This window comes from Mustelus asterias, chromosome 15 (assembly GCF_964213995.1).
Source record: "Mustelus asterias chromosome 15, sMusAst1.hap1.1, whole genome shotgun sequence".
Taxonomy (NCBI): domain Eukaryota; kingdom Metazoa; phylum Chordata; class Chondrichthyes; order Carcharhiniformes; family Triakidae; genus Mustelus; species Mustelus asterias.
The window spans coordinates 10,812,273-10,884,361 of NC_135815.1; the positions used below are offsets into that span (position 1 = coordinate 10,812,273).

The 72,089-nt window shown below is 45.1% G+C and overlaps 2 protein-coding genes across 2 annotated transcripts; both read right to left on the reverse strand.

The window, feature by feature from the left end:
• Positions 1 to 19,967: 19,967 nt before the first annotated feature.
• On the reverse strand, positions 19,968 to 29,408 carry psmb1 (proteasome 20S subunit beta 1). Its single transcript, XM_078229478.1, has 6 exons — positions 29,190 to 29,408; positions 25,539 to 25,646; positions 24,352 to 24,433; positions 23,454 to 23,583; positions 20,611 to 20,717; positions 19,968 to 20,314 (listed from the first exon to the last, which is right to left on the reverse strand). The coding sequence occupies exons 1-6, from the start codon at positions 29,267 to 29,269 to the stop codon at positions 20,129 to 20,131; spliced, it is 693 nt and encodes a 230-aa protein (XP_078085604.1). The 5' UTR covers positions 29,270 to 29,408; the 3' UTR covers positions 19,968 to 20,128.
• Positions 29,409 to 34,694: 5,286 nt separating this feature from the next.
• On the reverse strand, positions 34,695 to 53,492 carry LOC144504894 (cation channel sperm-associated auxiliary subunit epsilon-like). Its single transcript, XM_078230643.1, has 7 exons — positions 53,448 to 53,492; positions 51,059 to 51,138; positions 45,253 to 45,352; positions 44,509 to 44,601; positions 41,780 to 41,934; positions 40,653 to 40,706; positions 34,695 to 34,833 (listed from the first exon to the last, which is right to left on the reverse strand). Exons 1-7 carry the CDS (start codon positions 53,490 to 53,492, stop codon positions 34,695 to 34,697), a joined length of 666 nt encoding a protein of 221 aa, XP_078086769.1.
• Positions 53,493 to 72,089: the final 18,597 nt, after the last annotated feature.

The window sequence follows — 72,089 nt, forward strand, 5'->3', positions numbered from 1 at the left end:
TGTTCTCTTGCTCATTAACAATCAGCATTTATAAAGCACTTTCCAGTCCAAGGTGTATCGAGGAGACAACAGGAGGCAGGTATCGGAAGTCTGAGGAACGGTTCAGAGATGACTGAAATATTGGTGACAGTGACCTGCTGTGAGAAGGGTTTCTGAAGGCTGAGGTGGATGAGTTTGGGGAGGGAGATGTTCTCAAGATCATGATGGGTTCCTCTAAACAACTTTGGAGGAGAAAGAGTGAAGAGGAACAGAGAGCCTGATTGAGAGGACAAATGAAGGAATGCAATATTGGAGAGACAGAGTGAGACAGACAGTGGGACAGAGACAGAGGGAGAGGCAGATGAGAGAGACTCAATCGGGTGAGACAGAAACAGACAAAGACAGGGCACAATCAGAACCCCTTTCCATTGCAGTATGAATTTTGAAATTTGATATTCTTGTGTCGGTCCTGATGAGTGTGAGACAAAAAGTCTCAACAGCAGGCAAATATTTTCAGCAATTTCGAAAGAGAGACAGATAAGAGAGGCAGATAGACAGACAGAAAGAGAGACAGAGAGACAGATAGACAGACAGATAGACAGACAGATAAGAAAGACAGGTAGACAGACAGAGACAGATAGACAGACAGATAGACAGACAGATAAGAGAGACAGACAGACAGACAGAGAGAAAGGTTCAGAGACAAAATGGACTATCTACTCTGGTACAAAGTTGTTTGAACCGGGAAAGATCTGAGCTTTGATCTCTGGTCTGAACTAATCTCAGCGAGACTACAGTTAGCCTCAGTGCCATAGGGACGGGAAAGGGACAATCATTCGAGGTTTACTGATGCTGATTGTAAACAATTGGCCCTCGGCTAGAAGTATGTGAGTGTGTCTGTGTGTGTGCGTGAGCGAGTGAGTGTGTGTGTGGGTGTGAGCGAGTGAGTGTGTGTGTGGGTGTGAGCGAGTGAGTGTGTGTGTGGGTGTGAGCGAGTGAGTGTGTGTGTGAGCGTGTGAGTGTGTGTGAATGAGTGAGTGAGTGTGTGAGTGTGTGTGTGAGCGTGTGTGTGTGTGTGTGTGTGAGTGCATGTGTGTGAGTGTGTGTATGTGTGTGTGTGTGAGTGAGTGTGTGTGGGTAAACACATGGTGGAACTGCACCGTGATGTCATTCACGATCAAATGTCAGTCTCCCTGAAGAAATGGCCCCAGTGCCACAATCTAAACTTCAGGAAAAGAGAAATGCATTGGAGAGATACTCAAGGGCGGGCAGCATGATGGCGCAATGATTAGAATGGCTGCCTCACAGTGCCAGGGACCCAGGTTCGAATCTGGCTTTGGGTCACTGTCTGTGAGAAGTCTGCACACAGTGGGGGGAAGGAATTTGCACCAACACCCGTGTGATGCGACTGTACCTTTAAGAAATATATTTTAATCTTGTTTCTTTGAAGTTTTTTCAAGCGCACCTGGTCATTTTGTTTTGTTGCTGTGATGTCTCCACAGGTATCTTTAATTGTTGCTGAAGCAGGATAATTGAAGCAATGTTTATTTTTAATTTGGCTGAATGCAGTGTCCTGGAGTTTTATGACCCTTCTGGAATTGTTGGGTGGAGCATGATTGACAGGTTAAGGTGCTGGATTTGGATGAGTTTTCTTCCAACAGGAAAATACAAGGTTTTAGTTGCATTTTGTCATAAGCTGCTTGGAGTGCAGCTTGAAAGCACTGTTTTTGTGCCTCTCTCTCTGGAGTGAGAATTCTGTTGTCTGTGAGTAGCTGCTAGAAGTGTCTCTGTCTCTCTCTCTCTCTCTCCAGAGGTGATTGAAAGTCTCAGGATGGGAACGCCTCAACATTTCAATTCAACATTTCAATGGACCAATTCACAGCAGGTGATACATCTGCACAGTGGCACAGTGGTTAGCACTGCTGCCTCACAGCACCAGAGACCCGGGTTAGATTCCCGGCTCAGGTCACTGTCTGTGTGGAGTTTGCACATTCACCCCGTGTCTGCGTGGGTTTCCTCCAGGCGCTCCAGTTTTCTCCCACAATCCGAAAGACGTGCTGATCAGGTGCATTGGCCATGCTAAATTCTCCCTCAGTGTACCCGAACAGGCGCTGGACTGTGGCGACCAGGAGATTTTCACAGTAACTTCATTACAGTGTTAATGTAAGCCAACTTGTGACATCAAGAAATAAATTTTAAACAAAGCTGCAAACTCAAGCATCAGATGAGCATACTTGCTTTCTGTGCTAGAACAGGGTGTATGTTTGTGGGGGTTGTTTGATTTGGAACAGTATATTTAGCTGTTAAGGTTTATACAATAGCATGGTTTTTTTTGTAATTGGTAAAAGTTATGCTAATTTTCTTATTATGTGCTAATTGTGTTCTTAAATAAACTTAGTTTGATAAAAGCTCCCTAGTGGGTCATTTGAATCATACCTGGAGTAAAATATCTTATGTTTACCCTCGCCAAATTCAAATTATAAATCTTATGGTCTCAGCTGATTTCATAAAACACCTTGGAGTTTCTGACCTGGGTCGGAACAAGCTGATGTGAGAGCGCCACCTGCTGTATTGTTGGAATAATACATCGGAATCACCAAATTAATATACACTGAACTGGAATTTACTTTATTAAAAAAGGTACATGAGCAGCGCTCTGTTGTTAATGTACAAATTGGCCTTCAGAAAGATCTATCTTTGTGAATTGCCACCAGATCCTGGGAAACCTGCATTGTTCCGCCATCAGCTTTGTGAAACCGACAACTGGTTATCAAATTCCCAGTGCGCTTCCTGAAGATAACGGCCACATTCAAACAACAAAGAAAAGTAACGCACAGGAACAGGCCCTTCGGCCCTCCAAACCCGTGCTGATCATGATGCCCTAACTAAACTAAAGAAAAACCTACTGCCTTAACTCGGTCCGTATCCCTCCCTATTCCTGTACCCATCCAGACGCCTCTTCAATGTTGCTAATGTGCCTCTGGCAGCGCGTTCCAGCACCAACCACTCTCTGCGTGAAAGACTTCCCCCGCACATCTCCCTTAAACTTTCCCCCTCTCACCTTGAACCCGTGCCCCCTTATAATTGAAATTCATCCCCCATTAAACTTGCTGCAGAAAGTGAGGTCTAGTCATTGACAGCATACTCCATTCTACAGCATTCTGCAGCATCTGGAGAAGCCCCTCTTCAGGGTTGAACCCAGACCACGTGTTGCTTGACTTTTCCCCTACTATAAGACCATGAGATATAGGAGCAGAATTAGGCCACTCGGCCCATCGAGTCTGCTCCGCCATTCAATCATGGCTGATATGATTCTCATCCCCATTCTCCAGCCTTCTGCCCATAACCCCTGATCCCCTTATTAATCAAGAGCCTATCTGTCTCTGTTGTAAAGACACTCAATGACCTGGCCTCCACAGCCCTCTGTGGCAATGAGTTCCACAGATTCACCACCATCTGGCTGAAGAAATTCCTCCTCGTATCAGTTTTAAATGAGCATCCCTTCACTCTGAGATTGTGCCCTCAAGTTCCAGTCTCTCCTACTGGTGGAAACATCCTCTCCATGTCCACTCTATCCAGGCCTCTCAGTATTCTGTAAGACACAATTAGATCCCCCCTCATCCTTCTAAACTCCATCGAGTTCAGACCCAGACTCCTCAACCGCTCCTCATATGACAAACCCTTCATTCCTGAGATCATTCTCGTGAACCTCCTCTGGACCCCCTCCTTCCTTCCAGCGCATCCTTCCTTAAGTATGGGGCCCAAAACTGCTCACAATATTAATACGCTGGGCATCACAAAACCAACATGATTGTGTTCCCCACCTGGCATTGCTAGTGTGCGGACATTCCATTGCGGAATGGGCTGAACCTCGGGTACAGGATCCAGATCCCTGGCTAAGGGACAGTGAGACCCGTCCCCCACCCGGCTGCGAGTCGGAGCTTAATCCCCAGACCCTTTCCACGCGTTTATGGAGTGCGCAGTCTCAGTATGAACATTTGTGGCCTTCACAAAGTGTGAGCTTCTGAGAGATTTGCTCAATAATCTATTTTTATCCCAGGGCCGGGATATAGCAATGCACCAGGGAGAGGAACAGGTGGAGATATTATAACAACATTCAGTGAAGCTGCCAGCAGCCACCTAGCGCTTCTTTCACACTAGAATCATAGAATCCCTGCAGTACAGGAGGAGGCCATTTGGCCCATCGAGTCTGCACTGACCACAATCCCACCCTATCCCCATAACCCCACATATTTACCCTGATAATCCCTCTGACATTAAGAATCAATTTAGCACGGCCAATCCACCTAACCCGCACATCTTTGGACTGTGGGAGGAAACCGGAGCACCCGGACGAAACCCACGCAGACACGGGGAGAATGTGCAAACTCCACACAGACAGTGACCTGAGACCGGAATTGAACCCAGGTCCTTGGCACTGTGAGGCAGTAGTGCTAACCACTGTGCCACCATACCACCCACTAACCACTGTGCAACCGTGCCACCCCAAGGATAAAAGCAGCTCTATATCTGTCTGCTGGTAGGACCTTCAAATGCTCTTACATACCACAATGTTTTATCAGTGTCAATCTCGTTCACTTCCACCCCCACCCTCTACCAATCTTGCACTGAATCCTCATCACCAACAGACTTTACAATTCCAATTCTTCCCTGGGCAGCCTCCACAACCCCAGCCTCCCTGAACCTCAACGTTTTCACACCTCCTGCTCAGCCTTGGTTGAAGGGTCAGTCACGAGCAGACACCAGTTCAGGGTGAGGGCTGGGAGGTTCAGGGTGGATATGAGGAAAAGCTTTTTTACCCAGAGGGTGGTGACGATCTGGAATGCGCTGCCTGGGAGGGTGGTGAACGCGGGTTGCCTCACATCCTATAAAAAGTACCCAGATGAGCAGTTGGCACATCATAACATTCAAGGCTATTCAAGAGTTGATAGATAGGATTAGGCGGGAGGCCAGGTGTTTCACACACGCCGGTGTGGGCTCGATGGGCCAAAGGGTCTCTTTTGCACTGGATGATTCTATCATCTACACTGACCTGCAGTGGATCCCCGTGCCTCCAATTTTAAAGTGTCACCCTTGTGTTTAAACCCCTATTGTGGCCTTGCTTCTCTCCAGCTCTCTCACCTCCTCAAACCCGACCACCTTTCAATCCTCTGAGTCTGGTTCGCTAACGCACCCAAACCAATCTTTGTCCCACTACTGTCTGTGTCCTCTGCCACCGAGGCCATAAGCTCTGGAATTTTCTCTCTTGATCACTTGACCTTCCACCCCTCCTTTTAAACTCCACTCCATAGCCAAATGTTCGGCCACACTTTCTCGCATCTCCTTCTTTGCCTCAGTGTTTATGATTTGACTGATTACAGCTCTGTGAAATACCCAGGGATGATATTTTTACATTAAGGGCACTATATAAATGCGGAATAAGTTTTTTTTTGAATAAACAAGATGGTGAAAGGTTTTGAGGAGATTTCAGAAAGCGAAGGAAAGCATCACCCAGAGGCCGAAGTCTGCAGTGACTGTGACTATTGACATAGCGAAACGGAATGGGAAATTCCGGGAATTTCAAGGGCAAAAGGGAAAAATGTGACCATAAACAATGACTGCAGGGAATAAGGATATTTACAGGGAGTGCATAAAATTCAAAATATTCCAGTAATCACGATATCTTTCTGTAAACTACTGCAGAATGATGGACTGTGATGTTAGCAGTTGTAAATTTGTCTTGTGGGTGAGCAGGAATACAGAATTACTCTGCTTATGTTACTGGAAAGCTGAGCTTCAGGGAAGAATCCTGCATTCACGCATCATCGATTGTCAAATCTCCCTGAGGAGAATAATGTGGATCCGCTACTGTTATCCAATTTCTTTGTGAATTTGAGTTTTAATTTGCATATTTAGGGTGGCACAGTGGTTAGCACTGCTGCCTCACAGTGTCAGGGACCCGGGTTCGATTCCTGGCTTGAGCCACTGTCTAGGCAGAGTCTGCATGTTCTCCCCGTGTCTGCGTGGGTTTCCTCCGGGTGCTCCGGTTTCCTCCCACAGTCTGAAAGACGTGCTGGTTAGTTGCATTGGCCATGCTAAATTCTCCCTCAGTGTACCCGAACAGGCGCCGGAGTGTGGTGACTAGGGGATTTTCACAGTTCATTGCAGTGTTAATGTAAGCCTGCTTGCGACACTGATAAATAAACTTTAAAACTTTAAACGTACTTCCATTTCAGTGAGTGTTATTATAAGACTGATTGTTATCTGAAAGCCATTCCTACTGCTTTCTAGATCTGCTATTTATCATTTAGTGGAGATGCCGGCGTTGGACTGGGGTAAACACAGTAAGAAGTTTAACAACACCAGGTTAAAGTCCAACAGGTTTATTTGGTAGCAAAAGCCACACAAGCTTTCAGAGCCTTAAGCCCCTTCTTCAGGTGAGTGGGAATTCTGTTCACAAACAGAGCATATAAAGACACAAACTCAATTTACAGAATAATGGTTGGAATGCGAATACTTACAGCTAATCAAGTCTTTAAGATACAAACAATGTGAGTGGAGAGAGCATCAAGGCAGGTTAAAGAGATGTGTATTGTCTCCAGACAGGACAGCCAGTGAGACTCTGCAGGTCCAGGCAAGCTGTGGGGATTACAGATAGTATGACATGAACCCAATATCCCGGTTGAGGCCATCCTCATGTGTGCGGAACTTGGCCATCAGTTTCTGCTCAGCGACTCTGCGCTGTCGTGTGTCGTGAAGGCCGCCTTGGAGAACGCTTACCCGAATATCAGAGGCCGAATGCCCGTGACCGCTGAAGTGCTCCCCAACAGGAAGAGAACAGTCTTGCCTGGTGATTGTCAAGTGGTGTTCATTCATCCGTTGTCGTAGCGTCTGCATGGTTTCCCCAATGTACCATGCCTTGGGACATCCTTTGACCATCCCGATATTATAGTTCCAACCATTATTCTGTAAATTGAGTTTGTGACTTTATATGCCCTGTTTGTGAACAGAATTCCCACTCACCTGAAGAAGGGGCTTAAGGCTCCGAAAGCTTGTGTGGCTTTTGCTACCAAATAAACCTGTTGGACTTTAACCTGGTGTTGTTAAACTTCTTACTGTACTTATCATTTAGACCAGTGTTTTTCAAGCCTTTTCCCCGGGCGACCCACTGTAACCAAACGGCCGGCACTTACGAGCCACGATTATGTGACGCAATGACCGGAATTTTACCGCCACGCCCGCCCTGGAATCGGAGCGGGCGAGGCTCACGGAACGGAATTCTGAGTTGTTCTCAGGCAGGATTTTACGAGCCTCGTCCGAGCAAAGTCGTAAAATCCCAGCCAATGTCTTGAAAAAGTGTTGGTTTTCTGAATACTGTTTCCTGGTCTGCAGCAGACACTGAAATGAGGATGTTTGATGTGTTCTGTATGCACGGACAGATGGGAATGGTGGCACGTGTTCAGTTAGAATGTTGTGCTGCAGTGTCCTGTTTTAAGCAGCAAAGGGGGTGAGTACAAGTAGGTTGGGAAAGTTGGAAATTCTCCTGGAATTAGTGGAACACGATTGCTGTCTGTGCGTCTTCTGGTTTCTTAGATAGAAATAGTTTTCGGGGTCAGAATGAATCCTTTCTTCTTGTTCAGTCCAAGGGGGCAGTTGAAAGTGGGTTAGACTGGAAGGGTCCAGTTACCGATTGTGAGAATAGGGTTTAAATGGATTAGAATCTCCTGTTCGCAGCCTGGGCTGGTGGTCTCCAGCCACACTTGGAGTTGCTACTGAGAGCCGACTCCTGTCTGCCTCACTGCCCTGGGAGAGGCTGGGGTGAAATTAAATCACCCCAAATCAGACAGATCCCTCAACAATGGAGGGGAGAGAGTGAGAGAGAGAGAGAGAGAGAGAGAGAGAGAGAAAGAGAGAGAGAGAGAGGGAAAGAGAGAATGAGAGAGAGAGAACGAGAGAGAAAGAGAGAGACAGAGAACGAAAGAGAGAGTGAGAGAAAGAGAGAGAGAAAGAGAGAAAGAGTGAGAGAGTGAGAGAGGAAGAGAGAGAGAGAGTGAGAGAGAGAGTGAGAGAGGGAGAGAGAAAGTGAGAGAGGGAGAGAGAGAGGGAGAGAGAGAGTGAGAGAGGGAGAGAGAGAGAGAGAATGAGCGAGGAGAGAGAGAGAGAGGGAGGGTGAGAGAGGGAGAGAGAGAGAAGGTGAGAGAGAGAGAACAAGAGAGCAAGAGAAAGAAAGAAAGAGAGAGAGAAAGGGAGAGCGAGAGAGGGAGAGAGAGAGAGTAAGAGTGGGAGAGAGAGCAAGAGAGGGAGAGTGAGAGAAGGAGAAAGAGAGAGAGGAAGAGAGAAAAAGAGAGAGAATGAGAGAGGGAGACAGAGAGAGGGAGAGAGAGAGATAACGAGAGAGAGAGAGAGGAGAGTGAGAGAGGGAGAGAGAGGGTGAGAGAGGGAAAGAGAGAGAGAGCGAGAGAGAGAGAGAGAGAGTGAGAGAGAGAATGAGAGAGGGAGAGAGAGAACGAGAGGAAGCGTGAGAGAGGGAGACTGCGAGAAAGAGGGAGAATGAGAGAGGGAGAGAGAGAGCGAGAGACTGAGAGAGGGAGAGCGAGAGAGTGAGAGGACTTACTCAGTTAATGGTAGGGCGTTGGGGAGAGTTACAGAACAAAGAGATCAAGAGGTACATGTTCATAGCTCCTTGAAAGTGGAGCTACAGGTGGACAGAGTGGTGAAGAAGGCATTCGGCATGCTTGGTTTCATCGGTCAGAACATTGAATACAGGAGTTGGAATGTCTTGTTGAAGTTGTACAAGACATTGGTAAGGCCACACTTGGAATACTGTGTGCAATTCTGGTCACCCTATTATAGAAAGGATATTGTTAAACTAGAAAGAGTGCAGAAAAGATTTACTAGGATGCTACCGGGACTTGATGGATTGAGTTATAAGGAGAGGCTGAATAGACTGGGACTTTTTTCTCTGGAGCATAGGAGGCTGAGGGGTGACCTTATAGAGGTCTATAAAATAATGAGGGGCACAGACAAGGTAGATAGTCAATATCTTTTCCCAAAGGTAGGGGAATCTAAAACTAGAGAGCATAGGTTTAAGGTGAGAGGAGAGATACGAAAGTGTCCAGAGGGGCAATTTTTTCACACAGAGGGTGGTGAGTGTCTGGAACAAGCTGCCAGAGGTAGTAGTAGAGGCGAGTACAATTTTGTCTTTTAAAAAGCATTTAGATAGTTACATGGGTATGATGGGTATAGAGGGATATGGGCCAAATGCGGGCAATTGGGATTAGCTTAGGGATTTTAAAGAAAAGGGCGGCATGGACAAGTTGGGCCGAAGGGCCTGTTTCCATGCTGTAAACGTCTATGACTCTATGACTCTAGACTCTATGAGAGAGAGAGTGAGAGAGAGAGAGTGAGAAAGGGAGAGAGAGAGAGAGAGAGAGAGAATGAGAGAGGGAGAGAGAGAGAGCGAAAGAGAGAGAGAGAGAGTAGAGAGGGAGAGAGAGAGCGAAAGAGAGAGATTTTTGGGGTCGGACAGGGAGAGGACATGTCCTCTTTCCTTCGTGCTCTGCCACTTTTCTTTTGGCTCACGTCCAACCCTTGTTGCTCCCTGTGATGCCTTGTCCTTATCCTGTGGCTTGTTGCCTTCTTGAGAGGGAGAGAGAGAGAGAGTGAGAGAATGAGAGAGAGAGAGGGAGAGAGAGAATGAGAGAGGGAGAGTGAGAGAGAGTGAGTGAGAGAAAGGGAGTGAGAGAGGGGGGAGAGAATGAGAGAGAGAGAAAGAGAGAGAGAGTGAGAGAGAGAGAAAAGAGCAACAGACTAGCCCGAGTCCATTCAAAAATCAGTGAAACTTGTTTCCATTTTGTTTGTCTGCTTATACTTTTTTTGGAGAGAGAGAAAATAATCAACAGAGTGTGGAGTTTTCTTGGGCGAGTTTAAATTCTGCAGATTTCCCCACTGTGTGTTTTAATGGGGCTGTGGGTGGAATGAACAAAGAACAAAGAACAATACAGCACAGGAACAGGCCATTCGGCCCTCCAAGCCCACGCCGCTCCCTGGTCCAAACTAGACCATTCTTTTGTATCCCTCCATTCCCACTCCATTCATGTGGCTATCTAGATAAGTCTTAAACGTTCCCAGTGTGTCCGCCTCCACCACCTTGCCCGGCAGCGCATTCCAGGCCCCCACCACCCTCTGTGTAAAATACGTCCTTCTGATATCCGTGTTAAACCTCCCCCCCTCACCTTGAATCTATGACCCCTCGTGAACGTCACCACCGACCTGGGAAAAAGCTTCCCACCGTTCACCCTATCTATGCCTTTCATAATTTTATACACCTCTATTAGGTCACCCCTCATCCTCCGTCTTTCCAGTGAGAACAACCCCAGTTTACCCAATCTCTCCTCATAACTAAGCCCTTCCATACCAGGCAACATCCTGGTAAACCTCCTCTGCACTCTCGCTAAAGTCTCCACGTCCTTCTGGTAGTGTGGCGACCAGAACTGGGCGCAGTATTCCAAATGCGGCCGAACCAACGTTCTATACATCTGCAACATCAGACCCCAACTTTTATACTCTATGCCCCGTCCTATAAAGGCAAGCATGCCATATGCCTTCTTCACTACCTTCTCCACCTGAGACGTCACCTTCAAGGATCTGTGGACTTGCACACCCAGGTCCCTCTGCGTATCTACACCCTTTATGGTTCTGCCATTTATCGTATAGCTCCCCCCTACGTTAGTTCTACCAAAATGCATCACTTCGCATTTATCTGGATTGAACTCCATCTGCCATTTCTTTGCCCAAATTTCCAGCCTATCTATATCCTTCTGTAGCCTCTGACAATGTTCCTCACTATCTGCAAGTCCAGCCATTTTCGTGTCGTCTGCAAACTTACTGATCACCCCAGTTACACCTTCTTCCAGATCATTTATATAAATCACAAACAGCAGAGGTCCCAATACAGAGCCCTGCGGAACACCACTAGTCACAGGCATCCAGCCGGAAAAAGACCCTTCCACTACCACCCTCTATCTTCTGTGACCAAGCCAGATCTCCACCCATTTAGCCACCTCCCCCTTTATCCCATGGGATCCAACCTTTTGCACCAACCTACCATGAGGGACTTTGTCAAATGCTTTACTAAAGTCTATATAGACGACATCCACGGCCCTTCCCTCGTCAACCATTCTAGTCACTTCTTCAAAAAACTCCACCAGGTTAGTGAGGCATGACCTCCCTCTCACAAAACCATGCTGACTATCGTTGATGAGTTTATTCCTTTCTAAATGCGCATACATCCTATCTCTAAGAATCCTCTCCAACAACTTCCCGACCACGGACGTCAAGCTCACCGGCCTATAATTTCCCGGGTTATCCTTCCTACCCTTCTTAAATAACGGGACCACATTAGCTATCCTCCAATCCTCTGGGACCTCACCTGTGTCCAGTGACGAGACAAAGATTTGCGTCAGAGGCCCAGCAATTTCATCTCTCGTCTCCCTGAGCAGCCTTGGATAGATTCCATCAGGCCCTGGGGACTTGTCAGTCTTTATATTCCCTAAAAAATCTAACACTTCCTCCCTTGGAATGGAGATTTTCTCTAACGGTTCAACACTCCCCTCCGAGACACTCCCAGTCAACACATCCCTCTCCTTTGTGAATACCGACGAATGAACAAACAAACAAAGAACAATACAGCACAGGAACAGGCCCTTCGGCCCTCCAAGCCCGCGCCGCTCCCCGGTCCAGGATTGAATCCTGAATCCAGGATCCCCGCCCAATTTTCCAGCCTATCTACATCCTAATATCCTATCCACCGAGCTGTCCCTCACAGCTACGATGCTTTGTTCATCACAACCTATTAACTCACCCCCACCCCCCCATTCCAGACCATGTGATCTCCAGGGAGAGGCGAAAACCCAGAGTGAAAACCCCAGGGCCAATATGGGGAAAAAAATCTGGGAAATTCCTCTCCGACCCCCTGAGGCGATCGAAACGAGTCCAGGAGATCACACTGGCCCTGATCAGAAAATGCTTCCCAACCCTATTCATTTCCACTTCTGCTTTACGAACACCATCTGAATTCCCTGCCCCCGAGACAGGTTCCCAACTATCCGCAGTCTCGCTCTGTACTGGCACCAGCAAGATGATCATAGAATGAAGCCTTGAAACGAGAAACAAAGTACAATTAGCCCGCGCCGCTCCCTGGTCCAAACTAGACCACTCTTTTGTATCCCTCCATTCCCACTCCGTTCATATAGCTGTCTAGATAAGTCTTAAACGTTCCCAGTGTGTCCGCCTCCACCACCTTGCCCGGCAACACATTCCAGGCCCCCACGACCCCACGAATGGGGAGAAGCACGGGAACAGCAGAGACACACTTAGCCCACAGGCCATCATCAATCTGCTTTTGCAGAGTGGGAGGAAGGCAGAGTGTTGGGCACAAAATGACTCTGTTCAAACAGAGGAGGTGGGTGGGATTTTCCAGTCCTGCCCGCCACGGGAATCAAGGGTGGGGGTGGAGCATGCAAAGGTCCACTGACCTCTGGTGGGATTTTCCAGTCTTGGGGCGAGCGTGGCTGGAAAATCCCACCTGTTGTGCCAGAGCTGAGGAAAGATTTAATTAGTGCAGCATTTTATCAGTTAGGGTCCGGGGAGTGTGTGTGGGGGGAGGTGGGGCGGTGGGGGGGGGGGGGGGGGGGAGGTGGGGGGCTGTAGACAGTCACACACACTGGGGGTGATTTTTGGTGACCCATTTTCCAACGTCTCGCGACCCACCCGAGGGTCTCGACCTGCAATTGGACACAAAAAAGCATTTCAAAAACTATTTATAAATAAATATGTCGCTGTTCTACGTTGGAGAAGCAAAGTTGGAGAAGGATAGAAAACAGAATTGGCATTTTAAGTGATGATTTATGCAACCTGTTTCCATTTCAATATGTTTGACTTTGATGAAGATATTAATTCATCGTCTGTCAGAGCAGCAGCCTCGAAAGCAAAAAGACGTACATTTATATAGCGCCTTTCATGACCACCATATGTTGCAAAGCACTTTAAAGCCAATGAAATACTTCTTAAAGCATAGTCACTGTTGTAATGTGGTAAAAATAGTGGCATATTTGTGCACAGCAAGATCCCACAAACAGCAATGTGATCCTGACCAGATCAGTGCCGATTGATCTCAGTAGAGCAAGATCTGAAGAAGATGGAATTGGATCTAACTGCGGCTCTATCACGTTGTGAAACATTGGCATCGCAACTGTTTAGTTAACTGGTAAAGTTTAAAAACAGCAGCGAAATAAAAGCCAATATTTCCCTAAGCTTTTTAAAGGCAGCAGTGGAGATGACATTTTGTTTTACTGTGTTTATCCTTGGCATAACTCAAGCGGTAACATTTTCTTCAATATTGACGGAATGGTTTGCAGTTATCCTTGTTACAGGAAGTGATACAGCTCCAACCTCTAAATCTCCAGTCACTTGTTTGGATTTTTATCCAGCGTTTAGTTTCAGTTCCCCCTCTTGTTTTCTACGTTAACTAAACATTTATTCTATTTCTCTTCCTGTGGTGAACCATCGTTGGTTCCCACTGTGGGGTTGTTCTAATGTTGTTGTTGGGCTAGGGTGTTCACACTGTGGGATTGTTCTAATGTTGTTGTTGGGCTAGGGTGGGATTAATACACCTGTGGTTGTTACTGTTGTGGCACATCCCAGTCGGGCTCCGCCTCCTGGGAGAGGTATAAGACCCCCTGCTCGGGCGGGACCTCGTCAGTCTGGGATGGTGTACTTACGTTCTATTAGTTCCATTGTTAGACAATAAAAGCCTTCTGTTACCGAAGCTTCGTGCCTCGAGTTCAATTGACGCGCATCACTTCCCCTTCCTCTTCAATTGCTAAGTGTGCTCCAGCACGTGTCTCAGTCACCAATCTTCATGTGTGAGCTACGGTGGTGAGCACTAGACCAGGCGGATCCACGGTGTTCTAAAAAGAATCCTGAGGCGCTGGAGTAGGTGCAAGAAAGATTTATGAGGATGATACCAGAACTGAGGGGTGGTACCTATCAGAAACCGTGGCACAGTGGTTAGCACTGCTGCCTCACAGCACCAGGGAGCTGGGATCGATTCCCGGCTTGGGTCACTATCTGTGTGGAGTCTGCACGTGCTCCGGGTGCTCCGGTTTCCTCCCACAGTCTGAAAGACGTGCTGGTTAGGGTGCATTGGCCATACTAAATTCTCCCTCAGTGTACCCGAACAGTCACTGGAGTGTGGCAACTAGGGGATTTTCATACCAACTTCATTGCAGTGTTAATGTAAGCCTACTTGTGACACTAATAAATAAACTTAAAACTTAAACCTAAAAACATCTGAACAGACTGACGCACATTTTACTGGGAAAGAAGTTGAGGGGGTCATCTAATTATGAAGGGTCTGTTATGCCTTGGAGAGATGGTGGTGCAGTGGTAATGTCACTGGGCTAGTAATATTCTGTAAAAAAAAGGGTTCAAATCCCATCACAGCAGCTGGTGGAATTGAAAAGCTAACCTCTGTAATTTTTTATTTATTAATTCATGAGATATGGGTGTCGCTGGCTGGGCCAGCATTTATTGCCCACAAGCTGCCCTTGGAGGGCAGTTGAGAGTCAACCACATTGCTATGGCTCTGGAGTCACATGTAGGCCAGACCAGGTAAGGACAGCAGATTTCCTTCCCTAAAGGACATTAGTGAACCAGATGGGTTTTTCCAACAATCGACAATAGTTTCATGGTCATCAGTAGATTCTTAATTCCAGATATTTTTTATTGAATTCAAATTCCACCATCTGCCGTGGCGGGATTCGAACCCGGGTCCCCAGAACATTAGCTGAGTTTCTGGATTAATAGTCCAGCGATAACACCATTAGGCCATCCCCTGGCGACTATGAAACAATTATTGTTTAAAAACCCATCAGGTTCACTAATGTCCTTTAGGGAAGGAAATCTGCCGTCCTTACCTGGTCTGGCCTACATGTGACACCAGAGCCACAGCAATGTGGTTGCCTTCTAAATGCTCTCTGAAGTGGTGTGGCAAAGGTGATTAGGGATGGGCGATAAATGCTGGCCTTGTCAGCGATGCCCATGTCTCACGAAAGAAAAAAATGAAAGAAGCTTCCACTTGTAGGGGAGACCAGAATTAGAGGTTGTAAATTGCAAGATAAATTAACATTCAAGGCTATGGGCCAAGTGCTGACAAGTGGGATTAGGTGGGCAAGTCAGACTCGAAGGATCGAAGGGCCTCTTCTGCACTGCAGGATTCTGTGATTCTGTGAAATCCAGTGGGAAACAGCACCGTGGATGTACCTACACCACACGGACTGCTGTGATTCAAGAAGACAGCTCAACACCATCTCCTCAAGGACAATTAGGGATGGGCAATAAATGCTGGCCCAGCCAGCGACGGCCAGCCACACCACTGGAAAGAATATTTTAAAAATTCAGGAGAAACTTTGTTACCCAGGTCGGTTGCGAACACAAAGTGTAACTGAAGTAAATAGCACAAATGACAAGCACAGAATGGAGAAAGTATTGGAAGGATATGTTAATGTTGGATGAAGAGTCCAGGAGGAGGCTCGCGTGGAGCATAAATACCAGTACAGACTGGATGGGCCGAACGGCCTGCTTTGGTGCTGTATGTAATATTGCTGAGTCTGAGCTGGATGGAATTTGATGCCCATCGATTGGCATCAGGGAGTCTGAGTAATTTGCCCTGTCCCTAGCTCAGATTGTCTAATTGTATTTCACCCTATCAAAGTCTCTCTCTCTCTTAATCCTTTTGGGTAAAAATCCATGAAGCACTTATTTGCACTTATTTTTGTTTAGGGGGAGATTTTGCTTTCAAATAACTGACCGATGGTTCTTACTTGCTTACCGACTCATCTCAGTTGGAACATTTGAGCCAGAATTCTCCCAAAAAAATTCTGTGTGTCGAATTCGCAGGAAAACTGGAGTAATTCATGCTGTTTTTTTCAGTGGGAGTTCAGAGAAGAATCTCCTACCCGCTGTACACTGCAGAGGTCACCAGTGTGAATATCATTAAAAATCAGTGGACTGGAGAAGCCGGCAGCATAGTGCTGAGTGGGCCACTGCGCATGCGCCGACCTATCAGCGCCGAGATTGGCACATGCGCAGTAACCCACACTGCTGGCCTCCCGTTGCTGGCCAGCTCAATGGCTGGCCAGCCCCGTGACCCCTGCGGTGCTGGCCATGCAACCCACCCCCCCACGGCCCAATCGTTGACCCCCCTGACAAGTCCCAGGCCAGCCCCAAACCCAACCCTCCCCAGCCCACCCTGATCACCAGCCTCCCTCCTTCCGCCACCGATCCTGTCTGCAGAGTGGCAGCAGGACCCCCCCACCCCCACCGATTACCCCACCAGGCCCCACCTCCCATAGGCCCTACCTCCTTGGCACTGCTGCATGCCTGATAGGCAGTGCCAAGGTGCCCCCTGGGCATTGGCACTTTGTCCTTGGGCAGTGCCAGGGGGCCTACAGTGCAGAAGAGGCCCTTCGGACCATCGAGTCTGCACTTACGCATGAAAGGCCCTGACCCGCCCACCTAATCCCACTTGCCAGCACCACTGGAAATCCGGCGCTGGGAGATGCTATCGGAGCGGGAGTGCATGTGCGAATCCCGCGAATCAGCTGCCATGAGATTCTCCCGGCCTGCTGCGCTAAAAGATGACCGCAGCGGGATGGGAGAATCACCCCCTTGATCATTGTACCAAGGCAGACAAAACATGAAGTGCTTCCCTCTGGTGTCTCTGTTGGCAATTACACCATCCATCGACAGTAACTCTTACACCTTCTACAGTTGTTTATGTTATTCATTGATATGGATATTAATGGCAAGGCCAGCAATTATTGCCAATTGACAGTGGCCCCTTGAGAAGATGACCAGCCTTTGGGTAGCAATTTTGACACATAGAGTGTCTCACTGGGTCATTTCAGAGGGCAATTAGGAGTCAACCACATTCTGTAGGTCTGGATTCACATGTAGGCCAGACTGGGAAACAGCGTGGCTGTTTATTTTTTTCAGCAACTTTTCATGGTCACTTTTACTGATTTCAGTTTTTAAAATCTGAATACAAATTCTCAAACTGCTCTTGTAGGATTTGTACTCACATTATTTGAATTATTAGACCAGGGCGCTCTTGCATTACTCGTCACAGTAATATGACACAGTATTTTGTTAAAAATCCTCTTCATCCCTTAAGTTTATTTATTAGTGTCACAAGTAGGCTTACATTAACACTGCAATTAAGTTAGTGACAATCTCCTAGTTGCCACACTCCAGCGCCTGTTCGGGTACACTGAGGGAGAATTTAGCATGGCCAATGCATTTAACCAGCGCATTTTTTCGACTGTGGGAGGAAACCGGAGCACCCAGAGGAAACCCATGCAGACACAGGGAGAATGTGCAGACTCCGTACAGACAGTGACCCAAGCTGGGAATTAAACCTGGGTCCCTGGCGCTGAGAGGCAGCAGTGCTAACCACTGTGCCACCGTGTTGCCCCCAGAGGACACGACACTGAATAGTCTATAAAACCCAGCCACACAATCGTAATGTAGCTAATATTTGATTGCAACTGTAGTTCCGTTAATGTTTTATTGCAAGTATAGTTAAACCTTAATGTTTAGGGTTTTCTCAAAAAAAGTTAAGATAAATCAGCTAGGAGTATTTAAGGAAATGCCTGGGAAATTGGGAAAACCAGCAGTACGATTGTCATTTTCCATAGAAATTGGCCCACAGAGCCACGCACACATAGCGAGCCACTGCCATTACGAGTACAGGACTGGAAATCCAGCTGGCCAGGGTAGACAGTTCCTGGACTTCATTCCCTGTCTCTTCCAAACTAGCCGAGCAAGACTGAACTGCTGGGGGTGTCCGACGAACTATCTTTGCGTCTGCTGAAGCTCCTACTTATGATTGCTGGTTAGGACAGGTGAAATGGACTTACCTGGTATTCCCTGGAATTTAGAAGGTTGAGGGGTGATTCGATTTTGATGCTTAAAATCATGATGAGATTCAATAAGTGATTTCCTCCGGCTGGCAAATCAAGTACAAGGAGACATAGGCCGGAACTCTACCTCGCCTGCCACAGAATCGGCATGGGCAAGGGTCCGACAACAGAAATCTCCCGTAATCTTGGGCAGGAATTTTCAGTCTCGCCCAAGTGAGCCCGTAAAATCCTGTGCATAATCTTGAAATTGGAAACCTTCTGGTGCTGTCATGTTTTTAAATAGTTGTGTCCAGGGACTGGTGAGTTGCTGCAAGGATGTAAATCCTGTAGATGGACACACTACTGCCATTGTGTTCTGTTGAAGGATTGACTGGTGAACTGGGTGCCAAGCAAGCGGGTTGCTTTGTCCTGGATGGTGTCGAGCTTCTCGAGTGTTGTTGGAGCTGCACCCATCCAGGCAAGTGGAGTTTTCCACCACACTCCTGACTTGTCACATGTAGATAACGGACAGGCTTTAGGGAGTCAGGAAGTGATATACTCACAATTGAATACCCTAACCTGACCCCTCTGGAAACCACAACATTGATATGGTTGGTCCATTTAGGTTTCTGGTCAATGAGAGTCCTCAGGACGTAAATAGTGGGGGTTTACTTGATAATGCCAATGTACATCAAGGCAAGGTGGTTGAATTCTCTCCTGTTGGAGATGGTTGCAAATAATATTTGCACCACAAACTAACACATGCTTGAATGTTTTCCAGGCCTTGCTGCATGCTGGCACCAAATGCGGTTATCAGATAGTGTGTGTTTAGTGCTGGAGAATGAGGGACAGTTTGAACTGCTAAACCACAAACCCAGAGCAATGCAAGAAAATAAGTGCCATATTCATCAATGGGGTAATTTTTTCAGTGTGTATTAATAGCTCAATAGCCAGAGCAGGACAGTGGCACAGTGGTTAGTGCTGCTGCCTCTCAGCACCAGGGACCCGGGTTCGATTCCCGGCTTGGATCCTGTCAGTGCGGAATCTGCACACCTTGACCTACACCACATGGACTGCAGCAGTTCAATAAAGCCCCTCACCTCCACCTTGCCACGGGCAAATAGGAAAGAGCAATGAGTCATGAATGAAGCCCAGTCCGTCATGCAAACCAGCCCCCCATCTACTGACTCCTGGTGAGTTGCTGCAAGGATGTAAATCCTGTAGATGGACACACTGCTGCCACTGTGCTCTGTTGAAGGATTGACTGGTGAACTGGGTGCCAAGCAAGCGGGTTGCTTTGTCCTGGATGGCGTTGAGCTTCTCGATTTTTGTTGGAGCTGCCTCGGAAAAGGAGCCAGCATAGGACCCCTCGCACCCTGGACATACTCTCTTCCACCTTCTTCCGTCAAGAAAAAGATACAAAAGTCTGAGGTCACGTACCAACCAACTCAAGAATATTTCTTCCCTGCTGCTATCAAAATTTTAAATGGACCTACCTCGCATTAAGTTGATCTTTCTCTATACCCTAGCTAGGGCTGTAACACTACATTCTGCACTCTCTCATTTCCTTCTCTATGTACAGTATGCTTTGTATAGGGTTCAAGAAACAATACCTTTCACTGTATACTAATACGTGACAATACAAAATCAAACCAAAAACTAATGCAGAATATACAACACAAACAGGCCATGCTGCTGTTTATGCTCCACTTGAACCTCCTCCATCCTTCCTCTGAATCAGCCTAACCTAGTCCTTGCTCATGTTTATCCAGCTTTTCTGTAAACACATCGATAATCTTCACCTGAATGACTTTATGGAAGCATGTTCCACTTTACTACGTAATAAAGCCCCGATTTGATTTATCAGAGGTTGACTGGTACCCACAGAGGTTCATACCCCAGCAACAAAGAAAACTCCCAAAACGGGAGCATGGGAGGAAACTTGGTTTAAAAAGGTGAAATTTTTAGCGGAAAACCGACAGCCTGATTCACATGTGGGACATTGTTACGACAGAGCTTCACAAGTACAGTTTCACCTGGAAATGCAAAAAGGAATTACCAGCGGGAAAGTTTATTTTCTCAGTATATATACAACAAAGCATACAAAAAGAATTTGCCAGTGCAAGTACATTACTGATGTGAAAGGAAAATGACTATTTCAAATCAACAGGGAAGGGGATTTGGTCTCAATCTTTCCGGAGAGGCAGCAACTCCTCCTTGATTCCATCTTTTGTAATGATGCAAATCTTCAGAGAGTCACCGGTATAAACATCTCTCTCGGTTGCCGAGATAAAAACATCTTTGACCAGCTGGAGGGCTTTCTCCAGTGTAAGAGGGACATGTTCCACATTCTCCATGTTCTTGAATCCAATCTAGCAAAGGAAATGCAGCAAATTAAGGTCTGCACCATCTCCAAATATTCATCACATTTAACCGAGAATTGTGATCACAACAAAGCTACAATTTAAAAGAGGAAAAAAAACATACTAAGAAGTGTCTTAAATTTGAGTATTTTCATTGCTGACTGGTAAATCGAGTGTGTCATGATCCAGATTCCCATCCACTCCACACGAGGAGGAGAGGAGGGCGTGGCTCAGACATCCAGTCCCGCATAGATTCCGTTTGCCATTCAATCGTTTAGAGATGTTCTTGGATCAAACTGTGTTACCTGGTTGTCCAGAAGTGGCTGCAGCATGGCACTGGCCGATCCGCCAGCTTTGTAGGCATCTCTCTGATAGGATCCTACAGGGTCAAAGCTGTACACGGCACCCTTCCCTGCATTTCAAAGTGGGAAAACATATACGTCACGGATGAATGCATTCAGAATTTATTCACATAGGTTCTTTCAAGATGGATAAGTTTCTGATATTGGAAAGAGGTCAGAAATCCAGTTGTAAATGGAAAGTTCGAATCCAGCACGAGCTTATTTGTGCAGGTCTGCATTATTGATTCCGTCGTGAGTCAACATTACGAGAAACAACTTGCGTTTATATATTTTTCATATCATAAAAATGTTATTAAGCCACATCAAAGCCGAGAAAATACTTTCAAAACATATTCATTGTTGTAACATAAGGAAATGCAGCAGCTAATTTACGCAGCTTTCGAATACACAACCCAATAAACTGTGCTCAAACTGAGGGAGAAATGGATAACTATACGAGGGGAACAGACAGTTCCTCATTTAAACGTATTATCTGAGAGACAATACCTCCAAAAGCACTCCCTCAGTACGGCAACATGCTTAACTCACGATAGTGGGACATGAATCCACCACCTTATGATGGATAGGAGGACAAATCAGGAATTCTCTTCCACAGATGACAGGGGAAGCGGAATCATTGAATATATTCAAGGCGGAGTTGGACAGATTTTTAATTGACAAGGGAGTAAAGTTATAGAGGACAGCAAAGGCCACAATCAGATCAGCCATGATCTCATAGGAACATAGAATCCTGATTGGGGACTGGACAGGCTAGATGCGGGAAGAATGTTCCAGATATGGGGGAAGTCCAGAACGAGGGGTCATAGTCTAAGAATAAGGGGTAAACAATTCAGGACTGAGATGAGAAACTTCTTCACTCAGAGAGTTGTGATCCTGTGGAATTCTCTACCACAGAAATCTGTTGGTGTCAGTTTGTTAGATATGTTCAAGAGGGAGCTGGATGTGGCTCTTGTGGCTAAATGGATCAAGGGGTATGGAGAGAAGGCAGGAGTGGGATACTGAAAATGCATGATCAGCCATGGTCATATTGAATGGCAGAGCAGGCTCGAAGGGCCGAATGGCCTCCTCCTGCACCTATTTTCTATGTTTCTATGAATAATGGACCAGGCCCGAGGGGCTGAACAGCCGACTATTGCTCTTATTTCTTACGGCCATACACCTGTTCAAATAAAAAGACAACACCTCAGAAGCTGGGAATCAATAAAAGGGATACAATGAGCATAACAAAGCCTTATCTTTTCCCTTTTCAGGTGTGATATATTTCTGGCATTTTGTATATGATCTATTCTGCTGGTTTTAAGCCTCATTTTTGAATCCAGCTTTGCTGAAATAATAGTAATTACAATGAATATTTATTCTACAGACTACCAAAAATATAAGATTTCACCAAAGCTTCCCAAGAACTGATTTTTAAAAATTCATTTACAGGATGTGGGCATCGCTGGCTAGGCCTGCATCTATTGCCCATCTCTAGATTGTCCTCGAGGTGGTGGTGATGGTGAGCTGCCTTCTTGAGCCCGCTGCAGTCCCTGAGGTGTAGGTAAATCCACTGTGCTGTTCAGGAGGGAATTCCAGGATTTTGACCCAGCGACAGTGAAGGAATGACATTTTCAAGACAGGATGGTGAATGATTCGGGGAACTTTCAGGTGGTGGTGTTTCCCATGTGTCTGCTGCCCTTGTCCTTCTAGGTGGTAGCGGCCGCGGGTTTGGAAGCTGCTACCTAAGGGACCTCGGTGAGTTCCTGCAGTGCATGTTGTAGCTGGTGCACAGTGCAGACACTGTTCACTGGCGGCTGAGGGATTGAATGTTTGTGGATGGATCCAAATCAAGCTGCTCTGTCCAGGATGTTGTCGAGCTTCTCGAGTGTTGTTGGAGCTGCACTCATCCAGGCAAGTGGAGAATATTCCATCACACTCTTGACTTGCATCTTGCAGATGGTGGACATGGCTTTGGGGAGTCAGGTGGTGAGTTACTTACTGCAGGACTCCTAGCCCTTGACCCGCTCTTGTAGCTACAGTATTTACATGGCTAGTCCATGACTGACATAACTGACTCAATTCCATGACTGACAAGAACACAAAGGTGCACATCCACGCATCTCAAGCCACCCCTGTGGTACTGGGGGTAGTATTTTCACCTTAATCAGAAGATTGCAGGTTCAAGTGTGGATCAAGAGAGTCGAGCACAAAATCTAGGCTGACAATCCAAAGCCATGCTGAGGAGTACTGCACTGTTGTAGGTGCGGCCTTTCAGAAGGAATGCTGAAGCGGAGATCCTTTGCTCCTTCTCAGAAGGACGGTAAAGCTCCAATGTCACTACTCCGAAGCAAGGGAACTAGGTCCAGGGTCTTGCAAATATTTATCCCTCGATCAGCATCACAGCAAACAGCTAATTTGGTCATAATCTGCTGTTTGTAAGAGTTTGCTGTGTACAAAGTAGTTGCCACATTTCCTAAGGTACAAGAACTCAAAAGTCCTGCATTAGCCATTAAATGCTTTTGGGACATACCAGCGGTGAGAGGTGCTATATGAATACACAAGTCGCGGCAGGAAAGCAGGTGGATAGCAACCTGTTTGCAGGCATCTGTCAATCCTACCTACTCTGTAAATAGCCTATAAATACATGTCTTACAATTACTGTACCCAGTTGCTGGGAATATGCAGAGAAGGAACACACACACACAGCAACTCATGACCTGCCATAGTAATTAATAGATCAGTGCTGAGGAAATTATTGCACGACGAGGAAAAGCAAAAGATAGTCAGTGTTAAATATTCAATCTCACCTTCCTCATCAAGGCCACCAATGATGTTGTAAACATAATACGGGAAAAAGCGCCGAGAGTACAGAATTGTAGAAAGCATTGCTGCTATTGCCCCACTTGTCATTGTCTTATTGTTTGAGTGTTTGTACATCTGAAATACATCAAATTATTGTAGCTTCAAAAGCGTTATCAAAATACAGAAACAAACTTTTCCTGGAATGTGGGTGCCGCTGGCAAGGTCAGCATTTGTTGCCCATCCCTAATTGCCCTTGAACTGATCGGCTTGCTGGGCCTGGAGTCACATGTAGGCCAGACCGAGTAAGGACAGCAGACTTCCTTCACTAAAGGACATTAGTGAACCAGATGGGTTTGTATGACAAATCAACGATAGTCGTCAGTCACCATTGCTGATAATAGATTTATATTCCAGATTTAATAATTGAATTCAAATTCTACCAGCTGCCCTGATGGGATTTGAACCCATGTCCCCTGCGCATTAGCCTGGGCCTCTTGATTACTAACCCAGTTACATTATCACTACACAAAATCTCCTAGAACTACACTGGAAAAAACTTCCAGTCTCTCAATCATAAAACACCAGGAATCCTGTTTCTAATTGGATTGTGACAGAAAGGCCAGGGGGTTGCTGCAGGATTAAAGGAGCAGTTTTTCCCATAAGGAATTACTCTTCAGAGGTTTGGACTAAGGAACAGTGTTACGACAGAGTAGAGGGAGCTTTACACTGCAACTAGCCACACTAGACCTGATCAAGGTGTGCTTGAAGCTGCCAAACGGCTAAAACCTTGAATGCTGGTGAACCCAAATAAATAATCACCAATTAATGCCACTTCTTATACTTTCAAACCCCCATCTCAATGCCCAAAGCAACAGAATACCATTTGCTGCATTTTACAAATACCTTTAACCTTGCATCAATAATTTTTGTTAATGTAAGGCAGTCGCCATGGAATCCAGTGCATCCAATCACTGTTTGCTTTGTCCTAAAAGATCAAAACAAAAAGGTTGCAATCCGGTTGGTTAGAACGTTAATATAATTCACCAAACAAAACAAACAATGAAGAACATAACCCACATCCTCCTGAGGCGAGCAAATCCTCCATTTAACACTTCATCTGAAAAACAGCACCACCGACAGCGCAGCATTCCCTCTGTAACTGGACTATAGCGTCAGCCTTGACTTTTGGGCTCAAGCTTTGGAGTGGGATTTGAACCCACAGCCATTGGGTCAGAGGCTAGAGTACTATCTACTGAGCCATGATAACCACCAGCATGTTTCTCACCACTGGAATTGTTTACAAGTTGGATTAAAGGGGCCTAATTGACCTAGCATTTAACAGAAGTGAGGTGGGGGAAGGAGAAACCATTCAATAGCCAGAAACTTTGCGGCAGGACTGGCTTACACCGGCCCTAAATCAAAAGTAAATAACACAAAAAGTTGCCTATTTACAGACAGTCTGCATCTAAACAGTGGCATAACCACCCCCCACTACTCCAAGCTTGCCTTCCTCCAGTGTACGATGAACTTTAAAGCCACTGGCTGTTGGGGAGTATGTGGGGAGGTGGGGGCGGGGGGAGAGGGAGAAAGAGAGAGAGAAGCTTGAGTCATTAGATACACAGAACAAAGATAAATGGATAATTTACACTGGAGTGATCTGATGAGGAAAATCAAACACAAGCCACACGAAGTTCCTTCACTGTGAATTTTACCCCAAAGATTGCCTTGTTAATCTACAAATGTCACTTTCAAAACTAATCAGAGAAGATATAGCGATAAAGAGTATTAAGAACATTCTGCCTTGTAAACAGTCAATTCCAATCCTTCGCCTCTCTCAGATTAAGTTTGGAAATCCTGGCAGATATCTTCTCAAACTCGAGTGGAAAGAGAGCAACTGTATCACTTCTGTCACTCTGTCAGATAATAGAACAAACCAGACAACTGAACCTGTGCTGCTTTTTCTCCCTCAGTTTCAGAGATGTTCTACCAAAAGCTATTGATCCAAGAAAGGGAACTGTCAAAATCCATGGGATTGCATCCACTATACCCACAATACATTGTACAAATAAAACACTGCTTTTTGGACTTACAGTTTGTAGCATTTTGGTGAGTCCCGGCTATGAATGGAGTAACCCTCACTCAGTCGTGTATCTGAAGCAACAATGGAAAAGTCTTCGCCAGCTAAAGCCAACACAGTTCTTCAGTAATGAATACAGGGGGGAAAAAAATAAATCAAAGCGTCAGAAGTACATTCTAAACAAACAAAAACTCCCAACGGTGGCCCTTTATTTTGCAGTTTGAGGTAGATTAAACTACAATTTACTGAAAATTATTTCAATACAAATTACTTCACCAGGATGGTTTCGAGATACCCTCCAGCACCTCAATGCTATTCATCTCAGCAAAAAACCTCTGTGGCGCAGTCTTCCTGTTGCCCACATCCACATTCTTTCAACCATATTTCTTGATTTCCACAGAAGGGGATGAACAGTTTTCAAGAAAATGAGTGAGTGTTCATTTTTTGATTTTCTAAGGAGGCTAACTAATTGCTTATAGTTTAGTCTTTGGGGGAAGGTAGGAGTAGGCACCTGTCAATCTCAGGAGAAGATGGACTGCGTCTTTTCCAAATGTCATTCCTGAATTGAACATTATCTGTCGTGGCCGTTGAGGTCGATTCACGAGTGGCGGTCCCTTGCGCAGATGAATAGCGCCGGCCCAAAATAGACTGAATTTTCTTCCGACATTTGTTCATTTATTTTGTCCTCTGATTTTTCCATATCCTTCCTGACTGCTCATCTTCTGGCATTCTGATCAGCAGCAAGGACTCCCCATGCATCTACTCTGATCCTGGTCAATTTGAGGTGCTGCTTGCAGATATCCTTGCATCGCAGATGTGGGCACCCCATTGTTGTTCTTGCTACCGTCACGAGACCAACTCTCACCAAGGTGCCTTTAATCTGAAAATGTCCTTTAACTAAAACAAACCCCCCTTCACAAATAAAGTGAATATTTTTCTAAATTCTGTGGTTGGGGTGGGTGATTTCTGAAAAGTGAGAGTTGGTTCTGTAACCACTGGCCCCTTGCGCCATCCTCACACATCCACTCTAGCTCGTCTACAATCTCTTCGAGACATCCGCCATTCAACTATGCCCGAGTCGGTCCCTCTTTCTGCTCTCCTTTACTTTATCCTTTCAGAGAGACCCCACTAGCTTTTCATCTCTAATCAAATGGCTGAAACTCCAGCATTTTCTTTTCTGGATGTCACTTTTTAAAGAGTTCTTTTTGCTTTTGCAATTTCAAGCACCTCTTCAATGGTCTTACAGTCTGTATCTGAAATGTTTAGCAAGGTTTTAGCATCAACATTTCAAGGACCTCTATTTTCTTCCACAGATCTTTATTTATTGTCCAGGTTTCTGAGGCAAACAAGCAAGTGGATGAAATACAGCATCAAGAGTTTTTTTTCATTATTACAAGCTCGAGTTTTCTTGCTGTTAACACTTTCAACATCACAAAATTACTTGGAAACATAGAAAAACTACAGCGCAAAACAGGCCCTTCGGCCCCACAAGTTGTGCCGAACATATCCATACCTTCTAGGCCTACCTATAACCCTCCATCCTATTAAGTCCCATGTACTCATCCAGGAGTCTCTTAAAAGACCCTATTGAGTTTGCCTCCACCACCACTGACGGCAGCCAATTCCACTCACTCACCACCCTCTGTGTGAAAAACCTCCCCCTAACATTTCCCCTGTACCTACCCCCCAGCACCTTAAACCTGTGTCCTCTCGTCGCAACCATTTCCACCCTGAGAAAAAGCCTCTGAGAGTCCACCTGATCTATGCCTCTCAACATCTTATATACCTCTATTAGGTCTCCTCTCATCCGACGTCTCTCCAAGGAGAAACTTCTGCACGAGTCTATCCTTCTTCTGAATCTGGCATCACATCAACCATCTTCAGTTATCATTTGTCCTAAATAGACTAATTTATCTACTTAATCCAGTGTGACACCATCCACTTTCAAGTTTCACAACAGTTTCTTCTAATATATTCCTTCTAACCACTATTTTTTTGTTAATAAAGTAGGAGGGGCGGCATGGTAGCACAGTGGTTAGCACTGCTGCTTCACAGCTCCAGGGACTTGGGTTCAATTCCCAGCTTGGGCTACTGTCTGTGTGGAGTTTGCACATTCTCCTCGTGTCTGCGTGGGTTTCCTCCGGCTGCTCCGGTTTCCTCCCACAGTCCAAAGATGTGTGGGTTAGGTTGATTGGCCGTGCTAAAATTGCCCCTTAGTGTCTTGAGATGGGTAGGTTAGAGGGATTAGCGGGTAAATATATGGGGATAGGGCCTGGGTGGGATTGTGGTCGGTGTAGACTCGATGGGCCGAATGGCCTCTTTCTACACTGTAAAGTTTCTATTCTATTTCTATTCTTAGTAAGATAGAGGGTTATAGGTAAGCCTAGTAATCGCTAAGGTAGGGACATGCTCGGCACAACTTTGTGGGCTGAAGGGCCTGTGTTGTGCTGTAGTTTTAGTTTTTGTGCTGTAGGTTAGAGGGATTAGCGGGTAAATGTGTAGGGATAAGGGGGTAGGGCCTGGGTGGGATTGTGGTCGGTGCAGACTCGATGGGCCAGATGGCCTCTTTCTGCACTGTAGGGTTTCTATGACTCTATGATTTATGTCGGGTGATGAAACAAAATGGATGTTTTGGGATCAGCTACCCATTATGTGTAGTGTCTGATATTCAAACCTATTATAATCTATGGAATTAAATTCCTGTTCCTTCATGTTTGACAGGAGAGAGTCCAAGGGCTGAATGGCCAAATCATGTTCCTAAATCTGTCAGTCTGCACATCTGTCTGTATAAACACACTGAACAGAGCAAAACCACCAAGGAATCCAGGGTTTCTTTCATTTACTTAGTTCATAAACACAAATGAAAACACCTCCCAACCAGAACCAAAAATACAAGTGTTAGCAATTTAATAAAATACAAGCTCCACATATGCTCATCGCAAACTGCAGGAAAAGATCTCCCCAGAAACCACTGGCATTTAAAAGTGTTCCCTGTGGAGAATATCCTGTCTATATAGTGAAAGTGAAAGTTGGGCATCAAGCTCTCATACATACCGCCCAGGATCAACTGCTAACTCACTGTCTTAGACTCCAAGCCTAGCATTTGTGGATGTTTTGTCAGAGACATGGACCTGAATATTTCTGTGCACCACTATCTAAGATAAAAACAAATTACTGCAGATGCTGGAATCTGAACAGCCCTGACGCAGAGTCATCCAGACTCAAAATATTAGCTCTATTCTCTCTCCACAGATGCTGTCAGACCTGTTGAAATCTCCCAGCATTTTCTGTTACATTAGCTTTCCTTACTCCCACCCCGGGACCTGTTTCTTCACTCGCCACCACTGTGGATCCGGTCTTCCCCACTACCTCCCAATCTCTCACGGCCTGTTTACTGCACTCCCTTTCCCAGACCTGTTACTCCCACACACATCCGAGCCCCCATCCCTCCCCCCTCCACATCCCCAGACCCCCTTAAACCACCCCTTTCCCAGGCCCGTTACTCCCACCCCTAACCCACACCCCCCTGTCGCAGAGTCACTTACCCCTCTCCCTGGCCCATTCACCCCCAACTTCCCCGGGGCCTGGTTTCCCCCCTCTGCCGGGGCCTGGTTTCCCCCCTCTCTCTCCGCGGGCGGTCTTGCTATTGACTCCTCACACTCACCCTCCATTGAAGGTGTAAGGGGAGAAGCGGTGCTGCACGGGCCCCGAGTGCTGGTATTCCTCCATGTCCAAATGCGGCATCCCCTTCCCGAACTGAATCGCTGCTGTCTCACTGCCAAGATGGCGGCCACTGTGTCACAGCCAAACCCTTCCCCCGGCGCACCGCCAGGGCGCACGCGCGGATCCGGTGCCACCGCTTCTGGCTCCCCCCCGGCCGGCCAGCACCGTCCGCGCATGCGCGCCCCTGTCCTTCCCCAGCCCAGGTGGTTGGGGCAACACCTGAGGCAGTGGGAGGAAGTTCCCCACTGCAGTGCAAATTGTACATTTATCACTCTTCCTCCCCACACAACATCTCAGACAAGATATGGTGGGACCTTACTTTTCCTGTGGAACACGTAGTATTGTTCACATTGTCTGTACCTTTAAGACTTGATTACCTGTAAAGACTCGCATTCCAACCATTATTTTGTGTCTTTGAGTTTGTGTCTTTATATGCCCTGTTTGTGAACAGAACTCCCACTCACCTGACGAAGGGGCAGCGCTCCGAAAGCTTGTGGCTTTTGCTACCAAATAAACCTCTTGGACTTTAACCTGGTATTGTGAGACTTCTTACTGTGTTTACCCCAGTCCAACGCCGGCATCTCCACATCATAACATGTAGTATCACAAATCTTAACATGACTACTTTCAGTCGTGGGAAACATGATCATTTTGAGAATGAAAATAGAACAATAAATGATCAAATCTGACTGCCACATTAATAAATGGACAGCTGGATATTTATCCACAGCACAGTTCCATAAACTGTGATCAATGATAAAAGTATTTATTCTTAAATGTTAAATATATTAAGGGTGGCACGGTGGCACAGTGGCTATTGCCTCACAGCGCCGTGGACCTGGGTTGAATTCCAGCATTGGGTGATTGCGTGGAGTTTGCATGGGTTTCCTCCGGTGCTCTGATTTCCTCCCAAAGTCCATGTTAGGTGTATTGACCATGCTAAATGTCCCCTTACTGACCCAAGATGTGCAAGTTAGTTGGATTAGCCATGGGCCAAATGGCATCCTTTTTTTGTGCCCCTGACATGTTTTTAGAGACCTTTGACATACCTGAGAATGTAGGTACGATCTTAGTTTAACATCTCACATGAAAGACGGCACCTTCAACAATGTTAGACCTACTGTGGCTATAACAACCAATCAGTATTTTGACCCAATCAGTATTCTGTAACTTGATTTTGTGTTTGTGCCCTGTTTGAGAGCACATTTCCACTCCATCTGACGAAGGAGCAGTGCTCCGAAAGCTTATGGTATTTGCTACCAAATAAACCTGTTGGACTTTAATCTGGTGTTGTGAGACTTCTTACTATAACAACAGGCCAGTGGCTGGGAATTTTGTGGTGATTAACTCACCTCCTGACTCCCCAAAGCCTGCCCACCATCTATAGGCACAAGTCAGCAGTGCAGTAGAATACTCTCCACTTGCCTGGATGAGTGCAGCTCCAACAACAGCTATGAAGTACTCCACCACCCAGGATTAAGCAGCCTGCTTGATCGGAACTCCATCCACATTCCACCAACATAAATGTATACTCCCTTCCTCATTGGCACACAGCGGCAAAAGTGTTCTTTTATTCTTTCACAGGATGTGGGCCTTGTTGGCTCGGCCAACATTTATTGCCCATTCCTAACTTCTCTCGAGAAGGTTGTGGTGAGCAATGTTAATGACCCGCGGCACCCCATGTGGTGTAGGTACACCAACAGTGCTGAGGGAGGGAGTTCCAGGATTTTTACCCACACATTGGGGAACAGTGATATAGGGGGCGATTTTCCCAAAAAAGCTCTAAATGCTGAATTTGGGGGAAAAATGGTGAAAATCATGATTGTTTTTTCAGTGGGAGTTCAGACTTGAATCTCCCACACTCTGTGCACTGCAGAGGTCACAGTTGTTAAAAGCTCGGGGGGCAGGGCCTATGCACGCCAGAGTCTGACAGTTCTGGAACTCTGCGCATGCACAGTGGCCCCGAACTGTCAACCTGCACTTTGCTGGCCAACTCAATCGCTGGCAGACCCCCGGCAGACCCCGTCCCAGCCTGCCCCAATCGCTGGCCTCCCTCCAGCCCTGACCGATCCTGTCTGCAGAGTTGCAGAAGGACTCCCCCCACCCCCACCTATTGCCCCTAGGCCCCGCCTCAGCTGGTCCCACCCCTAGGCCCACTCCCTTGGCATTCCTGATGTCCAGGGGGCAGTGTCAAGGTGCCCCCTGAGCATGGGCACTTTGTCCTTTGGGCAGTTCCAGGGGCACAGACTGGCACTGCTAGGGTGCCCATGCCCAGGGAGCAACACCCCCCTGCTGTCCAACCCTCTGGCGGCCCCGAATGCCCCGCCCTTCATTCCACCAGGCTCACCCACTAGTTCCCCGAAAGTGGGGAGCTACTCTAATCCTGCCAGAGTTCATCTGTACTGGGGGAGTGGGAAATGTTATCGGGCCTAAAGAATTCAGTCCCGAATCCAATAAATATTCAAATCACATTAAAAATAGATTTAAATTACTTACGTGGTGTTCCCACTGAATATTCCAACCACACCAGATATCCGGCGGTGGGAAATGCAAATGCATTGGGAACGCATGCACAAATCCCATGAATCGGCACACACGCAAATATCCCGCTCCAACCCACCAAAAACTAGTAGGTCGGAATGGGAGAATCGCCCCGATAGTTCCAAGTCAACATGGCCTATGACTTGGAAGGGAATCTGCAGGTGGTGGTGTTACCATGCATCTACTGCCCTTGTCCTTCAAGGTGGTAGAAGTCATGGGTTTGGAAGGGACTGTTGAAGGAACCTTGGGGAGTTGTTTCATATATTGTAGATGGTACACACTGCTGTCACCAAGTGTGGTGGTGGTGGGAGCAATAAGGGGCTTGCTTTGTCCAGATGGTATCAAATGTCTTTATGCATTTATCCAGGCAAGTGGAGAGTATTCCATCATCTTTCTGACTTGATAAGAAGTCTCACAACACCAGGTTAAAGTCCAACAGGTTTATTTGGATTCACAAGCTTTTGGAGCTCTGCTCCTTCATCAGGTGAGTGGGTGTAGGTTCACAAACACGGCATATATAGGCAAAGACACAATTGCAAGATAACTACAGATTGAAATGTGAAGAATGGTTAGAATGCGAGTCTTTACAGGTAATCAAGTCTTTACAGGTACAAACAGTGCGAGTGGAGAGAGGGATAATCACCGGTTAAATAGGTGTGCCAGGACAGATAGGATTTTGCAAACCCAAACTTCTGACTTGAGCCTTGTAGATGGTGGACAGACTTTGGGGAGTCAGGATTGATCCGCTGGCTTGATAATATTGGTAGAGTGAGGGATATGCTGGGTCATGAGGTTATAGATTGTGGTTAAATAAAATTCTGCTGCTGATGGCCTAGATCACCACATAGATGCCCAATTCTGTGTTGATAGATCTGTTCGAAATCTATCCTATTTAGCCTGCTGGCGCTGCCACACATATTGGAGGATATTCTCAATGTGAAGGTCATTTCAGGAGGACTGTGGGGTAGTCACTCCTACTTATATTGTCATGGACAGATGATTCTGCAACAAGTAAACTGGCGAATACAAGGTCAAGTAGGTTTATCGCTCTTGTTGGTTCCCTCACCACTTGCCGCAGACCCAGTCTAACAGCCATGATCAGCCGGCTCAGTCACCGAGCCACTCTTCATGATGGACATGGTCCCTCATCCAGAGTATAAAAGTGTCATTCACAAGATGCACTGCAGCAACATGCAAAACCTCCTTCAATAGCACCTTCCAAACCCACTGCATCTACCGCCGAGAAGGCTTCTTAACAGTGTGGGTGTATTTATACCAGATAGACTCTAGTATTCAAGAAGGAGGTTCATCACCACCTTCTCAAGAGTAATTAGGGATGGGCAATAAATGTTGGCCTTGCCAGCGAAGTTCACATCCCATTAAAGAATACAAAAAAAACATTCCCTCAGTGTTGAATTGAAGAGCTGAATCTTTCCTGCCCATGAGGGTGGGTTTGGAAGCAGGGCCAGAAAAATAGGGAGAAACCACGTCATGATATTTCCCAATGCCTTCCAACCTCCAGGGCAATTTCCCTGGCACAGGCAGGGAACCAATTCAGCACCCTACTACATGGAGGCAGACAGCCATTTTGTGAAGGCGGTAGGAGTTTCCTGCCATTGCAATGCACCCACGACCTCCCCCCCACTCCATACATAACCTGTGTGTGAAGCCCAGCAACCTCTTGGTGGCAGCATGCTTGTGACATGCTGGAAGGCCATTGGAACCAGAAACCCCACATTCTGATGGAGACACCATGGTGATTGGCCACAACCAAACTCAATCTAGTGGGAGGGTTCCTCCTTTAGAAGCTGCGGGCCTCTTCATTCTCAAATGAAACAGATTTGCATTTGGATGTGATGCTTTTCACGAACCACTGGACATCTCAAAGCATGTTATTGCTGTTTAAATGTGGCCAATTAATGGCCTTCCCCACCTTTACCTTGCATTTTATCAGCAGACTGGGGCCCACTGCTGGGTTCAAATCCCAACAAGCTTCAAGGGGGGCCTTCCTATTCATGCACTCTTTGGCCAATGGATAGAACATCAGCAGCAATGGCCATCCCTGTAGTAAAAATGTCACCTGCTTCTGTGACCACCCTACCTTTGTTTGGGCCGCCTGATTGACCCTATGGCCCTCAGATCCCACTTTCCTGAACTTGAGGACACATGGCCATTGATACTCCCTCATCTTCCAGGTGGAGCTTCAGCAATTCTCACCACTCTCAATGGCGCTCTTGAAGCTGCTGGCTCTCTGATAGGCTGACAGCTCTTGGGGAATGGGTGGCAATCCTTAAAAGGGTCAGCAGGCAATTAATTGGATGCCACTGACAAGACACGGTCTCTGTTCTCACTGTCCACTGAAGTGGGTTCCCTCCTACTTTTGACCATTGTGGTTGGCCCGTCATTGGCATAAAATCCAACCTGTTAACTCTATTTTTCTATTTCTGCAGATGCCGCCTGACCTACTGAGTGTTTACACCAATTCCTGTTTTCATTTCACGTTTCCACCATTCACAGTACATTTGTGAATTGATATAGGGGCAGGTTGGGCACATGAGATTAGAATCATGCAAAGATTAAACAACAACGTCCAACTCTACATGCTTTTCCCAATTTGCAAATTCTGTGTAATTCTATGTAAATATCCCCAAAAAGAAACTTGGAAACAGAGTACATCAAAGCTAGTACTCATTTTATTACTGAATTCCAAAAACAATGTGTGTCATTTAATATGAACAACTTAACTGGAAATGAATAACATTACAATTCTCACAAGTACTTCACTAAGCATTATGACCATTTGATAATTAGATAATGATATTACATAAACATTTATTTATGGCAAAATAAAAAGTATTATGGAATCTGTAATGCTGACTCTTCTCTTTAGGCTGCATATATGTTATTAAGAAAATGTATGAATTTGTTTGTAATACAGCATCTCTGCGAAGATCTTCATATACTTGTAGTAACTGTAGGCAAAGCTGCAGAGTAGAATAAATATAAAGGACCACACCAAAGAGATAACTATGATGCCATCTTCCCTGTAATGACACAAAACTTTTCATTATTAATCATTATGATCGCCGAGAGACTTCTAACCTTTAAAGACAAAATCAAACACTCAGTGGTTAACTTAAAGCATTATACAACAAGATTTAATGTTTTTAAAATGAAAACAGACTTTACTGTCCACATAAAAATGTTAAACAAAACAAACACTTACAACTTAATACTATAGTTTGTCAAGGCTTGGGGTATAAATCCAGTTCCTCCTTTACGTCCTAATTCCACGCAAGAGTTCCCTAATACATTTAAGAGATCCTGAGAATTTATTCACTACTTCTTCTGGAATCAAATGAAGTAAGCCACAGCTCTCTGGAATTCATTTTGATTTCTCCTCAGTGTTCCAGCTATTCTCTGAGGTACAAAATTTTACATAGATCCTTCCGTTAACCTTTGACTAGGTGACTCACTGACCTTTCTTCAAAACCTCACAACTCTGAATTTCTGAGCTTGGGCCTCACTGAACTATTGCCGGTTCCTATAGACCTCCACACTCCCTGACCTAGAATTATAGAGTGGGATTTTCCAGCTGCGCTCGCCCCAAAACAGGAAAATCCCACCTGAGGTCAACAGACCTTTGCATTGTTTGCTTCCCCCCCCCCAACCCCTGCCCACTATGGCAGGCAGGGTGGGAACATTTCCCCCATAGAGTCATACAGTGCAGAAAAGGTCCTTGGAGTCCACACCAACAATTTGTTTTCTTTTTTTTTATAAGAGCATCGTATCCAGTTTCAAATTCTTTATAGATTGAAGGTAGGATGTATTTAGGAAGCTAATATAGTGATATTGTCACAGGAATTTTAAGATTATTTGAATTCCTCATTTCTACTGATGGTACTGCTTTTACACTTTTTGAATATACATTCTCAAAAAGATATTTGTTTGGTGGCTAGGATTCTGAAGGCATAACCATATGGTAGGGCTCATCTGTGTTAGCTGAGATGTGTACCTGAGCAAGTAGCCGACTTTCACTCATCTGTTTATTGGATTTTACATAATCTTGTGCTGAAATGCCAAATACTCTTTGGATGCTAAATGCAGAGCAGATTTACACAGACTGAAGTAACTAATATATTTATTTAGATCAGAGCAGTGAAATGTTCACTGAACTAGTTTCTGTTGCATACGCAGAGCACAAATTTAGAAATTGTACAAACCACACATCATAATTTTATGCTCATTCGCTTTAATGGACACAAACACACATACTGGGACTGGGATTTGCTGGCCATTCCCGCCAGTGGGATCTCCTGGCCCCGCCCAATGGCAACAGGGAAGCAAGGCAAATGGCCATTGACTTTGGCAGGACTGGAAGATCCCGCCAGCAGCCAAGGTACAGCCGCCTTCGTTGCCAGAAAAAGACGCTGCCGGGGGTGTAGATGGGTGGGGGGTGAAATCCTGCCTGGGAGTGAGTAGCTCCTCAACAGGTGCCAGAAATGTTGGCAGAATCCTTGTAGCAAAATCAAACATAAAAGTTTTGCAAATACAATTAAAATGGACTGAATTTTCGCATTTATCTATTTTAAAGTCGTCCCACTGCTATTCCATAGCTCCTGAGATCTGCCAATGGTGGATATGGGTGAGAGGCTATTGAGATGGCATGAAGGTATGAGGGGACAGGTGGGTGGGTGAGGGACATGGAGGTGGGGTGGAGGCCTTGGAAGTGGCATGTGGGATGGAAGGTGCAGGGGAAGTAGGTGGTTGACGAGAGGACAATGGGGCTTAACTGCTTTTAATACAACTGGGACAAAGTGCCAAAGAACCTCTGGGCCTTCTGGTCAGTCTGTCTTGGTACTCATCTGCCCCAGTGGCCACTTAAGATCTGGTTCCAGGGTTGGCAGGTGCAACCCTCTCCTGCCTCCGCAGCCCTAGAGGAAAAATTGAGCCCTTTAAACCAAGGCAGTAAGTTTTCCAATTGAAGCTAGTCATCTCAGTTCCGAAGATCTACCTCCAGGTTTTTTTTAAAGAATTTAAATTAAAGCCAGACCATCATTGTTGAGGGGCTTGTGGGAGACGCTGGTGATGGGGGAATGTGGAATCGCTCTACAAGGTGATCTTTGGCTGCACCTGCACCCATTTGAAGATAAGCTGGGAAGGCCTAGCTGTAGGCCTGGAGCATTAGCCACCTCCACCCCACACTCCAGCCACCTGCTGAGTACCTGCCTTCATTCAGGCTATGGAACTGCAGGCAGTGGAACTGATGTTCCATTGTTTCAAGAAACTGAAAGCTGACTGGAAAACGTCCCAGTTGGCCTCCTGCCAGTGTCCTTAGCAAGGCTTTTGATGAGCCTAATTGACTATCTGTGACCCAGAGGCAAGCAGCCTTCATCTTAAATTCCCTTTTTCCAAACTACAAAAGAAAATGACAGTTCCTTATGGTTTAACAAAGCCTGAGCTTCTGGCAAAGAAAATTCTTCATGGTTTGTTTTTCCTTGTGGTATATCAATTCATAACTCTGATTTGATTTATTATTGTCACATGTATTGGTATACAGCGAAAAGTTTTGTTTCTTGCACGCTATACAGACAAAGCATACCATTCATAGAGAAGGAAATGAGAGAGTGCAGAATGTAATGTTACAGTCATAACTAGGGCATAGAGAAAGATCAACTTAATACGAGGTAGGTCCATTCAAAAGTCTGATGGCAGCAGGGAAGAAACTGTTCTCGAGTCGGTTGGTACATGTTCTCAGTTTTGTATCTTTTTCCCGACGGAAGAAAGTGAAAGAGAGTATGTCCGGGGTGTGTGGATACCTTGATTATGTTAGCTGCTTTTCTGAGGCAGCGGGAAGTGTAGACAGAGTCAATGGATGGGAGGCTGGTTTGCATGATGGACTGGACTTCATGACCCTTTGTAGTTTTTTGCGATCTTGGACAGAGCAGGAGCCATACCAAGCTGTGATACAACCAGAAAGAATGCTTTCTATGGTGCATATGTAAAAGTTGATGAGAGTTATAGCAGACATGCCAAATTTCCTTAGCCTCTTGAGAAAGTAGAGGCGTTGGTTCTTAACTATAGCGTCGCCATGGAGGGACCAGAACAGGTTGTTGGTAATCTATGTTTCTTCAGAAGGAACTCTTCAAAATGCAGCTAATGAAAACACAACAAAACTTATTCCAACTTATAAATCAAAGAAAGGGTTTAGTAAAGAAACATCATTACTCTAAGTATGGGACCTCGTCCTGGGCCACTCCAAGCTCCCCACAATTCTACATAGTTCCATATTTATAGTGAATCAGCTGGTCAGCTATTACATCACTCTGTAATTGGTTCCATGGTTTACTGGGTCAGCTAACCCTTACATCTTGTTCCCATTGGTCACATTACATCCAATACAAAGTTGTCACTGGTTACAATCTAGACACTTAGAAACTTGAAGCTCTCGACCATTTCTACTTTGTCCACATTGATGTAGACAGGGGCATGTCCTCCACTACGCTTCCTGAAGTCGATGACTATCTTCTTCATTTTGTTGGCATTGAGGGAGAGATTATTGTCAATGCACCAGTTCACCAGATTCTCTATCTCTTTACTGTACTCCGTCTCATCATTTCTTGTGATCCGACCCACTACGGTGGTGTCATCAGCAAATTTGAAAATTGATTTGGAGGGGAATTTGGCCACAAGTGTATAAGGCATATATTAAGGCGCTTAGGACACAGGCTTGTGGGGCACCTTGTGAGGACGATAGTGGAGGAGGTGTTGTTGCCTATCCTTACTGATTGTGATCTGTGGGTTAGGGAGTCTAGGGTCCAGTCACAGAGGAAGGAACCGAGCCCCAGGCCACGGAGTTTGGAGATGAGTTTTGTAGGAATAATGGTGTTGAAGGCTGAGCCGTAGTCAATAAATAAGAGTTTGACATAGGTGTCTTTGTTATCTAGATGTTTCAGGGTTGAGTGTAGGGCCAGGGAGATGGCGTCTGCTGTGGACCTGTTGCGGCAGTAGGCGAACTGTAGTGGATCCCTGTATGGGAGGCTGGAATTGATTCGTGCCATGACTAACCTTTTGAAACACTTCATAATGGTGGATGTCAGAGCCACTAGACGATAGTCATTAAGGCACACTGCATGGCTTTTCTTTGGTACAGGAATGATGGTCATCTTCTTGAAGTAGATAGGGACCTCAGATTGGTGTAAAGAGAGGTTAAAGATGTCTGCAAATATCCCTGCCAGCTGATCCGCGCAGGATCTGAATGCTTGTTTGGGTACCCCATCCGAGCCAGTCGCTTTCCGGGGGTTGACTTTTGAGAAGGCTGCTCTGATGTTTGCAATGGTGACCTCAGATGCAGGTTCATCCGAGGTTTCCGGAGTGGAGGGTGTACTCTCACTGACCTCTTGCACAAAACAGGCATAGAATGCGTTGGGCTCATCAGGGAGGGGTGCATTGGTACTGGCGATTTTACATGCCTTCATCTTGTAGTCTCTTAGGTCTTGCAGATCTTGCCATAGTCGGCGAGGGTCTGTGTGGCAAGCCTGGGATTCTAGCTTGGTCCGGTACCGTCCTTTGGAATTCTGATGGATCTCCTTAGATCGTATCTGGCTTTCTTGTATAGATCAGGGTCGCCTGACTTGACTTCAGCAAGCAGCGGATATCCCTGTTCATCCATGGTTTCCAGTTGGGAAACACACAAATTTGCTTCTTTGGCGCACAGTCTTTAACACACTTATTAAAGAAGTCAGTTACTGTAGTGGCATACTTGTTCAAGTTGGTTGCTGAGTTTTTAAATATTGACCAGTCTACTAACATGAAGCAGTACCGTTGGAGATCATCCGATTCCTCACACCAACATTGCACGACTTTCTTTGCAATGGCTTTTCTGAACACTTTTACATTACTAGAGAGAGTGCAGAGGAGATTTACAAGAATGTTGCCAAGGCTTGAAAATTGCAGCTATGAGGAGAGATTGGATAGGCTAGGGTTGTTTTCCTTCGAACGGAGGAGGCTAAGGGGTATTCATCCAGCAGTAAGGATACTGCAATTGCAAGCAATAAAAGAACTCAACTTCAAAAAGTAAATCAAAAAAAAAGGTTTAATAAAAAAAACTTCCTTACTCCAACACTTGGGGCCATACAAGCTTCCCACAATTCCGATCTGCTTTCTATCAGCTGACCACCACATCATTTTGCCATTAGTTACATTATAAACAGTTTCCAACGTAATCACTGGTTACATTATAACAAGGGTGAACTAATTGAGGCGGATAAAATTATGAAGGGCCTGAAGAGGGGAGGCAGGAGAGATTTGTTTTCCATGGCTGAGGGTGATTTACCAGGGGGCATAGATTTAAGGTGATTGGAGAGGACACGAGGAAAAACCTTTCCACCCAGAGGGAGGTGGGTGTCTGGAATTCACTGCCTAAGTTGGTGGTTGAGGCTGAAACACACACTTCGTTTAAAAGGTTCCTGGGTCTGTATCTGAAGTGTAGTAACTGCAAGGCTTTTGACCAGGTGTTGGAAAATGGGATTAAAATGAGCGGCTAGTTTCATTTTGAACAGCGCAGACTGATTGGCTTCTTTCTGCACCATAACTTTTCTATGGTGCTATGGTTCTATGTCCTTAATTTTCTAAGGATACACCAGTAAATCTGGCAAATGATGTAAGCTATCATACTGCACATTCTCATCCTTTGTGCCTAGAATTCAAATGGTGCAGAAAATTCCACAGTGTTGTGACTATTACCCCTGAAACTGTTAGCTCAGTTAAACTAATTCATTGGAATCTCATATTTTATGCTGTTCAATGGTGGTATGGATGCACAGGCTACTCTAAATCATTCTTTTAGCGATAGAAACAATACCTTATTATCACCCCATAGGTTTCTACGGCAAATTCAGCTGTCAATTCACAGAAACTGCAGAAACAAAGATATAAGATTAACAAATTTAAAATAATGGGAAAGCATTGGAAAATACTTTCCCTTTAGCCAATATGTGAACAAAGTTCCAAAAAACAAGAATGAGTTACTTTACTTTTAGGCCTGAGATATTCAGCTTCTTGTGCAAGACCCCTGACCACCGGCAATTGTTTATTACTGGGCTAGGTAACCCAACTCTTATTTATGTTCATATTCCTTATTAGCTGGTTTATCCAGTTTGATTCTTGTGGATGTTAAAAGTTTGGAAAGAGCTGTTCTAGCAGGGGAATTCTAAATCAGAACACCTACTAGCCTCAGCTTTTTGAGATGAACGCAAATTGATGGGAATCTGGATTTAATCTTGATAAATAAGGGTTGAAGCTTTATTGAATAGCTCTGGGATAGGCCAGCTGAATAGTAAAGCTCAATTTACTCCAGGGAGAATTAATTCACCAGTGACAGTGATTAACATGTTCTCAATGTTTATGATTTTGTTTAAAATAGTAAACAACCGGAATTACCCCCCACACTCCCTTGTGCTTTAAACCCAAACACAGAAAATGCTTCTTCTCCTGCACCAATGTCTATGTTTTAATATTCCACATCTATGTTTTTTATCCCTTAGTCAAGACGTACGCAGGATCTAACAGGTGTCAATGTGTTTGGGGAGAGTGCTGTTGAGATATAGGATCAGCTATGATCATGTTGAATGGCAGAGAAGGATCAAAGGGCCGAATGAAAAGGGAATGTTTTAGGTTACAAGTTTGAACAAAACTCAGGGCCTGCTATATGTAGATTTGATGAGCACTGCCTTGAAACCAGTGGGGAAAAATGCTTGCAATGATACAAGAAAATTAGGCATCATTAACGTTCACTTAGCACACCTGTAAATCAGGGAGCAAATTTTCCCCATTAGTGTGTCAGTATTAAGGAAGGGAATTCTGCTTTTAGAATGAAATTACTTTATTCCAAAGATGGCAATATGAACAAATTATTTTATTTCAGGAGTATAGTTAAGAATTCCAACATAAAAATAATGTTTTCTATGAGGTAAATAAGAATCAAACAACCTGTAGTTGGGGTCCACTATTTTCACACGGAAAGTATAAACGCCAGAATGATCAGTTGGCCAGGTCAGATGCATAGAGCCCGAGTGGTTCAGTATTTCATATGGTCTATTCATCCTTGTAATCGATCCAGAAGATTCAAAGCAAGATCTGTAATTCTTAACCCAAAATACATCAGCATAAACCTCAATTATCTTGTTGCTACACAAATGATCTTCTATATTAGATGCTGTAAGGAAAATGGATGTCCATCCAGTTCATCGCCATGAAGCTGGCTGCTGAGCTGTAAAGGCATTGTGCAGGCACCCCGATCTCCCAGTGCACTGTGCTGACTGAACTACACTGGCTCCCGCTAAAGCGAAGACGTGATTTTAAAATTCTCATTCTTATTCGCAAAATTCCTGCATGCATGTACCTTCCCTATCTCTGTAATTTCTTCCAGACCCATGACCTCAAAAGATATCTGCACTCATTTTGTTCGGGCCTCTTGAGAATTCCTGATTTTAACCACTCCACCATTGATGGCGATGCCTTTGTTGCCCACTCCCTACCCCCACCACAAAAACTCCCAGCACCACCCCCACCCCACAGCTCCCCCACAGAATCCCCTGGCAACACTCCCACAGAACCTCTCCAATGGAACCTCCCCCATGGAACCCACCAGCATCTCCACTCATGTAACCTCACCCAACGTTTCCCCTGGCATTGCCAGGCTACTGCGCATGATCCACTCCGCCTTGTGGCTGTACTCACTGTGAGCCTCTGGCGGTTCTGCTCGCTAGGTACACATCATGAGGGACCTGTTGTGATTCACGTCAGCATGCCCTCATGCCAACATGAGTGGAAAATTTAATGGGGGAGAGCTATCAGGTATAAAGTCCTGGTATGCATAGTTAAATAGATGCAAATAGGGATCCCAACTTTTAAAGTTGGGATTCCCATTGCTTCATTTGGGGCATGTGGGGAAAATTAAACAGGGAAATCCCGCCAGTGTAAAAGCCGTTTTGGGACTCATACTCAATTCTAGGCCCCTCCGAAATCTGGAGTGGAAAATTCCCCCTCAATATCTCCTGATGTGACTTGGTATCAATTTTTGTTTTACGGTGCCTCTGTGAGGTGCCTTGAGTATTACTTTAAAGGTGTGATATAAATATAAGTGCTATTACTATGGTAGTTTCTTCATCTAACAAAAATCTATCAATCTCAGGTTTTGTTTTTCAATTGACCTGCATCAGAAGATGGTCAAAAGATCACCTCACTGTGAGCAGAATAGAGTCACAGAGGTTTACAGCATGGAAACCGGCCCTTGGGCCCAACTTGTCCATGCCGCCCTTTTTTTTAAAACCCCTAAGCTAATTCCAATTGCCCGCATTTGGCCCATATCCCTCTATGCCCATCGTACCCATGTAACTATCTAAATGCTTTTTAAAAGATAAAATTGTACCCGCCTCTACTACTACCTCTGGCAGCTTGTTCCAGACACTCACCACCCTCGGTGTGAAACAACTGCCCCTCTGGACCCTTTTGTATCTCTCCCCTCTCACCTTAAACCTATGCCCTCCAGTTTTAGATTCCCCTACCCTTGGGAAAAGATATTGACTATTTACCTTGTCTATGCCCCTCATTATTTTATAGACCTCTATAAGGTCACCCCTCAGCCTTCTACGCTCCAGAGAAAAAAGTCCCAGTCTATTCAGCCTCTCCCTTATAACTCAATCCATCAAGTCCCAGTAGCATCCTAGTAAATCTTTTCTGCACTCTTTCTAGTTTAATAATATCCTTTCTATAATAGGGTGACCAGAATTGCACACAGTATTCCAAGTGTGGCCTTACCAATGTCTTGTACAACTTCAACAAGACGCCCCAACTCCTGTATTCAATAGTTGCAGTCCAACAATCTCCCTCCCAATGGCAGGCTGATGATATACCAATGCTATTGTCTGACAGACTTGCACTGCTGCACACCTTACTTAGAACAATTATGTCCTGCCAACCTCAACCCAAATGAGAATAAGTCTGGTTTTCCAGCCCATTCCCCATCAAAGAAAAACGCATCCTTTCACACTTGCACTGAGCACATCATGGCTATCTCCAAGCACATCACCAGCATCTCTCCCCATGGAATCCCACACAACATTGCCCACCCCCGCCTCCCCCCATGACAGATACTCAGCTCATTTTTGTTTTCCATTGCTCCCTGCCCTTCACCACTTTCTACTACTCCTCTCTGTCCTCGCCCCTTGATCCTCTCATCTCCTTCCCATTCCTTAGTCCCTATCAACCTCCTCTCCATCTCACTTCCCTCTTCTACATCCCCTGTACCCACTCTCCGAGACCATCCTCCTCCCCTCCCAGAACCCAGTTCCCAGCTGGGTCTACTAATCCCACCACTTTCTAACATGATTTGACCTGAATTACTGGATTTGGTCTTGACTTCTCATATGCAATGCCACAGGAAAGCAACCGTATATATTACCAGCATGGACACAACTAGCTGAATGGCCTCCTCCCTGCAGTAAAAGTTCTATGATTTTATGATTCTATACAATGATTCTATATATAGTAATTTATTGCATCACTGTTGAAATATCAGACATTAAATTTAAACAGTGAATTGCTTAATGCCCATGTATTATGATGGCTGGCAATTAATTGAAAAATAAAAATATATTTGTAAGCCCTTTCTCTCCAAATTTGAGCTGCTAAAAAGGAATTTTAAAAATCACATTTACCCAAGGACCCCAGACATCTTGTTTCTTCAAATGTTGTCCTTTGTAAGAGTCAAGCATAGAGTCCCAGGTCTGAGCTTCCTGATAACAACCAGCCTAAAAAAAGAAAATTCGAAAAGGATTTAAATCTACCAATGCCACACCCTAGATAACACTTGATTTAGTTTCATACCAAATAACGTTGCCATAATGCATTAAGCAGCTGAGAAAATCATTTATGTTTGAATGTATTATCCAGGAGAATGATAAGGTATTATCAATGAATGCATTTATACTGGAGTGGTTCTAGCTGGGCAGTATCTGCAACTTCTTTATGCTGTTGGGTGCCAATTGGAATTCTGCACTCACTCCTGGTTGTCAAGTTTTAAAAGTACTAGTGGATGCACACTGCTCATTGTAAGTCATGGCATACACAATTGAGGAAATTAGTTTAGCTCCATTGGCTTTCTTTTCAGTGTACTTCTGGGCTTTTACTGGTGGCCTGCAGCCCCAAATAAGGCAACCCTCCTTTGATGCCGCCAGATCCCCTATTCTTCCTCATCACAGGGAGCAGTATTTCCCAGATATCTCCATCATGTTGTCGTGAACAATTAACTATTCTTCTGACATTCGCACTATTGTTTCTTCACTAATAAGTTGTGACCCCTGATGCGTTGCTGCCTCTCCAAATTTTATGCTAAGTGTGCCACAGCACAAACTCTGTGGTGCAGATTTTCCATTTATATACATGATGCATGGTATATTTACCTCCAGCATTGTCGTATTATAATAGAAGTCAGTCCTCTCCTCTACTTCCCAAATAATGTAATTAGCGGGTACAATACTAGCAAAACTTTCACCCATATACCTAAAATCAAACAACAAAAAATCCTTCAAAGTTTCATGGTTTGATATTGTTTTCATTATTCATTTATGTAAACACATATTATGCTTAACTGAAACAAGTATAAACATGTAAAACATCCAGTTCTAATTTTTGCAACCAAGGGTCTACAGAAGACACAGCTCATTCATAGAAATGAGCAAAAGACAGTGCTGGAAGCATTGCTGACGATGTATAATTTTAGATTTAATTTTTGTGCGTGTTAAAAAAGGTTAAAAGGTTTCAGTTTCATTTAGGTTTTGTTTACGAACCTTGATGTGTGGGTGTCTGGAGATACTTGTGACTAAAAGATTTCAGGTCTTTTGGGGTTGTTTGTATATATACGTTTTTAACAAGGTCTTACAATCCCTGAAGTTAAAGAAATGGGCAAAAAGGGTCGATTCTGGCAACATAACACCAAGTAGAAAAGCTTTACTGTTGCCAAGCAACAATGATCCAGGTACACAGCCATTAATAAGATAGGAGTCGGGGGCGGGCGCATTGGAGTTCTGTGTTTAGATAGTGCTCCAGAGAAAGAAGACAGGGATTGTAAGCTCTCTGAGAAGAAAAACTCCTAGGCTAGTGAGACAGTTGTTAACTGAATAATCAGTTATGGGATTCACTAAAGTGATCAGTCTAGTGGAGCTGCTACCGGAAGACTGAGTTTTAGGAACTCATTTGTTTGTTCCGCAGTTGAAAAAGTGCGTTTAGAGTATGGTATTTGGGTCACTCAGGGGGTGATATGAATTGGATGAGAAGTATCAAGTGAATGCTCAAGAATTCACGAAGAAAACCAATTGCACTGTGCCAATCCCAAGCAAGAAGCCTTTGTGTCAAGCGAGTGGTAACTTTTCATCGGTTTACGTGCCTGTTAAGATATTGCTGGGGTAAAGGAATAATATGAATGTGAATCATCTTCTTGTGTTTGGACCGAGATCTCTCCAACCTTTTTGTCTGGTGTAATATGGTTCACTGTTCTTGTTTAGTAAATATTTTATTTTTTGCATTAAAAGTTAATTAACAGACTCCTGTGAATTTGTTCAATAACTTTCCTCCACGTTTTCAAAGAAAAAGTTAGGATCTATCGAGCTCTGGGATCTGACGTTTCCAACATTCACAGCAGCTGAAATTGTAACACAGGCCCCCTTCACCTATCTAGCAATGTCAACTAAGGAAGGCATGCCACATGGACACAAAGGGCATTCCATAGCAGTTACTTTGAAGGTTACCACTGCACTGAACTTTTTTTGCCATTGGAGCCTTCCAGGGCTCCACTGGAACCATTTATGAAATTTCACAATCGATAATACATAAATGCATAAAGGAGGTGACAGGTCCCATTTTCAGTAAAGATCACCATTACATGCAGTTCCGCATGAATGAAAAAAGCCAGATTGCCAGAGTTGTTGGATTTGTTGCTTTCTCAGGTTTCCTGCAAATGTGTGGCTTTGAGAGCTCCCTGGCAGCAGCCTGAGATTCATTAATAGAAAAAGAATTCGCTCTCTGAACATTTAGCTAATTTGTGATCACAGAAAGCGACCCAGCATGCCTGTGCTAGATACCCAGCAAGTTCTATCACTCTTACATTTTAAATCACTTGCAGGTGCCAGAGATATTTGATGGGCCTCAGTCAGCACTTAGCGGGTTGGCTTAGTGGGTCAGATGACATGGTGTACCCCAGAAGACATGGCTAATGATGCTTGTTCATTGTCCACAAAGGATAGAGACAATGCTGCATGTTCTGTCACGAAGTCCTTAATACAGCAAATTATTGGCTTCCTAAAGATGCATTCCTGATGTTTGGACCAGTCAGGCTAGGCTCTCCAATATTCACCACAGTGTTCAACATCATCATTGTTCGCTGCAGCCTGCACAATCTACCACTGCAAAGGGGGGGATTTATTTCCAAAGAGAGAGATTGAGGAGCTAGCCATCTTGTTGGATGAGGAGGACTTGGAAAGGGATGACTCTGAAGAGGACAGGATTTCAGACAAGCTACATGAGGATGCCATTGCACGGGCACGATGTGCCGGCCCCCCCCCAATGCAACCTCATAGCTACAAGATTCCAGGAGCAATAAAGTGAAGACAAGTTTCACGTTCAAAGTTCTTTTCAGCCATTGATGCAGGGAATGCAACAAGACTTTCATTTTCAATGTGAACATATCAGGAAAAATCATAAAGATCAGAATGATCACGGAAGCAGCATAAGTCATCTTCAGCCCGAACAATGGGGTCATCCTTGGAAGGCATAATAACTTTGGCATCATGTGGCCACTGTGGAATTTGATTAGCATTCTATTAGCATGCCACCTGAGGCAATTTCACATACTGCAGCCTTTCAACCATGGCATCAACAAGTCAGTGGTCATGGCAGCTTTCCAGAATTGGCTGAAATGTCAAAGCATACATGGATGCACTCATGTCAGTGTGACACCAGCTCTGTGAGTCGGCACGACCAGTAAAAACCGTAAAACCCAACCCTGCCTTAACCAACATGTTGTGGAGATGCCGGCGTTGGACTGGGGTAAACACAGTAAGAAAGATCACAACACCAGGTTAAATTCCAACAGGTTTATTTGGTAGCAAACGCCACTAGCTTTCGGAGCGCTGCTCCTTCGTCAGGTGAGTGGGAGATCTGTTCACAAACAGGGCATACAGAGACACAAACTCAATTTACAGAATAATGATTGGAAAGCGAGTCTTTACAGCTAATCAAGTCTTAAAGGTACAGACAATGTGAGTGGAGAGAGCATTAAGCACAGGTTAAAGAGATGTGTGTTATCTCCAGCCAGGACAGTTAGTGAGATTTTGCAAGTCCAGGCAAGTCGTGAGGGTTACAGATAGTGTGACATGAACCCAAAATCCCAGTTGAGGCCGTCCTCGTGTGCGGAACTTGGCTATCAGTCTCTGCTCAGCGACTCCGCGCTGTCGTGTGTCGTGAAGGCCGCCTTGAAGAACGCTTACCCGAAGATCAGAGGCCGAATGTCCGTGACCGCTGAAGTGCTCCCCAACAGGAAGAGAACAGTCTTGCCTGGTGTTCATTCATCCGTTGTCGTAGCGTCTGCATGGTTTCCCCAATGTACCATGCCTCGGGACATCCTTTTCTGCAGCGTGTTAGGTAGACAACATTGGCCGAGTTGCAAGAGTATGTACCGTGTACCTGGTGGATGGTGTTCTCACGTGAGATGATGGCACCCGTGTCGATGATCTGGCATGTCTTGCAGAGGTTGCTGTGGCAGGGTTGTGTGGTGTCGTGGTCACTGTTCTCCTGAAGGCTGGGTAGTTTGCTGCAGACAATGGTCTGTTTAAAGTTGTGCGATTGTTTGAAGGCAAGAAGTGGGGGTGTGGGGATGGCCTTGGCGAGATGTTCGTCTTCATCAATGACATGTTGAAGGCTCCGGAGGAGATGTCGTAGCTTCTCCACTCCAGGGAAGTACTGGACGATGAAGGGTACTCTGTCCACCATGTCCCGTGTTTGTCCTCTGAGGAGGTCGGTGCGGTTTTTCACTGTGGCACGTCGGAACTGTCGATCGATGAGTCGAGCGCCATATCCTGTTCTTATGAGAGCATCTTTCAGTGTCTGGAGCTGTCTGTTGCGATCCTCCTCATCTGAGCAGATCCTGTGTATACGGAGGGCTTGTCCGTAGGGGATGGCTTCTTTAACGTGTTTAGGGTGGAAGCTGGAGAAGTGGAGCATCGTGAGGTTATCCGTGGGCTTGCGGTACAGTGAGGTGCTGAGGTGACCGTCCTTAATGGAGATGCGTGTGTGCAGGAATTCTGGGGTTGCATTCTTGGGCACACGCATCTCCATTAAGGGCGGTCACCTCAGCACCTCACTGTACCGCAAGCCCACGGATAACCTCACGATGCTCCACTTCTCCAGCTTCCACCCTAAACACATTAAGGAAGCCATCCTCTACGGACAAGCCCTCCGAATGCACAGGATCTGCTCAGGTGAGGAGGATCGCAACAGACACCTCCAGATGCTGAAAGATGCCCTCATAAGAACAGGATATGGCGCTCGACTCATCGATCGACAGTTCCGATGCGCCACAGCAAAAAACTGCACTGACCTCCTCAGAAGACAAACACGGAACACGGTGGACAGAGTACCCTTCGTCGTCCAGTACTTCCCCGGAGCGGAGAAGCTACGACATCTCCTCCGGAGCCTTCAACATGTCATTGATGAAGACGAACATCTCGCCAAGACCATCCCACATCCCCACTTCTTGCTTTCAAACAACCGCACAACCTCAAACAGACTATTGTCCGCAGCAGACTACCCAGCCTTCAGGAGAACAGTGACCACGACACCACACAACCCTGCCACAGCAACCTCTGCATGACATGCCGGATCATCGACACGGGTGCCATCATCTCACGTGAGAACACCAGGTACACGGTACATACTCTTGCAACTCGGCCAACGTTGTCTACCTGATATGCTGCAGGAAAGGATAGTCCCGATGGTACATTGGGGAAACCATGCAGACGCTACGACAATGGATGAATGAATACCGCTCGACAATCACCAGGCAAGACTGTTCTCTTCCTGTTGGGGAACACTTCAGCGGTCACGGACATTCGGCCTCTGACCTTCGAGTAAGCGTTCTCCAAGGCGGCCTTCACGACACACGACAGCGCAGAGTCGCTGAGCAGAGACTGATAGCCAAGTTCCGCACACATGAGTACGGCCTCAACCGGGATCTTGGGTTCATGTCACACTATCTGTAACCCCCACGACTTGCCTGGATTTGCAAAATCTCACTAACTGTCCTGTCTGGAGACAATACACATCTCTTTAACCTGTGCTTAATGCTCTCTCCACTCGCATTGTCTGTACCTTTAAGACTTGATTAGCTGTAAAGACTCGCATTCCAATCATTATTCTGTAAATTGAGTTTGTGTCTTTATATGTCCTGTTTGTGAACAGAACTCCCACTCATCTGACGAAGGAGCAGCGCTCCAAAAGCTAGTGGCGTTTGCTACCAAATAAACCTGTTGGACCTTAACCTGGTGTTGTGAGACTTCTTACTGTGTTAACCAACATATGGCAGCTAATAGAAACTTGCCTGTGAGACCTGCTGCTGAAACTGACATGGTGCAGCCTGTGAGGCCTGGATCTGATGTGTGCGAGCACTGCTCAGTGCAAGGTATGCAAACTAACCTTGGAATCCTGAGTGAACTGCAAGTCGCCAGCTGCATGACGCTTAAATCCTGTTGTGAAACACACTTGATTGCATGCCAACTTGGGCTCTTAATCCAGCGCGGATGGTTGCAAGCAGGCATCATAATGAGATGCTGAGTTATGCTAATGTCATTTGCGACGTTCAGCAATGGGAAACATGGCCCGCCATTGATGGTTAAAGCACACAATCACATCCCAACTTTACGTCATCAGTTTTGGGCCTTCTTGCAAGATTTAGCTCTGGCATCCGCCATGACACCCACCCAATCGGGAGTGGGAAATCCCAGGCTTGGGCTCAAAAATTAGCTACTTACAGTATTCATTATTCTGTCTGAAATTACAGGTCCTTTGCGTAGCATAGATAATAGCTAGGATGCAAAACCTGAGTTTATTTTGCCACATGGTAAACTTTACATAATTCCATAGCATTCCATTCCCAACCCACCCATTTCTGTTCACTTAATGTTCTCTCTTTGTTATAAGGTTGTGGCAAATACTTACAACTTTAAAACTGGCTTGAAAGGTGTTTTGTAATAAACCCTAATGGGACAACCAAATCTTTTCTTGTCATAAGTCACTGTCTAGAAAAAAAGTAATTTTGAAAAAAAGTTTCAGCATATCTTTAAATCAAATATTTTAAAAAATATATTATATTTAACTTTATCAAAATAAGAATTTCAGAGTTTAGAAATCTCACCAAATCATTTTCCACGGGTTCTCTTAAAACTGACCTAAACAAAGAAAAGAAGGATCACTGAGGTACAGAAATGTATTTACACTCTGAAAACGAAACTGAGTGAGATTTTTTAAATGTGTGTGTACAGTGGTCTCACTTTAACAGAACTGCAGAGATCTGTATGTGGCTCAGTGCATACACCCTGAGACAGAAAGCTATGGGTGGCATTCTACCGCCTCGCTCATCCTGAAACCGTAAAATCCCGTCCGACGTCAACGGACCTTCCCTTGCTCTGCCCCTCGCCTGCTTCGATTCCCGTGGCGGATGGACAAGCAAAATTCCGGCCTATATGTTGGGGGGAAGGCCCAACTTTAATCTCTTTCAGTAATGAGTGTTCTAATCGTCAGCTGGGATGGTGGCTACAATTATCCAAATGTCCCTCAGTGCTGCAAGGAGACTTGGGACTTCCTCTACTTGTTAGTGGTACATAGGAGTCAAGACCAAGGGCATTTATTTAGGTCCAGCACTGAGAGGAAAGGTGAGGATAAACTGAACCAAGGCAGGAGAGGTGAAATGAGGCAAAGAGATGTGGAAAGAAATAAGGAGGCAAATGGAAACAACAGAGGGAGAGGGTTGGGCAAATGGGGACTAAGACAGGGAAGAGACAGGAGTGACTACTAACCATAGAACCATACAGTGTAGTAGAAAGACATTTAGCTTATCAAATTTGCACCAACTTTCTGAAAGAGAGAGTAATCCCACACATTTACCATGGCTAATCCACCTAACCTGCACATCTTTGGAGTGAGAGAGAAAACCAGAGCATCCAGAGGAAACCCACGCAGACACGGAGAGACATGGAAACTCCACAGTCATCCAAGGCCAGAATCAAACCAAAGTCCCAGGCGCTGTGAGGCACCATTTTACCACCGTGTTGCCCCGCAGTTACTAATGTAAAATGTTTCACCCATGGTCAGCATGAATTTAGATAAGTATATTATTTAAAGTTAAAGTATTCAGAAATTTTGTATGGGGAATATGAAAGACTGGATACCTTTGATGAAAATCATTTAACTTTATTGAATTTACATCCTTAATGTCAATACTTCTCTGTCTGAGATTTTCACTTACAGTGCTGTATCTTCAATTGAAAATGATGCTATCAACTAAGCCATGAGAATGTCGCAAAACTTCTCAGTTGCATAACTCTGCTATAAACAAATATTAACTTACTCACCCAGGAATTTTGTAAAATGTGAGATTTTTGATGTCACATCCTGATAAGTTGGGTCTGAAACGAATGGAGCATGTAATTAATGTTTAGTAAAGAACAACAGTAAGTGAAATGCATTAAACAAACACCAGAATCGCAGAATCCTTTCAGTGCAGAAGGAGGCAATTCAGCCCATTGAGTCTGCATCAACTCTTCAACAGAGCATCTTACCCAGGCCCTATCCCCGTAACCCCAGGTACTTACTCCATTAATCCCCCTAACCTACACATCTTGGGACACTAAGGGGCAATTTAGCATGGCCAATCCACTTAACCTGCACAACTTTTGGACTGTGGGAGGAAACCAGAGCACCCGGAGGAAACCCACGCAGACACAGGGAGAACATGCAGACTCACCAATCACCCAAGCTGGAATCAAACCGGGTCCCTGGCACTGAGGCAACATTGCTAACCACTGTACCACCATAGAGTGGAAGCTTAATCCCCAGTGCAATGGATGGACCATTTTCCTAGTTTGGAATCTGACTCTTATTGCAGAGCACCCTGTATTTGCTCTTTACCAGGGCAATCCACTTCACAGCCCATCTCTGGCTCTCCAACCAAACAGGGAGGGAGGCAGAATGACTTATCCATTTTGTCAAAGAAAGGATTTTTAATTAAAGGATCCATGACGTGAGTAAGAAATGCAGCACCTGAGTTTTTCAACTGTAGTAACTGTAAGAATAGAGAGGAAAGCTTTGACAGCTATTCCCAGGCTCTGTCACCTTTATCCAGAGGTTCTGTTGCAGGATTTGAGGGGTCGTAGTTAGGTAAGACAGATCAAGGAAGCTGCAGGTATAAGTAGCAACATACTGTAAGACCCTCAATCTCCTGAAGCGCTGGTGCTCAGACATGTCAAGGGAGCTGAATGTTCACCTGCTGACCGTACGTTGGAGGATCTGATTCTCTACCAACTGGATCGCAAAGTCCATCTTCTCTTACCTGTGAAGGGGCAGTTAAGGTGAAAGCAGCTGGTATAGTTGGCATTCTTATGGCCTTTGCTTTTGACCTCAGCAGAGGTAAAGGGTGGAGATGTGTAACTGGCTCTCATGACATGGTAAAGCTGATAGCAGGGAAGTGTAACTGAAGATTAGTGAAGAGCTAGGCAATTAAAGTGCCTTCCAAGGAATTGGCATTCACCATTTTGTTGGTATGGCTGGGGATGCAGTTACAGTTTGATGCTAATTTTAATAATACATTCAATCATAGTGACATCACTCAGTGAGAAAAGAAGTGATATGAACAGTAGTCTCTCAATGGCCATGGTTGGAGCTCTTGGAGGATTTTCCAGCCCTGCCTGCCATCGGAATACCGTAAGAAAACAGTAAGAGTTTTAACAACACCAAGTTAAAGTCCAACAGGTTTATTTGGTAGCAAATGCTATTAGCTTTCAGAACAGGCTGTTCCTTCGTCAGATGGAGTGGAGAAATGCTCACAAATAAGGCATACAGAGACACAAACGCAAGTTACAGAATACTGATTAAAATGCGAATCTTTACAGCTAATCAAGTCTTAAAGATACAGACAATGTGAGTGGAGAGAGCATTAAGCACAGGTTAAAGAAATGTGTAGTGTCTCCAGACAGGACAGCCATCAGAATTGTCCAGTCTTGCTGAAAGTCAATGGTCTTTTGGCTGGCCCCACTGCATCTCCCGTGGCGGGTGCCACCATGGCATGGTCGGAAAATCCTGGCCAATGTGCATCATACATATATAAAGGCAGATGAAGTACGAGCAGCCAGAATGAAGAGTTTCTGTTCACATGTAATGACTTCCTATAGATGATGTATGTAACTTGCAACTACAAATATGATGCATGCAAACTTTCTTTTTATGAAAAAGGTGGATATTTAGAGAAATGTCGAACTGCATTGTTTTTGCTAGTGGCTTGCCAGTCATGGGAGACGAGACCAATTTTGTAAAAGAAGTGCTTTGGAAGAAGCTATTTTCACACACCACATGGAGCAATGTGGAGCAGTCAGAGGCAGAAAGTCATGTAATGAAATCTCCAGAATGCATCCAAGCAGAGTTGGCAGCCCTCAGTGGCATCCGTATTGATCAACTCACTTTCCTGACCCAAATGTGATAGAAGGCAGAAATGGAACGAAATTACAAATTCAGATGCAAAGCTAAATCATACCTTTGTATTCTTATATGTTTGTTCAGGGGGCAGCCCACAGAAATATGTGAAACCTGTGAATTGAATTTTTAAGAATGTGTTACTGAACTTGTTTTCTCCTGCTACATTTTTAACTTTATTGTAAAACTCATGCAAAGGATTAGGGAAAGAAAACTGTCCGCTTGAGTAGGGAGTACAAGAGTGCCAGATTATATTGTGACGAGGGAGGGTGGGAAAGAGATAAATGTTGGAAATCTACAGCCCTGCCTGCCACGGAATTGGAGTGGGCGAGGGGCGGACAATGGAAATATCATTGACCTCGAGCTGGATTTTCTCGTCTCGTTTGAGCGAGGGTGTAAAATCCTGCCCAAAATGTTGATGATGTGGCCTTGCTATTAAGTTCAGCAGGACCTCCACATTCTCAGGATATCCAGGTTCCTTCCTCCCATTGCATCCCACCAAAACGTTCCCTCCCTGCTCTTCCATAAATATTGGGCCCACAGCTTTGTACAGCACAGTAGTAAGCCAACATGTTGACTCTTTGAAATAGTCATCCACTAGCATGCCAGATGAGCCCTGCCAGGTGGGCACTGCCCAGTGGGAACTGCCCAGCCATGCCCCCGAATCCCCTGGGGGCTTCAGTGACCTCCAAGCCCCTCAGGGTGACCATCGCGCCAGGTCTCCGCTAGTGCAGGCCAAGGCTAAAAGTCTCCAACTGTTCATGCCCCATTGCTGCTGCAAGTGAGGAAAGAATTTGGCGCTCATCAAATCCCCATTCACTGCAGCGGGACCAGAGAATCATGCCTGCGTGAATAGCTGGAGAATTCCAGCTCGGTGGTGATTCTCGCCGTTATCACGCCGCCCTCGAAGGCCGATGAATTCCATGGCTAGGATTTGAAAGGGCAATGCATAGTTGAATGCTCCTTTAAATATGCTAATTGGCCTCGCATTCTTTCTGGGCATGAACCGGTTCGCATCATTAGAAAGGGGCCAGGAGAATAGCAAATTATTGGGCAGCATGGTGGTTAGCACTGCTGCCTCACAGCACCAGGGTTTGATCCCGGCTTGGGTCACTGTCTGTGTGGAGTCTGCACATTCTCCCCGTGTCTGTGTGGGTTTCCTCCGGGTGCTCCAGTTTCATAAGAACATAAGAAATAGGAGCAGGAGTAGGCCATCTGGCCCTTCGAGCCTGCCCCGCTATTCAACAAGATCATGGCTGATCTGAAGCGAATCAGTTCCACTTACCCGCCTGCTCCCCATAACCCCCAATTCCCTTATCGATCAGAAAACTATCTACCCGTGATTTAAACTGATTTCCTCCCACAGTCCGAAAAATGTGTTGGTTAGGTGCATTGGCCGTGCTAAATTCTCCCTCAGTGTACCCGAACAGGCGTCGGAGTGTGATGACTAGCGGATTTTCACAGTAACTTCATTGCAGTGTTGATGTAAGCTGACTTGTGATAATCAATAAACATTTAAAACTTTATTATTTTGCACTGGGCACGCACATACTATTCTCCAGGATTGGCGCGATCTACTAGCGGCGTGACAAAGTAGGAGAATGGCCCCCAATGAATTGGTTCAACTACACTTGCCCTGGAATGTGGGAGTTAGAGACGATAACTATTCAATTTGCATTTAAAACATCACCACTGTAAGTTTAACAACGTACTGAGAAAATGTTTTGTATAATCATAAATATTTTATATCAAACATACCCTTCTGGATGAAAATTGACAAGTATACTCAATTTGATTAGTTTGGAATTCCACAGTTAAAACACCACTTGTTGCTTTTCTGGAACAGCAAAAGATGTTGCACACATTTTATTGAACAGGTTTCAAGTACATAATTTTTAATAATGATACAAGAGAAATACACTCTCATTTATCTGATCTTCTTGAGGGGTGCAAACCTCAAGATGATCAGATTCTTGAGATTTGTACAGCAAACTTTTGTACAGCAAGCCAATAAATATAGTAACTTTCTTGCAGTGTTAATGCATTGTTAATATGCTTATGATTGGTGCCATATTTTATGTTTGTTTTTGGTGCTGAAATAAAAATTGTAACATGGATTCACTCCTACTTTCTTAAACAAGAAACATCTCAAGTTAAGATGCAAAGGCAGTATGATATGGTAGGTGATTCAGTTGTTGGCACTGTTGCCCATATACTGAAAGGTAGTGAGTTCAAGTTCCTCTTCAGAGTATTGGGGTAATGGGCCACCATTGGCAAGAGAGGAGCAAGCAAGCTAAAAATGGGAAACCCAATTCCAACCAGTCTCCAATGTGCCCACTGGAACTTTTAATCGGGGTGTGGTGATTTATCTACATTCTAGAGGAAGGTCAGTCATTAACAAATTTTAATCTGGCTGCTTGCCTCAAATTTGACCAGAAATTTACTACTAACACTTGATTAGGGTGAATGCCAGTTACCAATCACACCAGTGAGTGTCGCAACCTCCCGATGTGGAGGTTGTGACACTAGTTGCAAAATAAACAGAACATCACTTGACAAATGAGCAGTCACAGCTAGAGTGGTGAGGGAGACTGCTGGAACTCCCATTAGAAACCCATAAGCCTACTTTACAGCACCTTACCTTATGCCATCACAAGCAAGGGCCATCATTCAATAAGCCCTGCTATTTTATAATCTTCAAAGGTGGCTGTGAACATGGACAAAAGGTTACAGCAGGACCATGTTCTCCTTTATACAGGCTTGCCTGTTAAGTTTTTTAAAAAATTTGTTCATCAGATATGGGCATCATTAACAAAGTTTGTTGCCCATTCCTAATTGTCCTTGAGAGCAGTTTTGAGTTGACCACATTGCTGAGGGTCTGGAATCACATGTGATCCACATCAGGTAGGGACAGCAGATAAAAACAAAGAAACATAGGGCCATTCAGCCCTTTGAGCCATTCAATGGCTGATCCTCTACCTCAATGCCATATTCTCGCTTTCTCTCCATACCCCTTGATGCCATTAAAATCCAAAAAAATCTTTCTCTTTCTTGAATACATTCAGCGACTTGGCCTCCACAGCCTTCTGTGGTAGAGAATTCCACAGGTTCACAAACCCTTTGAGAAAATATTTTTTCCTTATCTCAGTCCTAAATGGTCCACCTTGTATTCTGAAACAGTGTCCCTGGTTCTAGATTCCCCAATCACAGAAAACATCCTTCCTCCATCTAGTCTGTCCAACCCTGTCAGAATTTTATGGTTCAAGCAGATATCCTCTCATTCTTCTAAGTTCCAGTGAATACAGGCCCAGTCGAACCAAACTCTCCTCATAGGACAGTCCCGCCAACCCTGGTATCACCCTAGTGAACCTCCGCTGCACTCCCCCTATGACAAGTATATATTTTCTTAGGTAGGGAAACCAAAATTGCACACAATATTCCAGGTGTGGTCTCACCAAGGACCTGTATAACTTATTTTTAAAAAGGGAGATTGGGCCTCAGAGGCTGTGAACTACAAGTCCCCCAGTAGACCTCAGCAGTTTCTGCACTGTTACAGCCACACCGGGACAGATCATTCCTTTGTGTGATCTTCGTATTCTGTGCATCTGCTGACCAGAGAATGCATAGTTGGTTGGGATTATTGGTGTTAGGCCAGTAAATGGCTCTGCACACATGCAGTTTGTTCTATTCATTTTTTTTTATTTTAAAGGCAGTCCTGCACCTGCACAGAAGGGAAAATGAAAGAAAAAGTAAAAAAGAATATTGGGTTACCCAGAAGAAAAATGCCACAACACAAAGAGCACAGAAGGAGCAGGAGGGGAGCTGCAGAGAGCTGGCTTCCCAGGAAAACAGAAGGAAGTCCCAGAAAACAGGGAGTAGGGACAAAAGAAAATCCCATGAAGACAGGAAAAAGAACAGAAAAGGTCCTGTTTAGTGAAGTCAACAGCGAGGAGCAGAAGGCGGCTTCAAGTTTAAAGGAGAAAGCTCATGAAAGCAGAATTGGGTTTGCAAGAAGCCAGATCAATGGAGATAACAAAAGGTAGGGGATTTCTTATATTGGGCCTGTGGAGCAGTGATGTTCTGTTGGTATGGCTGAATATCTGAGAGAGTATGTGGAAGGTGAAGCTTGAGTGCATGTTGCGATCCAGGGGAGAGGAACATCAGAAGGAGATTTGAAACACTGATGGTGGATCCTTGCTGAAGATGCCCAAGTGAAAGCATAGTTTGGGAAGGCATTCCTAGGTGACTTAAGAGTGGCGATTGGAAACCCAAGTTAAAAGACAGCGTTTCTGTGAGACCCACAGTGTGACAAGTGTCGGGGTGGTGGGAGGTGTTGATGAGAGAACTATGGAAGTGTTTTGGATGGCATTTGTCACTTGGTGTGTCTGATCACAGGTCCCACCTGACAGGCTGCCTGCCTCTCAATCTGCCAGGCTGCTAACTGGGAAACAGAGTACAAAAAAAGATTAAATGATGCCCTTCCAATAAATTGGGCAGAATCTAAGGAATGTCCCATTGCTGGGGTGGTGGCATGGTTCAAACTGGAGTTCAAACTATTTATTTTAAGAGCAAGATAAATAAGATAAAGAGTAAAGCAAACATACTTACAGATCTGCCAAATAGTTTTCTGATTGCGCATAGTTCTTTTTGTGTTGAAACATAACTGACTAAAATGACAAACAATTTATTCAGTATTCTGTTAAGTGTGGCACCATAAGGCTCTAAAAATTCCATCATCATTGACAGCATTGCTGTGATTTGTTAAAACAGCAGTAGGCATGGGTAAATATTACGAGTTAACCTCCTGATAAAGATTCTTGTGTGATCAAATAAGATTCCACCATTCTAGCCAGATAGCTCATTCTGGAGTCTTACAGCAGCAACATAAGACTGTTCTGTCCATTGCCCGCTCTGCATCAAATCTTACCAGCCCACAGTTGGGTTTGTGCTGTGTGCAGACAAATGGCAGTTACACTAATGCTTAAAAATAGCGATGCAGGAACTGTAGCTTTGCAAAAGATATACTGGAATGACACAAGAACTGAGAGAATATACCCATCTGGAAAGATTTTAAAAAGCTGAGGCTCTTTTTCTTGAAAACAGAATAAGGGGTAATTACAGACTCTAAAACCTTGGAAGGATCTGACTGGTAGGTGGAGAAAGTATTTCACTTTGTGGAAGAGACCAGACGGAGTGCCAGAAATACAGTCAGAGGACTGGATTTTCACTAATGAGGTGGGTAGTTCGAATCAGGAAATTTTCCAACTCAGCAGACCCTCCTCGATGTAAAGAGCCCCATAACACACAATGGCCGTGATTCTCCCATCCCGACCCGCAACTTTTCTGGCGGGTCAGGGTGGGAGATGCGCGTCGTCGGCCTTGTTCCGGGATTTGCGCATGCGCCGGGAATGCATGCGCATCTTCCAGAGTCGGCGAACAGTCGCAGGCCAGACCACGCTGGAAGCCGGCAGGAAGACAGGCAAGCAATTTGAATCTTTTTTTCATGTTTTAAGTGTCTTTTAAATCTAATTATCGGGAACTTACCGGTCCCGATTGAATCTCCCATCCCGCCAGGAGTACTTTATTCTAGCGGGGTTTAGATTAGTTCCCCACATTTGGGGAATTAGCAGGAGACCCTGCCGGAGTGAAGGGCAGGCAAACGAAGCTCCCCAGGGGGTCAGACGGTGCGGGGGGGGGGGGGGGGTTGCCCCCTAGCACGGTCCAAGAGGCAAAGTGCCCATGCCCAGGGAGCATCTTGGCACTGTCCACCAGGCATCGGGTGGTGCTAAGGGGGTGGGGCCTATTGTGGGCAGGGCCTGGGGCGATCAGTGGGGATGGGGGGGGGGGGGTGGTTCCACTGTCATTTTGCATGGCGATTGGTCTGGGATGGAGGGAGGACAGCGATTGGGGTGGGCTGGGGTGGGGTGCTCTGTTGAGGCGGGGGGAACCTGCCTCCCAAGGGGGTTTGGGGGCCTGTCTCCGGGGGGGGGGGGGGTCAGCGGGGGGAGGGTCTGCCGGGTGAGGGGAATCGACACTGCTGGGGGTTGGGCTGGACATTTGGGCACTCCAGGGCAGGGGAGGGTCAGGGCTGACCCAGGAATTGTTGTGGGAGCTGCGATTGGGTTGTGGGGGGCGGGGGTGGGGCTGGAGGGGCAGCACTGCAAGGATCCCGGGCTGGCCCGCGATTGAGTTGGCCAGCAAACGGGGAGTCTGACAGATCGGGGCCACCGCACATGCAGAGTTCCAGAACTGTCAGACTCTGGCGTGAATAGGCCCCGCCCCCTGGGTTTTTAATGAGATTCATGACTGGGTCCTCTGCAATGCACAGAATGGGGAGATTCAGGTGAGAAGTTGAACTGACAAAACAGTCGGGATCTAGAACAGTTTTCCCGCCAATTCAGCGCTTTTGGGAGAATCGCAGCCAATGTTTGCTCAGGGAGGCAGTTATGAGACTTCTCAGTTGTCTGAGGCCTCGGTTTTGGCCCAGTTTTATAAAAATCTTGTTAGCCCCTCTAGCTCGCAACCCTAACCCATCTAACATCCCCCCCCCCCGCCCCCCCGACATGTCACTCATCTGGTAACCACTATGGGCAAAGGAGATTAAAAATAAACAAATAAACTTATGATAGTCTGACAGAACTTTCACTCATACACATTTAATAGTGAAAAACCTTTCCTTCATGAAACCCATTCAAATATTTTGAATCTCATGTGATCAATCTGTTATTAAAAACAAAGAAATTTCCATTCAGTAATCACTTCAAAGTCAGCTGATTCTTTAATCAGCTCTTAAAAATCATTCAAAATGAGACCTCTGGTTGTCTATTGAGATAAATGCTAATGGACCATTTGAAACTCAGCCAAGCATTCATAATGGGCTTAGCTGTAATAACATCCCTTGGGAAATGACAATATAAAGTTCAATTGAATTGCAGGAACAGATGGTATTTTTTTCTGAACTGTAACAGCTGTCCTGTCAGCTGCAGTCTGGTTTTTTTTCATTTTAAAGGGATGGGGATTTAAATAATTTCAGATCATGAAACCTGAACCACAGCTTTCCAAATATTTTCCTGCTGTCATTGCGTTTTAATACTTCATACTTGGTGCAACTCCATAGGGAAAATTGGGGGAGGGGGTGTTGTTGAGCAGGGCAGGGAGAGTTGTTTATCAGTGGGGCTGTGGGCGTGGTAAGGTGAGTTGGGAAGCTCAAGCATCATGGGTACCAGCACACAAAAATGGAATTGTCACCGATCATTTTGCACGCTTTATTGCTGTCCGCTATTGAGATGCACAGCTCACAACATTAGGCCACACCCATTACAAAAAATTAGCACACATCTGAATTTGTAGCTGATTCCAGGACTGTCAAATCTCAGGGATAAATTTTCCAATTCCAGCTGCTACAGGAATTACTGCGGGTGGGACAACCAATCTAACAGACCATTAAAAGGTTAATTGACCTCAGGTGGGAATTTCCAGTCCCCGGTTAGGCAGGACCAAAAAGTCCAACCCCCAGTTTCCACTCCATAACCACCATTAATATCTCAGAGCTCATGATTTCAACTGCTCATCCCAGGCCCTACTGAGGATCACAATCCACAGACCATATCTATCCATCAAGAACATTTACATCTTCTCCATAAATTTGCCACTCTCACCCAATGGGTTAGGACCATTGGAGTAGTGAAAATGGGGTATGTTTAAACTAAACACTATTTTCAAATGACCCTATAGAGGCACGTTTCGCATCCCTCTCTTATTCCCCTACCAGGGCAAATCTATTGGCCAGAAATTGGGGTGGAACTTCTGCATCCAGGTCACATCTGACATTTTTAAATGTCTCTAGTCTGGTCCCAACTTCATGAAAATCTATCACACAGAGTCCTTACTATGCAGAAGGAGTCCATCCCATCCAGCAAGTACATGTGGGTTTTCTGTCGAGCAATTCAATCAGTCCCACTCTTCCACTCTATCCCCCTTACACTTGTAAGTTTATTTCCCTCAAGTGCCTCTCCTATTTCCTTTTGAAATCATTGATCACCTGCTTCCAATATCCTCAAAAACAGCGAGTTCTGAGTCATTAACATTCACTGCATGTTCTTCCTCGTATTCGTTCTGCATCTGTTACCCAAAACTTTAAATCTGTGACCCCGAGTCCTTGTACCATTGGATAATGGGGACAACTCTTCTTTGTTTACCTAATCTAAACTTGTCGTATTTTGTACACCACTAAGAAATCTTCCCTCAGTCTCCAGATGTTGGAGAATATCCAGCTGTCGTAGTGTGGGAAGAAGGGGCACTGGCACAGGCTGTAGATTGGGATTAAACTAAGAGCTGGTTGGGGGGGGATATCAAGTGAGCAGAGTTTTAGAAATCTTAAAGAGAAAAGTCAAAGCAATAGATCAGTGTAGGAATTCCCTACACTGGTTTACCTTTCTGTTTTCTCAGGCCCCTTGTCTGAATTCTTTTGCTTTATCTTTAATTATCTTCAGCCACTGATGCTATACTCAGAGACTTCACGGAAATGGATCATATTTCCACTATTAATTGCTATGAGTTTTCAACATTCAGTTAATTTTGTAATGGCATTCTTTTCCTTACTACCTTCAGTAAGCTTTATCTACATACAATAAGTGCCTTTCTGTTTGCTCCAACTTTTATTTGGAACAAAAGTTGGAGCAAGAGAAACACCAGGTTTACAAAGAACAAAGTACAGCACAGGAACAGGCCCTTCGGCCCTCGAAGCCTGTGCCAATCGTGATGCCTAACTAAACTAAAAAAAAACCTTTTGCCCTTACTCGGTCCGTATCCCTCTATTCCCTCCCTATTCATGTACCCATCTAGATGCCTCTTGAATGTTGCTAATGTGCCTGCTTCCACCACCACCTCTGGCAGCGCATTCTAGCACCCACCATTCTGTGTGAAAAACTTCCCCCGCACATCTCCCTTAAATTTTCCACCTCTCACCTTGAACCTGTGTCCCCTTGTAATTGACAATTTCACCCCAGGAAAAAGCCTCTGACTATTCACCCTGTCTATGCCTCTCATAATTTTGTAGACCTCTGGCAGGTCTCCCCTCAGCCTCCGTCTTTCCAGTGAAAACAACCCTAGTTTATTCAACCTTTCCTCATAGCCAACACCAGACAACATCCAGTGACCTTCTTTGCATTCTCTCCAAAGCTTCCACATTCTTCTGGGTCATGTGGTGACCAGAACTGCACACAATACTCCAAATGCAGCCTAACCAAGGTTTTATATAGCTGTAACATGATTTCCCAACTCTGGTACTTAGTATAGAATACTAACAGAAAGAATACTTAGTATACAATGAACACCGCTCGACAATCACCAGGCAAGACTGTTCTCTTCCTGTTGGGGAGCACTTCAGCGGTCACGGGCATTCGGCCTCTGATATTCAGGTAAGCGTTCTCCAAGGCGGCCTTCGCGACACACGACGGCGCAGAGTCGCTGAGCAGAAACTGATAGCCAAGTTCCGCACACACGAGAACGGCCTCAACCGGGATATTGGGTTCATGTCCCACTATTTGTAACCCCCACAGAGTTTCACTGGCTGTCTTGTCTGCAGACAATACACATCTTTTTAGCCTGTCTTGATGCTCTCTCCACTCATGCTGTTTTGTTTCTTAAAGACTTGATTAGTTGTAAGTATTCGCATTCCAACCATTATTCATGTAAATTGAGTTTGTGTCTTTATATGCTCTGTGAACAGAATTCCCACTCACCTGAAGAAGGGGCTTGCAGCTCCGAAAGCTTGTGTGGCTTTTGCTACCAAATAAACCTGTTGGATTTTAACCTGGTGTTGTTAAACTTCTTACTTAGTATAAACAGCAGCTTTGTCTAGTGGAAGTGAATAGTTGGGAGTTTTTCGGGTGGGGAACAGCAATCTCTCAGATCAGGTCAGCCAATCATAAGTAACTCTTTAAGAACTACTTCAGTGGCTTCAAGAGGCCAACTGCATTGGGCTTTATTGATGAGCTGGGCATTGGGCAGAGCTTTCATGGATAGTGTTAAAATAGTAACAGGATCCAAAACTGTATCACAGCAACCTAACACATGTTTTCACACGGCTCCTGCCTGCCTCTTGACCAATTAAACCTGATGTTGAAAATGAGTAACCAACAGGAACGCAGTAAGAATTCAGAAGCAATTTTAACTGCCAAGCCCACCGAAGGTTAAAGTTGCCTGTTATAAAAATCTGCAACCAATAAAAGTGGAGCTGACTGCAAATTAAAATGTGATCTAATATTATGAAAACATAAGTCAAAAACAATTCAGTTAACCCAAGACTAGTTAATTAATAATCACATACCAAGGTTCTTGTATAAAAGTTTTGAGTTATTTGATAGCTCGAGTTCGTCACCCATTTAAGCAAATGCTTGTTGTAATCTATTATCTCTATTTGTAATCCTTGTTCCTCCTCGTAGATAATTTCAGCCCAAAAATTCAGTGATTGTCCCATGTCAAGATAGTACATGGGGTATTTTAAATTGTGTTCGAACTGTTTGAACGGACATTTTGGATTTTCTTGCTTCGATAAAGAGCTGTAAACTTCTGTATCTAGCGGGTATATGTCTTGTTGAATTACGGAATTTACTAACTTAATGACGAAAATCTGGCTCAGAAGATTTGAGAAAAGGATTATCTTTGAATCCTGCCGTTCCCATACGTGCAGCTTCACCAGTGTTTTTACACCAACAATGCCAAAAAGCATTAAGTTGTTGACCATCTTAATTAGAATATTCAATTTATGATCTGTAATAATTGAAAAAAAATGGTTAAAATACTGAAGTAGGAATCAACTGTATTTTCATTGCACAAAGAAATATTACAAACTTTAAATTCCCATGTTACTAATGGAAACTGCTTTGGCAGTTATTGTTATCAGTTGAGGTGCTGCAACACTACAACAGATCACAGAGTGCATTTGCAGTGCGACATGTTTCCATAGTAGCTTCCATTATAAATGCACACTTTTATGATCCCAGCTGATGTTACTACTGGGCAGTTAGGTTCTGGAGTCCGGCTCAAAGAATAAAGAGTACAGCACAGGAACAGACCCTATCGGCCCTCCAAGCCTGCGCCGATCACGTTGTCCTATCTAAACCAACCGCCTGTGTCCCTCTATTCTCCGTCTGTTCATGTGTCAATCCAGATAAGTCCTAAATGTCGCTAATGTGCCTGCCTCGACTACCTCACTTGGCAATGCATTCCAGACCCCCCAGGCACCCACAGATTCACAGACTGATGATTAATTATTAACTTTTAACAAAAGAGTAAAACCTTTATTAAAGAAAAGGTTAACTGTAATACACTGCTCGTTCACCCCAGCTATACCTTACAGATTTATAAGGATTACACAAGTTACAGAATGTTTCATATACTCTTAACGTTCTCAGTAAATACACAGTCCATATAAACCAATGAGTGAAATGTGGTCAGTCACACCACATCCTGAAACCAAGCGACAGATGCCACCCAATGCAACTTTTGTATATTTATCAAATCCCCTCAGATGCTTGTCACACTGTGAGCCAACTAATCTCCCTGGAATTCTAGTTATCACATGAGGAATTCCAAACTCCACCCTTGGAAAACACACTTGGAATCTTCCTCTACACAAGGTTTTCTCTCAGATACCTTCACCAAGGATCCACATCCAGGATTTCAATCTCTCCTTTCAGTATTTCTCTGTGCTGGATCACCACGTGCATTCCAGCTTTCACACTCCCAGGTGCCCAGCACACTACTGCTTCACAGGCTGTATAAAGTTCACCAAACTTAGTATTACTTTGGATGTCTGGCATCTTGCTGACTTCTTCAGGTATGCATATTGCAGCTCTGTCTTTAACTGTCTCCCTGTCCTCTTCTTTAACTTTAGAGAACAGTATCTTGTTTAGATTCCGGTTCTTTGCCCTTTTGACTTTCAGTCTTCCAGGGACTCCTCATTTCAAAAGAGCAATGAAAAGTACAGCACAGGAACAGGCTCTTCGGCCCTCCAAGCCCTTGCCGAGCTTGATGCCCTAACTAAACTAAAAAAAACCTTCTGCCCTTACTTGGTCCGTATCCCTCTATTCCCTCCCTATTCATGTACCCATCCAGATGTCTCTTAAATGATGCTAATGTGCTTGCTTCCACCACCTCCTGCGGCAGCGTGTCCCAGGCACCCACCACACAGTGAAAACTTCCCCCGCACATCTCCCTTAAACTTTCCTCCTCTCACCTTGAACCTGTCACACTATAATTGACACTTCCACCCTGGGAAAAAGCCTCTGACTGTCCATGCTGTCTATGCCTCTCAAAATTTTAGTAGACCCCCTTAACCTCCGTCTTTCCTGTGAAAACAATCCTGGTTTATTCAAACTCCACTCATAGCCAATGCCCTCAAGACCAGGCAACATCAATCCTTGGTTTCTGGAACTTTCTGTTCTTTAGTGTCTGGGACTTGATTTCTATCCCTTACTTTATGGTCCTGCCTGTAATGGCAGCTTCAGTGTAAAGTCTCTTGCTTCTTGGATTATTCGATTCCAGCTGATCTTAAATGCCTCTGCTTTTCAGTGAGCCTCTGGTTGCCAAGCAATGGCATAGTTTTCTTTTGCCCCATATTTCCTTTACATTGTAAAACCTCAAGTTACAAAGCAGACAAACTTTAAAGTGAAGCTAAAACCTATAAACATGCAGCAACCTTTGTTTAATATGAAGCTAATTAAAATTTTAATCCTTTCTTAGCACACCAATATAGAAAGAAAAATTAAGGTTAAATTTAAACTTATACGTTAATCCTAACACACAATACAAATTTAAATTGTTTAAACGATCTCTGTATTTGCTTACATTAAATGGGAATTTACAATGGAAATAATGTAGAAAAATAAATAACATCACTGTAATAAATAAGCATAAAAATAATAGAGAAAATAAGGCCATAAATTCAAAAGGTATAAGCTAGAATCGGAGCGAAAGCCAAATGCAGGAGCTGTGATGACCACAAAATGGGTCCAGAGGGGCAATCTTTTCACTCAGAGGGTGGAACAAGCTGCCAGAGGTAGTAGTAGAGACGGGTACAATTTTGTCTTTTATGTTGCATGGACAAGATGGGTATAGAGGGATATGGGCCAAACTTGGGCACTGCCCAAGGGGCAAAGTGCCTATGCCCAGGGGGCACCAAGGGGCGGGGCCTGAGATGATCAGTGGGGTTGGGAGGTCCCGCTGCCGCTCTGCAGACAGGATCGGTCTGGGATGGAGGGAGGGCAGCGATTGGGGCGGGCGGAGGCGGGGTGGTCTGCCGGGATGAGCAGAGTGGGGGGGATCGCCACTACTGGGGTGGGGGGGGGGGGGGGGGGGGTGAGCTGTGCATCGGGCAGCTCTGGGATGGGGTGGGTGGGGGGTCAGGGCTGGCCAGGAATTATCGTAGGGGCTGCGATCGGACTGTGGGGAGGTGCTGGAGGGGCAGCACTACAGGGGTCCTGGGCTGGCCAGCAAACAGGGAGACTGACAGATCGGGACCACTGCGCATGTGCAGAGTTCCAGAACGGTCAGATTCCGGCGTGAATAGGCCCCGCCCCCCCTGGGTTTTTAATGAGATTCACGACTGGGACCTCTGCATTGCATAGAGTGCGGAGATTCGGGTGAGAAGCTGAACTGACAAAACAGTCGGGATTTAGAACAGTTTGCCCGCCAATTCAGCACTTTTGGGAGAATCGCGGCCCTTGTTTTTCGCTCGCCACATGCTGCTCGACCGACCAAGCTTTTCCAGCATTTTTAAGCCAAAAGCTGTGGTTGAAAGTTTAAAGGGTGGGGAGCAACACATAAAATGTGCACCTAAAATTGGCAATAAGAAGTCAAATGATTCGGCCAGGATGTGTACACATTTTACTAAATTTTACAGATTATATTTTAAGATACATTTCTCAGATCTTGCAAAATAAGACTCCCAATGCAAAGATCATGGTGGATACCAGGACTTTTCAGTAAATTTATGGAAGAAGTGGACAGATTTTTAATTAGTAAGTGTTTGAAGGGCTATGGTGAACTGGCAGGTAAGTAGAGTTGAAGCCAAGATGAGATCAGCTATGATTGTATTAAATGGTAGGGTAGACCAGAAGGGCTGAATTGCCTAGTCCTGCTCCTAGTTCTTATGATTTGATTTATTATTGTCACATGTATTAACATACAGTGAAAAGTATTGTTTCTTGTGCACTCTATAGACAAAGCATACCATTCATAGAGAAGGAAACGAGAGAGTGCAGAATGTAGTGTGACAGTCATAGCTGGGGTGGAGAGAAAGATCAACTTAATGCAAGATAAGTCCCATTCTAAAGTCTGACAGCAGCAGGGAAGAAGCTGTTCTTGAGTCGGTTGGTATGTGATCTCAGACTTGTGTCTTTTTCCTGATGGAAGGTGGTGGAAGAGAGAATGTCCGGGGTGCGTGGGGTCCTTAATTATACTGGCTGCTTTGCTGAGGCAGTGGGAATTGTAGACAGAGTCAATGGATGGGAGGCTGGTTTGCGTGATGGATTGGGCTACATTCACGACCTTTTGTAGTTCCTTGCGGCCTTGGGCAGAGCAGGAGCCATACTAAGCTGTGATACAACCAGAAAGAATGCTTTCTATGCTGCATCTGTAAAAGTTGGAGAGAGTTGTAGCTGACATGCCAAATTTCCTTAGTCTTCTGAGAAAGTAGAGGCGTTGGTGTCACCATGGGGGGACCAGGACAGGTTGTTGGTGATCTGGATACCTAAAAACTTGAAGTTCTCGGACCCATTCTACTTCGTCCCCATTGATTTAGACAGGGGCATGTTCTCTTTACGCTTCCTGAAGTTGATGACAATCTCCTTCGTTTTGTTGACACTGAGGAAGAGATTATTGTTGGCACACCAGTTCATCAGATTCTCTATCTCATTCCTGTACACTGTCTCGTCATTGTTTGAGATCCGACCCACTACAGTGGTGTCATCAGCAAACTTGAAAATCGAATTGGAGAGGAATTTGGCCACACAGTCATAGGTGTATAAGGAGTATTGTAGAGAACACAGCCTTGTGGGGCACCAGTGTTGAGGATGATTGTAGAGGTGGTGTTGTTGCCTATCCTTACTGATTGTGGTCTGAGAGTTAGGAAATTCAGGATCCAGTCGCAAAGGGAGGTGCTGAGGCCCAGCCCACGGAGTTTGGAGATGAGTTTCGTGGGAATAATAGTGTTGAAGGCTGAGCTGTAGTCAATAAATAGGAGTTTGACATATGTTTCCTTGTTATCTAGGTGTTCCAGCGTTGAGTGCAGGGCCAGGGAAATGTCGTCTGCTGTGGACCAGTTGCGGCAGTAGGCAAACTGTAGTGGATCCAGGTAGTCCGGGAGGATGGAATTGATCCGTGTCATGACTAACCTTTTGAAGTACTTCATAATGATGGATGTCAGAGCCACCGGCCGATAGTCATTAACGCACGCTGCTTGGTCTTTCTTAGGTATCGGGATGATGGTCGTCTTCTTGAAGCAGATAGGAACTTCAGATTGTTGTAAAGAGAGAGATTGAAGATGTCTGTGAATACCTCCACCAGCTGATCCGCGCAGGATCTGAGTGCACATCCAGGTACCCCATCCGGGCCAGTTGCTTTTCATGGGTTGACCTTCAAGAAAGCTGCTCTGACATCTGCAATGGTGACCCCAGATACATCCAGGGCTTCCAGGGTGGAGGGCATGCTCTCGCTGACCTTTTGCTCAAAACGGGTATTGAGTGCATTGAGCTCATCAGGGAGGGGTGCGTTGGAGCCAGTGATTTTACATGCGGTCTCACTTGCCAGAAACAAGCAGAAAGGGAGATCAACTCACCCAATTCAGAACCCCTGGTTCACCAGTCATTAAGTTTAAGTTTATTTATTGGTATCACAAGTAGGCTTACATTAACGCTGCAATGAAGTTACTGTGAAGATCCCAGGGTTATTCCTAGAGGGTGAAAAATCACCTCTACATATTTTTCAGTAGGAACCAAAGAAATATTTTAAACAGAAAATATTCCCATCACTTTCCTTCCCCTTCAAGTAAAATAATCAGTCTCGATTTTGTATTAAATATGGCATTGAGGCTATCAGTGTCACTGTTCCTATGGAGTAAATCAGACAGCAGTTTCCAGACATTTGCAGTTAAATGTAAAAGCCAGGAAGGTGCTGTCTTGAGTTGCCTGTTATGGTGAAATCGAAGTGATGGACACAAAATGGTTACCTGGCACACAAAACGGACTCTGGGAAGGGACATTAAAAGGCACTGACATTGGGCACAGACATTACACAAAAAGTTAAAAGCTGTAGTGTCTAAATTGCTGCAGGAAACTGGTCAGACCTTGAGGCACCTTAAGACTTGAGATAAGAGCAGACCCAGAACAATGAGTTTGATAACAAGATCAGCCACTGATGGGGACATAAATACATAAATGTATATAAGGAAACCAGTCATTGATAGAGGACGTAACTGCATAAATGTATCTACTCTATGTACAATGATGTGTTAACTGTCAATGTCCGTACCTGTCTACTCAACTTGTAACGATGTGTTAATGGCTAATGTCCATACTGTCTATTATCTAAAAAATATAAAAGATGCTCAACTACCATTGTGTAGTTGAGAAGGTAGCTGCCAGTACTGCGGAGTACCAGTGCTTCGCCCAAAGCTTTGTCCGAAATAAAACTGTTTTGCTGAACCTCCCAAGTCTGACTCCGAAGTGGTGAATTTCCTACAACATTGCCCATCCAAAAGTTTTGCTACACAAGTACTTCACCTGGAGGCACTGCATTAAAATACATGAAGGGTGTGAACATGCTATACTTGCCCACAAAACCTGCCAGAAAAAGTTAGGTCTATGAATTCAGGTGTATGTGAAATCTTAACAACATGACAAATCTTAATTACTGCCAAAAAAAAATATTTCTGGCTTTGAAAATTAACCTTTCCTTAATATAATTTGTAATACATATTAAAAATCTTTGTCTGCACCCACTCATTTTAAAAAGCATTTAGGTGGGCACTTGAAACACTATAGCTTATAAGGGAAGGCTGTGGTCCAAATGCTGGAAAATGGAATTAGAATAGATTGGTGTTTGATGGTCAGCACAGTTTGATGGGCTGAAGAGCCTCTTTCTGTGCTGTAAAACTCTAAGGGGGGAATTTTCTCCTACGCAGCACATTTCGCGGCAGTGGGAGGCAGCGCACCACTGGCTGGCAGCAGGATTTTATGGTCTGCTGTTGTCAATGGGTTTTCCCATCAAATGCATAGACTAAGGTTTCATTCTCAACCCCAGAAAGGATCCAGGAAGGTCCAATTCCAGGAAGTGAGTTTGATCCCAAAAATGGAGGGGGTTCTTTGGATATGGGGCATGGGGTGAAGTGTCTGATGGCAGGTGCAGAATCCAATTTCAGGGAAGAACACAGCTAGGTAAAGTAGAAACACTGCTACTACTGACTCACAAGCAGTCCCATGAGAACATTTATCATTATCTTGAA

Coding starts and splice junctions, on each gene's coding strand:
- LOC144504894 (XM_078230643.1), bottom strand. CDS start 53,492: ATGCCAACTATACCAGCTGCTTTCACCTTAACTGCCCCTTCACAG. Junction 40,707..41,779: donor ATAGTGGACCCCAACTACAG/GTTGTTTGATTC, acceptor TTGTTTCTGCAG/TTTCTGTGAATTGACAGCTG. Junction 34,834..40,652: donor ACCTATGGGGTGATAATAAG/GTATTGTTTCTA, acceptor GTGTCATTACAG/GGAAGATGGCATCATAGTTA.
- psmb1 (XM_078229478.1), bottom strand. CDS start 29,269: ATGCCGCATTTGGACATGGAGGAATACCAGCACTCGGGGCCCGTGCAG. Junction 25,647..29,189: donor CCTTACACCTTCAATGGAGG/GTGAGTGTGAGG, acceptor TCATTACTGAAG/AACTGTGTTGGCTTTAGCTG. Junction 23,584..24,351: donor TTATTGATGCAAGGTTAAAG/GTATTTGTAAAA, acceptor GATGTATTTCAG/ATGTACAAACACTCAAACAA.